At 40.3% G+C, this 72089-nt stretch overlaps 1 long non-coding RNA gene and 1 other non-coding gene across 2 annotated transcripts; both read left to right on the top strand.

Annotated features, from left to right (window-relative positions):
• Positions 1 to 23080: 23080 nt before the first annotated feature.
• On the top strand, positions 23081 to 23152 carry TRNAA-UGC. The gene has a single exon. It is a non-coding gene; the product is annotated as a tRNA-Ala (tRNA).
• A 2423-nt stretch (positions 23153 to 25575) lies between these two features.
• Positions 25576 to 51359, top strand: LOC122428288. The gene is made up of 2 exons (XR_006265684.1): positions 25576 to 25852; positions 50857 to 51359. It is a non-coding gene; the product is annotated as an uncharacterized LOC122428288 (long non-coding RNA).
• Positions 51360 to 72089: the final 20730 nt, after the last annotated feature.

Below are 72089 nucleotides of genomic sequence, written 5' to 3'. Positions count from 1 at the left end.
ATGTATGATGTGAGACTATAAAGAAAGCTGAGCGCCAAAGAATTGATGCTTTTGAACTGTGATGTTGGAGAAGACTCTTGAGAGTCCCTTGGACTGCAAGGAGATTCAACCAGTCCATCCTGAAGGAGATCAGTCCTGGGTGTTCATTGGAAGGACTGATGTTAAAGCTGAAACTCCAGTACTTTGGCCACCTGATGTGAAGAACTGACTCATTTGAAAAGACCCTGATGCTGGGAAAGATTGAAGGCGAGAGAAGGGGACAACAGAGAATGAGATGGTTGGATGGCATCACCAACTCAATGGACATGAGTTTGAGTAAACTCCAGGAGTTGGTGATGGACAGGGAGGCCTGGCGTGCTGCAGTCCATGGGGTCGCAAAGAGTCAGACACAACTGAGCGACAGAACTGAACTGAACTGAACTGAAAAAGATTAAAAAAGTAAAACCATAGCAAAATAGTTTGAGTTCCCTCAGAAGCAATAGATAGGGATTTGAAAACAAGACGTATATGTGGGAGATGAAGTACGAAATATACATGAGAGGGTTGAACTACATCCCTTCCCAACCCCAAATTCATATGTTAAAGTCCTAATTCCCAGGGCCACAGATAGGACTATATTTGAAAACAGGATCTTTAAAGAGGTAATTACTGGAAAATGAGGTCTTTAAGATAGATCCTAATCTGATATGACTGCTGTCTTTCTAAGAAAAGCAAACTGGCATACAAGAATCCAGAGAGAAGGCACAAGGCAAAGACAGCCTTCTACAGGACAAGCAGAGAGGCCACAGAAAAATCAACCCTGCAGACAACTGCATCTCAGACTTCCGGTCTCCAGAAATGAGAAACATATGTATTTGTTGTTTGAGCCAGCCAGTGTGCAGCCCTAGGTGACTAATACAGAGGGTGAGGAAGTCAGACAGGGAAGGGAAGAAGGTCACTCAGGGGGCACTCATGAGCAGGTGACCCATGAGATCCTCTGGGGATCAGTGGATTTGAGGTCCCTGGGAGTCATCTCACCAGAAAGCTTGGGAAGTTCAGTGGCTCATCCACCAGGTCCTATTATTTGTTGGCTGAGGGCTGGAGGAAAATCAGTGATACTGGATCTTAATCCTTCAACTGCAGTAGTTAAGCTTATCTTCTTTTCCACGTGTCTCATTATTCAGCACAAAGTCACCATGTATTCAACGCTAAATAAATAGCAAGTTTCATATGATAAATAGTGTTCTTCAAGGTAATATGATGTAGCAGAAAGAGAATAGGACTTGGAGATAGATGCCCCTGGTTTTTAATTATTTAACTTACTTCTCATGGGCTTCCCTTGTGGCTCAGCAGGTAAAGAATCCACGTACAATGCAGGAGGCCTAGGCTCAAACCCTGGGTTGGGAAGATCTCCTGAAGGAGGGAAAGGCTATCCACTCCCGTATTCTGGCCTGGAAAATTCCTTGAACTGTATGGTCCATGGGGTCACAAAGAGCTGGACATGACTGAGTGACTTTCACTTCACTTCACTTCACTCATGTGACTTAGGGCTGTCGCATGACCACTCTGATCCTCAGTTTTCCTCTCTGTCAAAGCATGCTGGCTGTAAATATGAAATGGAGGGACATGTAGTGTAAGACACAGCATGGATACTCCACAAGTATTTGCTCTCACAGCCTCCCTCCCCCCACCATTCACTCTAGTTGTTCAAACACCATTAAGTCACTCTACACCCATTTCTAATTTTGATTAAATTGAGCAAGTTGCTTTCATATTTTTTCTAGGCTGATATTAGTCCCAATCCCTTAATCATTTCATTTTCACAGGAATTTGTTTATAAAAATTGAAATTAGGAAGGGAATACAGGTTTTGATTTCTGATACTCAATTTTTTAGCAGTTTAAACATCCTTATCAATAAGTTCACGGCAATCCTGGAGTGAGTTGCCATTTCCTTTTCCTTGAAGGAAGACAAAACTGAACAAATAGAGAAGATTGTGTCATGAAAAATAGTGCTTCACAAGTGGGAAAAATAAACCCTTTTAGAAGAGGTCTCTCTCTTTTTTTTTAATCCCTAAAGGTTTATTCTCCCATTTGTCAGACCAGTGAGCTAGTTAATGGAATACTAAAGAAAAGAGGATTTAAATGAGTGTAATGAAATCTTCCACTTCACTCTGCATCATCATATTAATGATAACTGTTAGGTCCAGGCCTGCTCAGCACTCTGACCACACAGGGGGCTTCGTTTTGTTTAATTCCTGCACTAGCTTCACAAAATAGTTACATTTATGCTTCTCGTTTTACACATGGGAAAATTAATGCTCAGTAACAGTTACTCATCTGAAGCCACTCAGAAAGAGCCAGAAGAAAAGCATTTAACGTACCACATATTTGCAAATCAATTCATATAGTATTCATTAAAAATGCACATAGACCACTTGGAAGCATTTGCTTTTTAGTCTCAGTTTTTCAAAAAGGAACCAAAGACTCATATGACATCATCATTTCAAAGTAATGCCAGTCTTAAGAGGGAGTCACGTGGGTCAGTTTCTGATACAGAAATAGAAAATCTGGGGAGAATTGGACAATGATGGTCAAAAGGTACAAACTTCTAATTATAAGCATTAGGAATGTAATGTACAATATGATGGATATAGCTCACATTGCTGTATAGTAGAGTTGAAAAATTCTGAGAGTATATTGTAAAATTCTCATCAAGAGGAAAAAAAAATTTTTGTTTTTTGTATCTATGTGATATGATGGATATTAACCAAACTTATGTGATAATTACTTCATAGTATATATGTCAAGTCACTAGCTGTACTCCTTAAATTTATATAACACTGTATGACAATTACATCTCAACAAAACTGAGAAATAAGAAGAAAAGAAAATAAGAAAGAAAACCTGGGTCTGAGGCCAGCTTTGTTTTGGGAAAAGTATTTGACATTTCTGGCTTTAAATGCTGTGTATGTAAAAAGGATGCTAATTACAGATGTGGACATGATTCAACACTTCACATGGATTATGTCTTTTGAACCTCACAACTCGCTAAGATGATTGCAGCAAGGACTAGTAACTGCAACCCTCATGCTTTTTTCTTCTACAGATTTTTATTTCTTTAAGTCTACGGACTGTCTATTATTTTTCATTATATAATATTATCTAGTCAGTCACTGACACCTACTAGTTTCTCTATAAATGTCTGTGAGCTAAAAGACTATCCAATAAACGTACGGAAAAGAATGTCTCCCTGTCCATAGCACATGAGTTATTATAGAAATTTAGGATCATTTTTCTAGTTGGTTTTAATCAGTCAAATAAATGGCCGCCGCTTACATAGGATGCCAATAAAACTATTTAAATCCTGAACTTTATTTCACATTTAATGCAGAAGGAAGGATTAGTGACATATCCATAGACAATGATGATTAGCTGATAGCAAACTCTGGTAGTCACTGTCTTCATAGGGTCTCTAGATATAAAACCCTGTGGTTTGAAATTCACTTCTTGCTTTGAACTGACCCCTTTATTGACCTTTAAACTCATACAGCCAACTACTTATATCATATTTCCATCTCATTGTCTAGCAGACATTGCTAATTTAACACATCCAAAATTCAGATTCTGATCTTTCCCTTGAAACCTTCTCCTCCCTAGGTGACCTCATTTCGTAAATGACAACTCCATTCATTAAGTTGTTCAGGTCAAGAACCTGGAAATTATCCATAACTGGGCTCTCTTTTGATCAATACTACCCACATCCAATTCATCTGTTATTCCTTTGGGCTCTACTTTGAAAATCACCTAGAACCTGATCATTTCTCTAGTCCTGCCTGACTACCATTGGCTCAAGTCATCACCATATTTCTCCTGCACTGTATAAAAAACCTTACTTGTTCCCTCTGCCTTGACCCTTGCTTGCCAATAGTTAATTTTCTTTCTTTCTTTATATTTTTTTGCCGCTCTTCTAACTTGTCTTATTTCAAAGCCTTACCCTTAATCTCCTCCCATGTCAGCGGGCTCCATGCCATTCCTCACACACACCAGGCACACTGCTTTCTTGAGGCTTCTGTCTTTACTGTTTTCCCAGCCTTAGACTTGGTCTGTGTTGTTCATGCTGAAGTTCTAGTGTCTAAAATAGTGTCCCATATGTAAAAGGAATTCAGTAAACACGTGCTGAGTAAATGAAGTACATATTGCATCAACTGAGTCTGAAAATATAATTGATGGCCATTCTTTTTTATTTTTCCATTCTTTTATTTATTCATTCAACAAAGTATTTGGAAGTTACCATGTGTCAGATATTGGAAATAAATTGTTAATATGAAGGCTAGGATCTTATACTCTGACACTTTATTTTTCACAGAGATAGGCTTTAACCATGCACATAAATGAACTAGTAGATTATTAAATAAGTGGACATTCTGTGAATTATTGAGGTAGAAATAAAGAAGATGCATTGAGACAGGGAATCAGGGTGGGGGAGAGGCTCCAATACAATATTTCAGCATTGAAGCAGAAAACTTAATTAGGAGAAATAAACAGTCATGTAAAGAGGTGGCATAGGGACTTCCCTGGTGATCCAGTGGTTAAGAATCTGCCTGCCAACCAAGGGGACAGTGTTCTATCAGTGGTCCAAGAAGATCCCACGTGCTGAAGAGAAAATAAGCCTGAGCACCGCTGTGTTAAGTCCATTCTCTAGAGCCCTTGAGCCACAACTACTGATGCCACCACACCTAGAGCCCATGCTCTACAATAAGAGGAGCCACCACAATGAGAAGCCTGCCACACCAAAACGAAGAGTAACACTCACTCGCCACAATTAGAGAAAGCCCAGGCAGCAATGAAGACCCAGCGCAGCCCAAAATAAAGGTAAGTAAATAAATAAATAAATGTTAAAAAAAAATAAGAGCTGGCATAAATGTCTCAGGCAGAAGAAACAACGCATGCAAAGGCCCTGAATCAGGGATTAATTTTGTAATACTCTAAGGAGTGATTGCACATGAATATGACTGACTGTAGTAAGTGAAGCAGAGAATGTTATGAGATGATGTTGAAAAATAAGGTGGGGTCAACATTGGACTTCTTATAAACTCTGAGTTAGCACTGTGGCTCAGATAGTAAAGAATCTGCCCGCAAGGCAGGAGACCTGGATTCAATCCCTGGGTTGCGAGGATCTCCTGGAGAGGAGAATGGCAACCCACTCTGGTATTCTTGTCTGGAGATTTCCATGGATAAGGAACCTGACGGACTACAGTCCATGGGGTCGTAAAGAGTTGGACATGACTGAACAACTAACACTTCTCACTTTCACTTTCATAAACTATGACAGAGCCGAGCTTTATTCTAAACACAATGAGAAGGCACCTGCACAGGCAGTGACATGACTGGAGTTATTTTCCTTTTTTACCATCATTTTTCTCTGTAAGGGAATAGCCTGGAAACAGACAAAGCTGAAACTATTAAGAGCAAGAATATAGATAGGTAAGGTGATATGTTTCTTTCCACGGAATGCTGTAATAACATACCACAAACTCATTGGTTTAAACAGCAAAAGTGGATTGTCTCCCAGTTCCAGAGGCTGGAAGTCTGAGGTCCTGGTGTCGGGAGGGTTGGCATCTTCTGGACCCTCCAAGGAATAGTCTGTTAGGCCTCTCCCCTAGCTACTAGTTGTTTGTTGGACATCTTTGGCATTTCTTGGCTTATAGAAGCATCACCAGATCTCCATCTTCATCTTCTGCACTCTCCTATGTGTGTCTTTCTCCAAGTGTCCTGTTTTTATAAGGAAATGACCATAATGGATCAGGGCTCACCCTAATGAACTCACTGTAGCTTAATTACCTCTGTAAAAACCCTATCTTCTTATAGGACACCTTTGAGGTTCTGAGGGTTAGGACTTCAACATAAAATTCTGGAGGGACACAAATCAACCTATAATAGAAGGTATGACAGCTTGGATGAATAAAGATGGAGAAATACCAATATATGTTTGGAGGATGACATTCAAGGCTTGGGGGTCACTTCAATGTGAGTAATGAGGAATAAGGCAGAGTTAACTTAAATCTGATATTTAATAATTGGCTTGAAAATGGTGTGGAACCTGGGAAGGAAAAGTCTAAGGTAGAAGCAGATCTGTGTGTATACATTTTAGTTTTGTTTTTTTGGGTTTCTTTGAGCAAGTGTGGTTTGAAATGACTTTGAGATGTTTAAATAAACATGTAGGCAGTTGGGCACATGAGTCTAGAGATTAAAGAGATGAACATCTTTAAAACTTTTCTGAAAAAAAAGGGGTGAACATCTAAATTTGCATTCATGAAATATGGACAGAAAGCAAAGCCTCAGCATTTTGATGATACCTGGGGATGGAAGATCAATAAGGAAAGAAGCCCAAGACTGCGGCTGAAAGCACTACAGAATTCACAAGTTGGAAGATAAAAGAAGTCTGTATAGGAAACCCATAAGGAATAGCTGTTAAAGTGGAAAGAAAACCAGTTTCCTTGCTCATATTATGAGTAGAGAGAGAAGACTAGAATGATGGGCTATGTCAAACACCACTAGGAAGTAGGAAAAGATGAGATAAGAAAAGGTTCTTCTAGGTCGATTACATGAAGGTTTCAGAGTCTCTGACATGGTGATGGGACAAAAGGCAGACTGGAGGAAACCAACTGAAAGATAAGAAAGTGAAGCTCTTTGAAGTTGTTCCATGGGGTAGAAAGCAATAAGAGAGGCAATCACTGGAAGGGAAACTGAGGTCAAGGGTGGATTTAAAAAAAAAAAACAAGAGTCTTATATTCTGATGGACATAATATTACAGAAGGAAAGCACAAAGATGCTAGACAGAGTGAGTCTTTGAAGCATTTATTACCATACCCTAATACAGACGAGGACAAGGAGGCTCTAAGATGCTAAGAATATCTTTAGAGTTCATACAACCAATAAGTGATAAAAGGCATATTTCAAACCAGGCCCTGTCTTACTTGAAAACTACCACTGTTTTCTTAATAATATGCAGTCTCTAAAGTGAGGTGATGCCTATATAATGTCATTTTATATTTCATTTTCTGCAAGAAAATTTGTCACCCTATTTTTTTTTTTTTGCAGGTTATATTTTGAGCTTTGGAAATGCCTGAATTCATAAATATAAACAACTCTAAACAAATATACTCTGTTATATATGTTTGCTTTGAATGTTACAAGTAAAAATAAATGAAAAAGTTTGGACTCTGTAAAATAAATGTTAGAACCTGGAGTAGGTTGTCATTTCCTTCTCTAGGGGATCTTTCCAACCCAGGGCTAAAACCCAGGTCTCATGCATTGCAGGCAGATTCTTTACCATCTGAGCCATCAGGGAAGCCTAGAAACTGGACCAAACTTTAATGGAAAGGATTAGAACCTTTGAGCGAGATCTCCTACATGTGTCTATTTGCAGAGAGTAGGTATGAACCTCTTTCTATGAGGAGAAAAAAGAATCTTGGCACAGAAAGAAATACTTTGGAGGAGATAAATTAAACATAATTAATGGTCACAGATTAAGAATCAGAGTTTGAAAGGAAAACTAGTTTCCTGTTTTATTTTTTTCTCAAATTATACCGAATGTTAGTATGGCTTTGAGGAAATTCAGAATCAAGAAAAAAAAATTATATCATTTCTTTAGTTAGAAATAAATGCTTAGATGACAACTGTTGGTAACATTTAATTAGGGACAGATTAAATTAATTTGTATTTGCATTAAAGAGTATGCACTACTTTAACCCCTGTTATAGCTTGGATATCATTTTGCTTGAGAAGAAAAGACACAAGTTAATTCATATGAAGTGTTTCTACAGTAACATTTTTACATTTCAATTTAAAGGGACTCATAAGCTGAAACTCCAATACTTTGTCCACCTGATGTGAAGAGCTGACTCATTTGAAAAGACCCTGATGATGGGAAAGATTAAAGGCAGAAGGAGAAGGGGATGACAGAGGATGAAATGGTTGGATAGCATCACCGACTCAATGGACATGAGTTTGAGCAGACTCCTGGAGTTGGTGGTGGACAGGGAGGCCTGGCATGCTGCAGACCATGGAATCGCAAAGAGTTGGACACGACTGAGCAGCTGAACTGAACTGAACTGATAAGCACAATTGTCCTTCTAGTCTAGGTCTTTTGATTTTTCTTATTTTTGTAGAATGCCCCCAAATCTTACCTAAGCTTAATAGGAACTACATTTTCCTGAAAAGAACTAAAAAACAAAATGCTAGCCCTGAGTCTAACCTTGACTTAAGTCATTTTAATAACAAAAATTTTACAAGGGGTCAATATAAACATTCTCATAAATAAATTCTTTCAAGTAAATGCCTATTATATGTTAACTTAGAAAATAGTACTAACAACATCTCTAACCCAAAGGAAGAGAATTCCTCTTTTTATAAATGTGGTTGTTCATTTTCTGGCTCTATTAGTCCTGAATAGTTCAGTGAATTCTGAACTTCAGTTTCCTGCTTGCAAAATAAAGCGGGGGTTGGGGAGGAAATTGCCCAGAAATGTTTACCTTACCAGAATGTTTTTAGAATTCAAGTAGACAATGGATGAAAGAGCACTTTTCATTCATTACTACCATTATATCCCATACTTGTCCATACAATTTATTTAAAGCCGGGGGACAGTGAGTCTTTGTTCACGATGTCAAGGTCATGTCTTCTGTGCATTTCTCTTATGAATGTGTTTACATCACCAAAGTCATCTCCGGCTTATTGGTGACTATTGGGCAGTCCAGTTGTTTCTATCGTTAGAAAGATGGTCTTGTTACAAACATGATGATTTAGAGATTAATACATTTAAAACAAGGGGCTTCCCAGGTGGCTCAGGGGTAAAGAATCTGCCTGCCAGTGCAGGAGACACAAGACACACGAGTTCGATCTTGGAGTCAGGAAGGTCCTCTGGAGGAGGACATGGCGATCTGCTGCAGTATTCTTGCCCGGAAAATTCCATGGACAGAGAAGCCTGGTGGGCTACAAACTCAGACGCGACTGAGTGACAGAACACACACACATACACACATTTAAAACAAAGTGTGCGTGAGTCTTCAGTCGTGTCCAACTCTGCTACCCCATCATCTGTAGCCTGCCAGGCTCCACTGTCTATGAGACTCTCCAGGCAAGAATACTGGAGTGGATTGCCATTTCCTCCTCCAGGGAATCTTCCCAACTCAAGGATCAAACTCACATCTCTGGTGTCTCCTGCATCAAAAGGTGGATTCTTTACCACTGAGCCACCTGGGATACCTGAGATAAAGTAAATGACTGAGTAATATTCCATGGTGTATTTGAATCAGTTCTAATGAGATGGATGAAACTGGAGCCCATTATACAGAGTGAAGTAAGCCAGAAAGATAAAGACCAATACAGTATACTAATGCACATATATGGAATTTAGAAAGATGGTAACGATAACCCTATACGCAAAACAGAAAAAGAGACACAGATGTACAGAACAGACTTTTGGACTCTGTGGGAGAAGGCGAGGGTGGGATGTTTTGAGAGAACAGCATCGAAACATGTATATTATCAAGGGTGAAACAGATCACCAGCCCAGGTTGGATGCATGAGACAAGTGCTCGGGGCTGGTGCACTGGGAAGACCCAGAGGGATGGGATGGAGAGGGAGGCGGGAGGGGGGATCGGGATGGGGAACACATGTAAATCCATGGCTGATTCATGTCAATGTATGGCAAAAACCACTACAATATTGTAAAGTAATTAGCCTCCAACTAATAAAAATAAATGGAAAAAAATTTTAAAAAAAGAGTAAATGAGAGCTTTTTTCAGAAAGCCATTTTCAGCACTCTCCTGGAGTCCTCAGGTCTGAAAACCAAGGCAATCAAAAGCCCAAGTATCAGAAGATTTGTTCTCTGGTTACCAAGAACTAGTTTCAGAAAATCATTTGTAGCTATGATCACTTTCCAAAAGGCTGCAAATGATAACTCATCCCTTCTTGGGGTTAAGAGATGAGGAGACTACCTCCCTGAGCCAAGTTCAAATTTTCCCTGCCTGGACGTGAAGCTGTGGGTTAGTTATAGTGACAAGACTTCAATTCGGTTTTTTCCATAATACAATTGTCAGCTAAGGCCACTCTATCCTTAAAGTGTAAATAAAATCCATATGGAAGTCTCACATTGTGTGGGACTTCTATCTTAGTCCATGCACCTCTCATTCCCCACCTCCCCAATACTATCACATTGTTTCAGGGAGAAGTCAACTCTGACTCCGTATTGGAACTGTGTCTCTAACTTGCTTTTCGTTGCTTTTGTTATTATAATCATACAGAATGGCCTGGGTCAGAGAACCCTGTCCCTCTGCATGACTGTTAAACTAAAGTGTCTTTGTTCAGATCCCTGTCCATCTGTAGAAGGCAGGAAGGGAAAAAAAAATTGACACATGCCCTGCCTGAGATTTGTTATTCTAGGAGATATTTGCAAAATTAATGACCTTTTTATTTTGCTTCTTCACCACCCCCATCTCTGATCTATAAAAGAAACTGGTATCCAGACCTCAATAAGATGGTTATTTTGAGACATTAGTCTGCCATCTTCTCAATTAGCTGACTCTCCAAAATTCATATTCCTTACCTCAACACATCTCCAAATTATTGGCCTGCTGTGTGATAAGCAGAATGAGCTTGGGCCCATAATGGCATTGTGTATTCGAGTTTCAACTTAGGAATTTCAGGGGAAATATTCAGACCAAGTCATTTGGGGTGACTTCCAGTGCTCACCCAAATGTCCCACAGGCTGTTTAGTTTTGCATTTCTTTATGCATTTGTGTTCTTGTTCTGCTGGACATGTGCTCTCCCCCTTTGAATAACCACTTAAAACTCTTTATTCTGCTCTGAAATTTACAAGCTAGGGAAATCATCCCCTTTGCTTTGAATTGAAAAAGCAAAAATCATACCCAGCATTGTAACACTGTGTTCTTCAGTGAGCTTGGCACAAAAAGGGCTTTCAATTTATTATAAAACAGTTCATTTTTGCAAAATTCTCTCATCCATGCCATGTGGTTCAGTCCTGTCTGTCCCTGAAGGCTGCCCCACTTAGATTCTCTAGGTTTATTATTCAGAAAAACTTTGTTCTGCCCTGACCATTGTATGTCCAGTAACTCACTCCTGTGCTTTGTTAAAACCAAGCATCCCCAAATCTGTGTCTCATCTTTTTGAATTTTTTTTTTAAATTTTATGATTTTGTGTAACAACACATCATGAGATAAAACATCTTTAAAGGGTGAAACACATTAGGTTGATCATAGGTAACAGGTTGTATAGCACATCTCTAGATCTCACTTCACTGAAACTTTACGCCTGTTGATTAATAATTCCCCAGTTACCCTACTCTTAGGACTTTCCAGGGGGTGCTACTGGGAAAGAACACCCCTGGCAGTGCAGGAGATGTTAGAGATGTGGGTTTGATCCCTGAGTCAGGAAGATTCCCCTAGGGGAGGGCATGGCAACCTACTCCAGTATTCTTGCCTGGAAAACTCCATAGACAGAGGAGCTTGGAGGGCTATGGTTCATAGGGTCGTAAAGAGTCAGACACAGACTGAAGTGACTTAACACAAGCACACCCCCCCCCAACTCCTGATGACTACCGTTCCCTTCTTTGAGTTTATGAATTTGACTATTTTGGATACTTCGTATAAGTGGGATAGAGCAGCACCTGCCTTTCTGTGGCTGGCTTATTTCACTTAACACCATGTCCTCCAGATTTGCCCATGCTACCGTGTCCTACATCTTATCTTCAGTGGCCTAGAAGGGTTAGCTGGTTCTCTGACACGACAGTCTTTCCTTTCCCCTTCCTTTCTAGGTCCTGTAAGTGGAGGAGAACAATATGGAGACTCATTTCCTTTCTCAAATAAATTATCACAGCCTTCCATTTCCTTTTTCAGAGAAAATATGACTTTAATCGATTTTAATTAATATTTTTTTATTTTATAATTTTATTTCAGGTTGGTTAAAAAAAAAATCACCAAGATTAAAGAGAATTCCTCTACAGTCCCCACTTAATTTCTCCTGTTATTAACAGTGGACATGAATACAGTCCATTTGTCAAAACCAATGAATTGGTATTCAAGTTCCCTTAGTTTTTACTTGATATCCTTTCCCTATCCCAGGATCCTATCTAAGGTATCTTATTCTTCCAATAAGTTTTTTCATAAACACACCAACAAAAATGCTGATATATTTCACATCATATTTTCTGGTTATCTATTTTTCTAGTGATAACACAGTGGCCCAAACTAGAGTCTTATTCACATGCTATTGCAGATTGATGATGGAGTTGCATCCATCATCATTAGAACCCTTGGTGGTTATCTTTGAGCACTTTCCATTTATTTTGGTAATTTCCAACTTTATAAGTCTAGCTATCTTATAGATAAAGACAGAAAATCTCTATCATGTCTCTTTGCAGCTAGGGTTCCAACATGTGACCTGGTTTCTTTAGATTGGACTTGGGTTTGGAAATGAACAATGTGAGCAAGGGAACACTGGAACTTCTGACATCCACTCACTCACAGGTACCGTAGGGTTTTTCCTAGGGAAGTCCTTATGTGATTATACACTGACTGTCCAGCATCAAAGATCCACTTTCCCACCGTATTGGGATACTTGGTATTATCTGGTGGTGGTTTAGTCGCTAAGTCATGTCTGACTCTTCCAACCCCATGGACTGTAGTCCACAAGGCTCCTCTGGCCATGTGATTTCCCAGGCAAGAATACTGGAGTGGAAGGCCATTTCCTTCTCCAGGGGATCATCTCAATCCAGGGATCAAAAGGAATTTCCTGCATAACGGGTGGTCTCCTGCATTGCAGGCAGATTCTTTATTGATTGAGCCACTAGAGTATTCTTTAATAAGATATTTTCTATTTAAACAGTGAAGGGATTCTAGCATTTGTAAGAATTATGACCAATAAAACTAGAATTCTCAGAAAATCATCCCATGATTAATTTTATCTACTTCTACCACATGATTGGTGTTTGTAAAGTTTGATTAGTAGCAAAATGGAGATAATTTTGAGTAGGACATCCTTCCTTTGACTTCACTTAGCCTTTAAAAAATGTAGGAAGAAGGAAAAATATGTAGGCACCTATATTTGCTTGTTAGGGCTGCTGTAACAAAATACCATAAACTGAGTGGCTTAACAACAGAAATTCATTATCTCAGATTTCAGGAGCTTAGATGTCTCAAATCAAAACGCTGGCAAATTTGATTCCTTCTCTTGGCTTTAAGAGAGAATTTATTCCTTGCCTACATCTTAGTTTCTGATGATTTTCTACTGATCATTAGTGTCCCTTTGTAGAACCATCACCCTCATCTCTGCTTTCATCTTCACACAACATTTACCCTGTGTTTGTGTGTCTATGTCCAAATTCTCTTTTAATAAGAACACCAATCATATTGCATTAGGGCCCAGGCTGAAGGCTTCATTAACCTGATTACTCTGTAAAGACACTATCTCCATATAGGGTCACAATCTAAAGTAATGGAGGTTAAGACTTCAACTTGGGATGACAATTTGCCCATCCTTAATCTATAAATTCAATTCACTTCCAATTAAAGGTCCAATTTTTTTTTTTTTTTGACTAACATAGTTTAATCTGTAAGAGCACCTCTAAGTAGACGGTGAGCTTCTAGAAACCCAGCTCGTGTAGGGTCATCAGCTCCATGGGGAGAGTGGTACTCCGAAGGGACTGAGATCCAAAGAATCAGGTGGTGTTACCGTTATAATTCAACCCATCAAAGTGAAGAGTTCTAAACAGAAATCCATTGAGAGCCAGAGATGCTGATGGACACTACACATTAGATATGAACCCATTGTCATAAATCCAGATTTTCAAGCAAGTCTTAATTGGAAATATGTCAAAAATCTAATATTTAAATAGGTGAGTCATTTGGCTCAAGCGAAAATAAGTCAAAACAAGGAGCTATGGGTTTGTAATTGAGAAAAGTTTATTTCAAATCAGGGTGCTTTGTGAACATCCCGTCAAGGAACTAGAGTCTGGATCAGGCTTTGGAAAAGGCAGAGGGATTTGCCTGCAGGCGATAAAGACCTCAGTGTGCCTTCAGCATATTCCAAGAGTAAAAAAGTCACTTTTTTTTTTTTTTTTTACTACTTCTTCCTGCCTTTCACACTGTTTTGCATCCGGTTAATCACCAACCCTGTCAATAACACCACCTCTTAATTGCCTCCTCCTCCCCCACCAGCCTGGCCTTCCTTTCCTTTCACATCCCTACTGCCATAGCCTTACTTCAAACACTCATTTGATGTTTAAACCATAACTGTAACCTTGTTTTATTTAAGCATCCATATGGAATTTTTGTTTTGCCTGTTTTCACATTTAAATCGTTGCTCATTTGGAACTCATTTTGGTGTAAAAAAGTGAACAAGCAATCTCAACTTTTTTCTTTTAGTGGCTTACCAGTCCTCCTAATACAATTTATTGAATAATCCATGCTTTTCCACTGATTTCAATACTCTCTTGGCCATAGACTAACTTCCTACGCATATTTGGCTCTAATTTGTATTTCTTTTCATTCATCATTTTGCCAATTTCCGTAGTGATTTCTGGTTTTTTTTTTGTTTGTTTTGTTTTATAAATATTTATTTGGAAGTTTATCCTACTGTATTCTAAAGTGATTTCTGTTTTAATTGGAATTGAGATTTAAAATATATTTTAGTTTATAACATTAAAGCTGTCTTTGCATTACTTCTCATTTCAGAGTTGCCTTTCTCATTGTTGCATATGTATTTTTTCAAGATGAACCTTAGAATAATTGAATGAATTTAAAAAATCATTGGATCTTAATTAGAAGTGCACTGAATTTATAGATTGAGGCTGAGCAAATTGCCATCTTCGCATTATGAGACTAGGTACGTTTCTTTATTTGCTCATTTTTCGTGTTAGTCTAATTTGTTTCTTTCAGGTTTGTTATTTAAAAAGCTCTATCTTTCATTAAGGTTACTTATACTTGTTTGATGCTACTGCCATTTAACTGGGATTTTTTGGTTCTATTTTCCTTTTATTTTTATTACAAGAAAGCTATTAACTTTTGCACTTTTAAATAACTGTTAAACTTACTTATTCTATGCATCAATGAGTTAATAGGTCTTGTCAGGTTTTCCAAAAATGCAAGTGTATCATCTTCACGACATTTATTATTTCCAACCTCTGTCAAAAATAGAAAACGTAAAGAAAAGACTGGTGAGTTTAACCACATAAAAACAAAAATTGAAATCTGAAATTTAATAAATAGCTTTATTAGCTTTGTGCTAAGAGGTGGTCTCTTTCACTTTTCACTTTCATGCATTGGAGAAGGAAATGGCAACCCACTCCAGTGTTCTTGCCTGGAGAATCCCGGGCATGGCAGAGCCTGGTGGGCTGCCGTCTATGGGGTCGCCCACAGTCGGACACGACTGAAGTGACTTGGCAGCAGCAGCAGCAAGAGGTTTGAGAAGAGAAATAAAAAACCAAAAAGACAACTATATCAGTGGAAAAAGGAACAAAAAACACAAATACCTAATCCCCAAATGGACCCATATGAGAAAACATTCATGCTCACAGAAAACAGAAATGATACACTTTCACAGAAATGGAATGATATACTTTTTTATCCTATAATACTGGCAAAGGTTAAAAATAGCAACATTAGTGATTATGGGGTGAAGGGAAAAGGGTACTCTCATTCAATGCTATAGAAAATAAATATTGGTATAACATTTTGTGAGGAATATAGCACCATGATACAAAATTTATAGTGTGTATCCCTTTAACGCAGACTTCCTTTCCAGTTAATTTTTCTCTACATCTATTCAAGAAAGTGCATAACAACATGAGGTCAGTGGATAGTTAACACAGAAACTGTTATAATAGCAAAAAATAAATGTCCATCTATAAGAAATTGGTTAAATTAATGATAGTACATGCATATAACAGAATACTCTCTAGCCATTTAAATAACAATGTAGAGCTACATTTTTCACATATAAAAGCATTCAGAAATTTTATGCAGCAATAAAGTAGCATGTTTATTATAATCCTATTTCTTTAAAGTTATTTTTATATTTATATACTGTCTTAGTCCGTTCGGGCTGCTGAAATAGAATAGCATAAATTGAGAGGCTTGTAAGCGGCAAACATTTATTTCTCATGGTTCTGGATGCTGGAAAATCCAAGATTATGGTGCTGGCAGGTTTGGTGTGTGTTGAGGACCTGTTTCCTAGATGACATCTTTCCCTGTCAACAACTCCATCTCTAACACCATCACCTTGGGGGTTAGCCTTCAACATATGAATGTTGAGGGGGACACAAACATTCAGATCATAACATACAGTCACATGTTTCAAAGTATCCACCCCTATTTAAAATCAATGTAGCTTCTTTTCACTAGGAATCTATGCAAACTCTTTCTAATGTCCTGCAATCCACTTCCAGGCTGCTCTGGTCAAATCTGTCTTCACTCTGTCTCTGCAATCTTAAGTAATATTGCTCAGCCACACTGGGATCTCTGGACACCCCAGGTTCTTTCTCATCCAGTACGCTTTATCTGCTCATTCTTCTGCCTGAGCTGCTCTTACAGAGCTCATGGCATTCTTTCTGCCTCTGTTGAAATATCATTTTTTAATCTCTGTGTAAACCAGCCCAGTCTCTGCCAGTGCGTACTTTTTGCTTCCCTCCATGGCACTTGTCACAACTTGCAACTGTATCTGTGTTGTTGTTCAGTTGCTGAGTGGTGTCCAACTCTTTGCAACCCCCTGGGATGCAGGACACTAGGCTTCCCTGTCCTCTACTATCTCTTGGAGTTTGCGCAAACTCATGTCCCTTGTGTCGGTGATGATATCTAACCATCTAATCCTCTGCTTCCCCCTTCTTTTGCCTTCAATCTTTCCCAGCATCAGGGTCTTTTCCAATGAGTCTGTGTAGAGTTGACTTTATTTTCTACCTCTGTCTATATTTGAGACACAATGAAAACAAGGACCATAAAATCTTTCATTGATCATTGCCTGACATGTATTAGGTGATCAAGAGATATTATTTCAATTAATGAATACCCATGAAGAAATATTTGTAGATATTCTCTGAAATGCTAACAATGCTATATCAGTATTGGGATTTGTGGCAGTTTTAAACTTTCTTCTTTATATACTTCTTATGTATTTCTGTATTGAAATGATAATGGTGATATTCTGTGTTTGAAATACAAGTTTCTGTCTTTAACTATGAGAATCTCTTTTAATTTATTTACACATATGTATGTATAAATCAAAATAGATACATGGGTATATATGAATATATATAGAAAGTGTGTGTGTGTGTAGTTTTAAAATGTGCATCTGATCAATACCCTTCACAATGGAATATTACTCAGCCATTCAAAAGAATAAAATAATGCCATTTGCAGCAGCATAGATGATCTAGAGGTTATCATACTCAGTGAAATAAGCCAGACAAAGAAAGACATGTCATATTATATCACTTGTATGTAAAATCTAAAGGGAAAAAGGATACAAATTAACTAATATATAAAACAAAAATATACCCATAGATGTAGAAAACACTCTTAGATTTACCAAGAAGAAAGGGGAGGGGGAGGGATAAATTAGGAGTATGGGATTAACATATACTCATTACTATATATAAAATAGATAACCATCAAGGATCTACTATATAGAACAGGGAAATATACTCAGTATTTTAAAATAATCTAAAAGGGAAAAGAATCTGAAAAAGAATATGTATTGTATATTTTCAATATATTCAAAATATATTATACATTATATTGTGTTATATTGTATTATATATTGTATTGCATATTATATTATATGATATATAATGATACATTATATGTAATATATGATAATGTTATATATAAATTTATATATATAACCTGAAACGCATTTCCGTACACCTAAAACCAACACAAAATCAACTATAGCTCATTTAAAAAATTTTTTTAAGTTAAAGCGTGTGTATATATGTGTGTGGATACAGTTTTGAAACATGCGTCTGATCAATACTCCACTCACCATTACTCACAGAACACATTTTAAGCACTTCAGCGTGACATTCAGTCCCTTACAGAGCCGCTTCACTATCCCATTTCAGCCTTTGGTTTTGTGGACTCAGTCATCCTGACAGTTCACTCTCAGCTTCAACTGCCGTATGGAGCATCCCTGTCTTGGGTGGCACGTTGCACTCTTCTAACTCTGCACTTCCGCTCACAGCTCATCTTTGATCGAGTGCCCTCCTCTATCCTCTTTGCTTGATGAGCTCTCATTTCAGTTATCTCAATAAAGTAGCCTTGGGTCCCCTAAAGAATGAATTCCTGGTGATCTGCATAGTCAATTCCACTTCTAGGCTGTGAACTACTAAAGATCAGGGACCTTGTCTTGTTCTAGATCATGGCATACAATAGGAAGTTTGTTTTTTAATTGACTGAATTGTAAGTAAATTTAACAACAAGAATGTTCTAGTTATTATTTTTGTAATGTGTGCTAAATTGATTCAGTCATATCCAACTCTCTGTGACCCTACGGACTGTAACCCATCAAGTTCCTCTGTCCATGGGATTCTCCAGGCGAGAATACTGGAGTGGGTTGCCATGCCCTCCTCCAGAGGATCTTCCTAACTCAGGGATCGAACCCATGTCTTTTAGTCTCCTGCACTGGCAGGCAGTTTTTTTGTTTTTTTTTAACTACTAGTGCCACCTGGGAAGTCTCTATTTTTAAAATAATTAGCCCCAAATCAATGAATTAAAGCAATGTCAATCATTTTCTTATCATTCACTGTTTGTCTCAGTTGGGAATTTGGGAAGGGCTCAGCTAAAGGATTTTGGGGTGTTGTCCATTGTAGTTCATTGCAGTCATTGGGCCTCCCCATGTCATCTCCCCACATGGATAATAGCATATAGTAGTTACATGCCCATGTACCAATAGTGCGGTATATTTGCCGATAGTTTGCATTTCTTCAAGGCATAGCAGTTTCAAAGCAGAACAGCTGATTACCTACCAGCTCAGTTCTCCAAAGGAACACATCCCAGCTAACACAGTGGATGCCTCTGCCCTTTCTATGACCCAGCATCAGAAGAGGCAGGTCATATCTGCTGAATTATATGTTTAAGAATGAGGAATTAAAGCCAGACAAAATTCTGGAAAAATGGCTATACATCCCACCTATCAACAGAAGACTATCAAAGAATTTGTGAAGATTTTTAAAGTCACCACACAGAATCTTATAACTGGGACCCGCACCCCCTACAAAACCCTTTACACATAAGCAAGCATCAAAGGACCTGAGTATCTCACATGCTGAAATTACTAACCATTAATGCAAGAACTGTTATTAGCTTAAACTGAATGCATCCTCTTTGCAAACACTTTCTCAGCCTGTTTAGAAAAAAGAAAGCAAAAAAAAAAAAAAAAAACACTGGAAATGATAAAAACAGAGCTTTGATATAGATAATTTACAGCTGATGTAGACTTTGCTAATTTCTGCTTTTATCAATAGTTGTGCTCCCATTTTTAGACACATAGAAATCAAAGAATTCTGCTGGTGAAGGAATCCCTCCTTTGATCTGGAAGATGCAACTAAGGTTGATGTGTTGAGACTTAGTTCATAGATCTGACAAGCAGGCATCTTAGAGCTCTCGGAGCCCAAATGCATCCATAGGCTCATTTCTCTATTCCTTTTACCAGAGACAGACCTCAAACAGACAGATGGAAAGAAATCCCGGTCTGTTCTCTGTGAGAAATCAAAGATCTCACCTTAACCTAAAGATTCAGCCATTTTTGGAGGTTCCAAATGGAAAAGGAAACTAAGAGTTCAGAGATGTTGAGGGACATAGGATTTTGCTAGGGGATGACTCGAGGGATGGTAAAATGCTAGATTGGAAGTTTGGATTGACACCTACACACTGTCATTTATAACATAGATAAACCAAGAATCTACTGCATAGCACAAGGAACACTGCTCAGTACTCTATAATAATCAAAATGGGGAAAGAATTTGAAAAAGAAAAAGATATATGTATAACTGAACCATATTGCTATACATCTGAAACTAATAATATTGTTAATCAACTCTACTCCATTATAAAATGAAAAAATTTTTTTAAGGATTAAAAATTGACAATAGATTTATGCCTTTGATTGTTTGGAGGTCTGTCTTCTGGAAGTGGGATTTAACAAACAAACAGCAGTTGTTCAGTCACTAAGTTGTGTCCAACGCCTTATGACCCCATGAACTGTAGCACACTAGGCTCCTCTGTCCTCCACTATCTTCCAGAGATTACTCAAGTTATTGGCCATTAAGCTGGTGATACTATTTAACTGTCTCATCCTGTGCTGCCCCCTTCTCCTCTTGCCTGCGACCCCCAGCATCAGGGTCTTTTCCAGTGAACCAGCTCTTCACATCAGTTTCTGACCCTTTGTTTGTGGAAAGCTCTCAACTTGACTCAGATTGTACAAAGAGCACAAATCTTCTGGCTGGCTGGAGACACAGTCCTGCCTTTTCTTGGAGCAAGGTTGAGCATCAGGGCTGGGAACTCAGAAGAACATTTCAGAATGTAGCGTTTATCTTGGAGATTATAGACCAGGCAGAGCCCATTGTCCCAGGCATTAGTGCATACACACAGGAATGCTGGTTTGTGCTGAGAAGGGCCATGGAGATACAGCTGCACAATAGGAAATAGAGCTTTTCCAAGTGAAATTGTCAACTTTTCTGGTAGCTCAGATGGTAAAGAATCTGCCTACAATGCAGGAGACCCTGGTTTGATCCCTGGGTTGGGAAGATCCCCTGAAGAAGGGAATGGCTACCCACTCTAGTATTTTTGCCTGGTAAATTCTGTTGACAGAGGGGCCCTTTGCCTACAGTCCATGGGACTTCAAGGAGTCAGACACAACTGAACATGCACACATATTTAGTGTCCGGTTTATCTGTAGGAATTGGGGTAATAAATATCAGTACTTTTGTTGGCAGACCTTCTGTGTTACAGACATTGTACACAATGATATCACCTTATCAATCTTCAGAAGAGTTGTTTGTTGGAGGCGTTATTTTTCTGGTTTTTGGTTTTATGTTGAGAAAACTGACCTTGGGAGATGAGTCAATTGCCCAGAGGTCGTATGGAATGGATAGTTTGTCTATGAGTCAAGCATAGACCTGTTTTGACTTCCATATGCCTGTTATTTCCATTATAAATACACACCATTTCTAGCTTTTAGCATCTAACAGAAAAGCTTATTTCAATTGATATGCCTAAAGAATATAAGTAAGTGGATGTTTTTGTGATTTTTCTTCTATTTTTTTTCTTAATAGCATTATAGAGTGAATTGAACGTGTCAGTTTGAGTTCTGGCTGCCGTATTCATTGGTACTAAGTCTTTAGATAAGTCATTAATTTTCCCTTTTTGAGCCTACGTTTTATCTTTGAAATGTAAATAATAACTCTTGTTCTACTTATGCTTTTGGAGTATTATAAGATTAAAATAAAACATTATTTAAGAAAACATGATGCAAACAGTTGATACCAGATAGCTCTTGATTGAGATTCTGCCCTAGTAGTCATCTGAATGTATATTAGGTCTATTTCTGGTCCAGAGACATCTTCAGGGCCTTGGCTTTCAAGAGATACATTGTTCATTGTAGATAGAAAGGTGTGTGAAAAGACATTATGTACTGCCATTCCTACAATCATGAACCATTATAAAAGCTAACAGCTTCTCTTTAGGTCTTTCACAACATGGAAAATTTTTTGAGATCCATGAAAGGTGCCTTGCCATATACAATGGGGACCCTTTATCCCTTCATCTTGAATCCAAGCTGTGGTCTGTAGATTCAAATATGCTGAACCTACCAAGATAGATAATATTATGTGTTCAGTCTTGGCTCTCTTGACTGGTAACTTGAATCTATCCATTCAATATTCAACCCACTCCAGTATTCTTGCCTGGAAAATCTTAGGATAGAGAAGCCTGGAGTGTTACAGTTCATGGAGCTGCAGAGTCAGAAACAATGACTAAAACCAAAGCAAACCAATTCAATATTTACATATTTGTTCATTTACATGGTTAACACTTACTGAGCACCTGTGAACTGGGTATGAAGTGTACACATTAAAGGACAAAGATTCAAGAGTGAGGATAAAGGAAGTTCCATCTTCAGTTGGGGTACTGTCCACAGAATAAGAGATAAACATGTAAGCAAGGGATTATAAAACCAGAATTACTGTGATAGGCACTCTTGGAACTAACATACTGTCCCCTGAAGGCTGAGGTGGACCAGGCTGGGTCTTAGTGGCCTAAGAGAGTTCATCCTAGAGGCAGGAAGCAATACAAATCCAAGCATACTTCTTGAGTATCATCTACAGTAAAAGTTGGAAAACTGATATTAGGCCTTATGTGTAAATGAACATGTAAACCCAGAGACAAGAGATTCAAAGAGGAGAATTGATCTTTGCTATGAATGTACCTAAAGCTATGGTGGCCAGGGACTGAATTGTGCTGAGAGATTTGGAGCTAGCTACATACAAACTGCTGCTGTGGGTTTCTGAAGAAAGTGGGGTAAGTGTTGATTATATAATGTAACTGGAAATAAATCAGAATACAGAACTGTATATCCAATTAACTCTATAAGAAAGACTGGGAAACAGTAACCCTGCATGGAAAAGTTATCTCTGATAGTATAAATATATATTATAAAGTATCAATAATGAGCTTATATAACTTTTATAATCAAACATTTAAATAATATATAATTTAATTGGATCCTCATAAAGGAATGAATTTCTGGATCATTATACCTTTTTCTGATTTCCTCCATATAATCTGCTGTCACTTTTCCTGTGAAAATAATTTGTAAATTGTGGATTTACTGCCTCTATGGAAGATAAAATATTATATCTTATAAAGTCAGAGTTGAGCTACTAACTGTGATATTCTCCAATTTCCGTTATCAAAATTACATCCACATGACATAATATTGCTTTTTTTCCCTGAGGTAAAACAGCTTGGTTCAGGCAAGTTTCTTTGATTAGACACTAACAAAACTTCTTTAAAAGCATTGCATCAACATGGGGATGTAGCTCAGTGGTAGAGCGCATGCTTTGCATGTATGAGGTCCTGGGTTCAATCCCCAGCATCTCCACTTTCTTCTTGTTTAATTCTTGGAAAATATAGCTAGTGCATGTACAGATTTGAATTTTTAAAAATTACATCAAGATAAATATAATTAACACTGCTTTGCGTTATATATTAGGTTAAGAGAGTAAATCCAAGAAAAAAAAAATGCTTTTTTCTATTTATTTAATGTTCATAAAGAAGGCTGAACATCAAACAACTGATGCTAATTGTGGTGCTAGAGAAGACTCTTGAGAGTCCCTTGAACAGCAAGGAGATCCAACCAGTCCATCCTAAAGGAAATCAATGAATATTCTTTAGAAGGACTGATGCTGAAGCTGAAGCCTCAATATCTTGGTCACCTGATGTGAAGAACTGACTCATTTGAAAAGACCCTGATGCTGGGAATGATTGAAGGTGGGAGGAGAAGGGGACGACAGAGGATGAGCTGGTTGAATGGCATCACTGAATCAAAGGACACGAGTTTGAGTAGACTCCGGGAGTTGGTGTTGGACAGGGAAGCCTGGCATACTGCATTCCATGGGGTTGCACAGTCAGACACGACTGAGCAACTGAACAACAATATCTATATGAGGTGATGGATATTTGCTTATTGTGATCATCATCTTATGATGTATGCATGTTAAACCATTGTGCTGTGGGTCAATTATTGCAATAAACTGGAAGAAAGATAGTTGAGCATCAAAAAAGAAAAGAAAAAGAAAAAAATTGCTGTGGGAGCCCAACAAGAAACAGCATATTTGCTGGGTTTTGGTAGCTCTTATACTAGCTCGTGACTGCCACTAGGGGATGGAGATCATACATGGGAGCTTTCTTAATATGAACCTGAAATCCCAGACTAGCAACCAACACACCACAGGAAATAAGTGATTTAACTGAAAGTTAGGTAGCTGCGTCCTTGGGTATTGATTGATTGGCTTGATTCTGTTTCTGAGATTATCTGGTTATTAAATAATATCAAAGAGAAAGAGTCACAAACAAGGGCATAAATTCCACCTCTCCTGCTATTCCAAAAGCTTCTCTTTGAATGGAAAGTTCCCCTTTGAGTCACAAATCTTGAAGATGTGAGATGGGACAGGTAAGCACCTTGAACTGCAAGCACCTTATTTCAGCTTGTCGGGATTGGCGGTCAGAGGAGGCTGGTGGGCTACAGTCCATAGGGCTGCAGGGTTCAACATGACTGAGTACTAGTCAGCAGCAGCATGATGGGTGGGTTATAAAGATGAGGGGACTAGGGTTTACTAGGACCTGGATATTAAAAGCACAGATGTACCCAGGTAGTACTTGGAGCAACTTGTGATTCATTCTGTATAGAACAGAGTCATTCACTTTGCTTCTAGCATTTCTGAGATGGTGGCCCAGACCCCACTCTTCCACTGTTCAGCCTTAAGTAAGTCATTTAGCATCTGCTATTCTTGAGTTCCCGATGGCTCAAGTGGGTAAAGAATCTACCTTTAATGAAGAAGATTCTGGAGTTGTGGGTTTGATCCCTGGGTCAGGAAGATCCCCTGGGGGAGTGGGAAATGGTGACCCCCCTCCAATATTTTTGCTGGAAAACATGACCCAGTGACTAAGCACACACACAATCTCGAGTCCAAATTTGTAAAATGAAGAACTATGTTCTGTTTCTTGCAGGGATGTGAAGTAAATTAAAGAAGGTATGTGAAAAAAACATTATCTGGTAAATTGTAGGCTTGTGAAAATGACTGAGGTTTGCTTTCCCTTTTGTTACCTCTTTCTGTAACATCATGCGAAATGAAAGCTTGAAGCAGTAGAGGAATACATTTCTGAGAATCCAGGACTATGTTTTTCCGGAAGCCGAGTGCAACCACAGATTCATAATAGATGATGCATTCAGTTCGGGTTTTCCTAAATGGAGCATCTCTGGACCAGAATCTGACTATACCTGGAATTCTCCATAGCCCAGAGGGCGATTTCACATGGGCACTGGATTTGGGCAACTCTTTGATGTTCTACATATAAATATAATGATTTGTATAAATATTTTTTCTATCACATTACAAGACTGTGGGATTTCATTTGCATCCCCCAGCTGATCTCATTATACAATATTTTATCTCCCACTTTCTATTTGTCCCCAGTTAATTGGGTCCTGTGGTATTACTCTGTCTGAAAAGGCAATCTCTGCTTCAGAATTTCAGATTTTGGCTTATAAGTGCATTGGTGTTGATAAAGTGAGGTTATATGTAGATAGGAAGTACAGGAGGCTTCCTGGAGGTCTTATCTCCTTCCTTAATGTCTATTAAGTCAACGTTTGGGGGTTTTATCTGCCTATGCCCGGCATTCTGATAGGCAATATACCCAAAGCCACGTCCTCTCCTCATTAAGTTGATTCACTTTCAACTTTCCCATCAAGATGCTCTGCCCCAGTGAACATTTGGCCTTATGACTGGTTTGTTTTTTTTTTTTTCCAGCTGTCAGTTTGAAAAACGGTGACTTCCTATCTTTCTTTCCCAGTTTGCAGCATCAGCAGAATTAGCCGGGTGCTTCCTGTTAGCAGAAGGCTCGCCGTCACCTTCCACCAGAGGCGCTGAGTCTGCCCAGCTGGCCAAGGTCAGCAGACGGCTGGCAGTGGACTCAGCCCGGGATTGCGCTGGTCGAAAAGACACGGGCATGGGATGTGTGCTCCAAGCACCAGCAGTGAGTGAGTTTCCACTCGGACAAAGCAGCTGAGACCACGTGGAAGGTAAGAGGAAGAACCTGGGGTGGAAACGTAAAGAGGCAGGAGGGCCATGCTGAGTCTCTCTAAGGTTCCCCCTTTATTAGACTAATGAAAAATATGCCAATTTCCAATTCTAGAAGTAGTTCCATTGACCATGACACCGTCAAAGAGCTTGTGGAAATCCAGATACACCTGGCTCCCTCTCTTAGGTTCCCTTCCTTCTCCCTTCACTACACTCAGTTGTACGTGTCTGACAACACTCAGCTCAGAGGTCATCTTCCTTTTCCATCCCTACATCCTCAGCATGGTGGATTCACCCTTTATCTGTGCTCTCACACACACCTACTCTTAGCACTATCTTCACACATACCACGTTGAGTTGTGACCGTTGACTTGCCTGCCTTTTCTACCCAACATCAGATGATCCAACTGATGCATCTCTGCACCCAAGAGGTAAGGCTTTGATGAGAAAAGGAGAGACGCATTGAGGTAATGACTAACACTCCAAGGACCATAGTGTCTGCCAGGTGTATGAGGATGACCTTAGCAGGGTCATACAGGTGGAATGAAGGGTAATTTGAATCATGGTATCATGATGCTGAGCCTGGCGACATTCCTGACAGGTGGTAGATTTCAAATAAAGTTGTCTTCACTCTATGAACAAATATTTGAACAAATAGATGGATGAAGGGACAGGTGAATAATTGAAGGAAGGAATGGTTTTCACTCAGTCTCCTGCTTTGCCATGAAGACTGTCAAAAGGGGAGATAAGACATTCATTTCGATAAAGCACTATTTGGAAAACACTGGCATAGGTTAGTGAAAATCAATGAATCCAAGTTCCTCAGAATAACATAAATAAAATGGAAAAAAAGAAAAATCTATAGGTTTGGGTTAGGTAGTTTCTATGAAATACCCAACGTGTGAGTGGAAATGCCCTTTCCATTCCTTAAAGATAACCATTTTGGTATTTGAACTGCTCTTTATAGAGAAATCAGTGACCCCTCCATTGATGTGTTATGTGAACATTGCAGTTAATATACGGGATCTGTGCTGAGTATGGACAGTGTTTCAAAACAACATGTGTGGTGGTGGAAACAAGCATTTTGGTTCAAGTTACATTAAAAATAATCATAAAAATAAAAGAAACAAAGATGAGTTTAAATTCCATCTCAAAAAATTTGCATGTAGTTTTACAAAGATTGGCACCATACAACACTGAAGGGCACACCACTCCAATTATTAAAGGTCTGTATTAAGGAAAAAATACCGCACTAAACTAATGCTTCAGTGGGCTAAAACTCTCCATTCGAACCACCTGTTTCTTTCTTTTTTAATAAGCATTCACTCATCAGCTCTAGAAGAAAAAAATGCATCTATAAAATTGGCAAACCTCATGGAAATGCACCTCCCTTCTAAACCTGTTTACTGAAAGGAGAACAGGAGAACCTAATTGTCTGGCTAAAAGTACCCCCATAACAAAGATGATTAGAAAGCTTTTATATATTTCTTAAACCACTTCTCCTCCAGCTGGTTTTTGGCCAACCTTGGATCTATAAAAGCCAACTATTGGCTTTTTAATCATTTTAGGACTCAGGGTTGCAGTAAACATATTTTTTTGCTTGCCGTCTTTATGTTTGTTCATTTTTTCATTGACTCAGAAACTATTGTTTTGTGATTTTTCTATGTTCCAGTCACTCTGCTGGACGCCTGAGATGCCATGGTGCCTGAAGCTGATGTGTTTTTAGGTATAATGAAGGTTATAGTGGGGGGAAGGGGAGCATAATATAAAATATAATCAGACATTGAATATATAATTGCACAGAGTTCGACATCAAAGTATAACAAGGGGGCTTGGCTAATTGGCCAACCTGGGATCACTCCTTTGAGAGGTAATATATTTGCTGAGATCTAAAGGATTAATAGTTTTAATAGGCAGCAATGTTGAAAGAGTGTTATAGGTGGGGAGGGTGGGGGCAGCATTATGTGAATGCCCCTGGAGGAGGAGTTTGATCGTATTATTTCGTCTGTGTCTACATGCACCGAATGTTTTTTGGCCATTAAGTATTTTCGCAGCTCAGTTCTGTTCCAGTTTTCAGGGACCATAGACCAGTGGGGCCAACAGAGGAGCCAGGACCTGTCTCAGCTCTAAGGAGCGTCACAGTCTAGTGAGAGAAACCAAGGGGCAAGGCAGAGTTCCAGCCTCAATCACCCTTTTTCTGTCCTTTCAGAATTTAATGGGAAGTGCAAGATGTAGACAGAGGCTAGAAAAGTCTAACAGTTTAATAAGATGTCCCTGGACTTGGTGACAGAATGCCAGCCAGTTCTCACTTGTCAGGGGTGTCAACCTCAGTGGTATCCCTGCTCTATGGAAGGGCTGCTGGAGGTTCCTACTGAGCACACTTGAAGCTACCTCTACATCCTCCCGTGCAGAGACTTAGCTAAACTCCCAGCTGCATATATGCAAGGTGTCCTGAAGCAGAGAATGAGATTATCCCAGCTTGCCCACCCTCGTTTATGTGCAAAGAAGCCCCAGAGATCTGGGAATAGCAGAAGTCTCTGCCAAGAGAGTCTAAGAGGATCAACTTGGTCCCTTGCTACGGTGAGGCTGTTGCCTCCTTGACTAGCTCCTAGGTTATGTTTGAGGCATTCAATCTTGGAAAAACACCAACTTTCAAGATCAGACCTGTCTTCAAGTTTTCCCTCCTGTCCATTGAGATATTCAAAAAATTAAAGTAATATAGCACATGCTTGCTAAGTCATGTCTGATCCTTTGCCAGCCTATGGACTGTAGCCCACCAGGCTCCTCTGTTTATGGGAGTTCCCCAGCAAGAAGACTGGAGTGGGTTGCTATTTCCTGCTCCAGGGGATCTTGCCAACTCACGGATCGAACTCATGTCTCATATGTCTCCGCATTGACAGGAGGGTTCTTTACCACTCACACCACCTGGGAAGCCCCAATGCATTAAGGTAGGTATCATTATCCCCACTTTAGAGATAAGAAAATTGAGGCACAAGGAAGTTAAGTAACTTGCCAAAGTCACACAGTAAAAAGTAGATGAGCTGGAAATTAAACCCAGGTGGTCTGGCTCCACAGCCTGCCTTCTTCATGTCCCAACCATGCTGCCTGGCAGACCACCAACAAGCATTTATGATGAAGCCTGAGGCTCTGGTTTAGCTGAGGTTGGTTGCAGATTTAAGGAGTGCTTTAGCTGGGGCTCTTTGGTTGGCAAGGAACAAAGATTCGCTCAAGTGGGTTTAAGGAAGAAGAGGTGGGATAGTTTAAGGATGCACATGAGTTGGCAGAAAGGACAGAATCTCACAGGTATCATGAAAAGTAGTTTTTGATCTCACCACACTGACAAGGCAGATGGAGTCTGTGTGTGGGCCCCCGGGGGCTCCAGGCACCTTGGCAGGGAAATTTGTAGATCCATGCTAACTGCTTAGGTCTCCTAGTCTACATTTTCTCTGTGTTGACTGCCCTCTTGCCTCCTAGCATCATGCCTTATGTTCTCCATTCTGTACCCATTGCTTCTTGTTCTTATCTCCTGATCCCTCTTGGCCTGGGATACACATTGCAGCAGACACCCAAACTGCCTGGCCCACACCCTGCTCACCTGCAGCCCAAGCGGACAGGTTCCTTTGAAGGCTGACAGCATCCTTCTTCAAGCATCTGCATCTCTCTGAAGTTCACCTGAGGCTTTCTCCAGATGGGTGTTCACTGAACCCACCTGCAGAGCACCCTACAGGGCACCCCCACCCAATGGGGGTTGGGAATTAAAAGATAAGCATCTCAGCTCCTCACAGGTGGATCTGTTACCATCACCTCAGAGGGTACCCAAGAGAGGGTGGACGGGTGGTAGTATATCAGGAAAAGACAGCATGGATCTAGAAGGAAGTAGAAAAGAACACACTTATATTGGACTAGGACTTTAACAGAGGCATTGTTGATATTTTTATACAAATTTATGCAGATTAGAAGACAAAGGTTCAGGGCTGGTGCCTAAGGGACAGTCATTTTTTCCCCCCAAGGGATAGATTAAGCAAACATGTCAAGGACTCAGTAGTTGTAGGTATTGACTAGATTGAAATGAATGCATTCAGCTGAAAACACGTGGGTGAGTGAACTGATCAGCAAGGGCCTGTTTCACATCCTGTCAAAAGGCCTCCTGTGCTATAATCTCTTAGAAAACACAGCACAAATCTCTCTGCCACAAAATCAGTACAGACCTACCCTAGATCTGCCATTAAACTGCAATTTGGTGCCAAGAAAATGGTGTCACACTGATAATTTCTGCTTGATGAGCATTTATGACTTTCAAAAAAGAACCCAAAAAACGCTTACTATTCACCTAAAGTCTGTAGATTTAAATTATGAATAAAATAGCTACAAAAATTAGGCAAAGGCTGACGTGGAAAGAACAAAGTCTCTGTACCTTCCTTCCCACTCCATCACAGAACCTTTAGACCTGAGATTTGAGACCAAATCAGCTTCTCAGAATGTCTCCCCTACACCCTCCCCACCCAAACTACATCTCTAGCCAGGTAATTTATAAATATATTCACTAAAATATCCATGTCTCACTTCCCAATCTTCCCTGAACTTTAATCTGAACTTATTAGAAAATCTGCTATTAGGACTCAATTTTCTCCTTTCTCTGAGACAAGGTGTGTCAGTTACAGGCACTATTCCCATTTATATCAACATTCTGCACATCATGTTCTAATACTCTTTTTTCTCTTTGGATCCATTTAATAAACTCATGAAATAGGGAGGGAAGATTTCTCTCTGTGTTTCACAAAAGAATCAAGAGACTTGAACGTTAGACAACCTTCCTGGTTGGAACATTACAGAAACAGAACACAGACACAGGGATCCTCTCTTTTTGCGGGGTTACCTTTTGTTCCCAAAGAGCCAAAGAAATTCTCTCTGGAAGGTATTACCATCCCAATTTTTATAAGAGGTAAAAGAGCTCCAAGAAAATTAATATAAAAACAAGAATATCTGCTTTATGAGGGTGTGAATATGGCTAGGTCAATTAAATTGGATTTTTTTACCCTTTATTAGTGTTGGTGCCTGGAACACAAGGGGAGTGGCTCAGATGAAACCATATTTGGGGATTTAAAATCCAGGAGTAATATAAAGCTTGATAAGTGATGGGGAAAAAATAGTGCACTGAGTCCTATACCTACTAAGGGTTGGTGAATCCTCCATGGGGTGGTCATAATGGCAGATAACTCGTGACCTGCAGGATGAGAGTTGAGATGAGCAAATGGTAAAGCTCCAGGAAGAGGAGGCAATTATACAAAATCCTAAGGATGGGAAGGTAGATGGCTTTATAAACCATGTTAAGAAATCTGGGAGACAATATAGGAAAAGTGGGTATTATTGTCAAGAATAGAAAGTCAAGAAGTGTCATTATCAGGTGGGAAGTAATAGAATTTCATTGCTGCATGAGGTTAGTTATTTGCCAAGAACCCAGAAATAACTTGCTTGAATTTAGGGCTCATAATTTTGGGGTCTGCCAACTTCAAGGAGACCCCATGTAACGACGGATGGTAAAGGGTCTGTCTGCAGTGTGGGAGACCCAGGTTTGATCCCTGGGTTGGGAAGATCCCCTGGAGAATGAACTGGCGATCCACTCTAGCATTCTTGCCTGGAGAATTCCATGGACAGAGGAGCCTGGTGGGCTAGAGGCCATGGGGTCACAAAGAGTCAGATGTGACTGAACATCTTACATAGGCATGTAATGACACAGCTATCTTGAGAAGTATTAATATGGCAATGCATTCACAGTTTGGAAAGTGAGAACGTATTGAAAAGAGGGAGTTAGTTACATGGAATCTGTCATTTCAGCACAGAAGATATCCTGCCTGACTCAAGTAACTAGTCATAAGCTGGATTATCTCAGTAACAACTGTTGCTGTTGAGTCAAGGATCCTGTGTGCCAAGATCCTCCAGAAACTATATTCTAAATATTCAAAAGTATAGATGCTATATACTCTATATTATAGTCTGTCCAGATGCCTCACAACATCCCTCTTGGGAAAATACAGTTATTCCTGTTTCACAGATGAAGATAATACAGAAGCTTAGAAAAGTTAAGTAATTTTTTCAAGGTCACATAGGTGAAGATTGAAATGAAAATTAAAATTCCCGTCAGTCTGATTCCAAATGCCACACTTCCGAGGGTGGAAAGAGGATGTCATTAATTAATGACATTTTCCTTTACTGGCTTCCAAGCAAGCTGCCACAGCTCTCAGCTCAAGGTCCCAAAGAGACTCTCCAACCTGGCTGCAGGAAATATCGGCCACATGCTTTCTCCAAGTGAATAAATACTTTACCATGGTAGATTTTTCCTCAGCTGCTTCAGTGTGACTCTGTTCCCAGAGCTTGTTCTCTCTTGTGGGGATAACAGTATCCAAGGTCCACCCTGAAAAGTGGCCAGCAAGCTCTGCGGCATCACTCAAGCCTGAGTAAAACCTGGAAAGTCAAAGTGTTAGTGGCTCAGTCATGTCCAGCTCTTTGTGACCCCGTGGACTGTAGCCCGCCAGGCTCCTCTGTCCATGGAATTCTCCAGGCAAGAATACTGGAGTAGGTAGCCATTCCCTTCTGCAGGGGATCTTAGGGACCCAGTCTCCTGCATTGCAAGCAGATTCTTTACCATCTGAGCGACCAGGGAAGCCCTGGGTGAAACCTGGGGTTTGACTAAAATCAGGTAGCCAGACCAAACTTGCCTTTGCAAAAGTTCACTCAATGTCACCGAGGCTCCTTTGTTCCAATTATCACCAGCAGGTAAGCTATGCCCCAGGGATGTGAAGATGAACCAGCCCTGGGCACCTCTCTGGAAGATCTTATAACCCAGATTGAGAAATAATACATACAGGTGTGATTGTTAGTTGCTTCAGTCATGTCTGACTCTCTGAAACCCTATGGACTACATCAGATCGCCAGGTGTCACTGCCCATAGGATTCCCAGGCAAGAATACTAGTGTGGGCTGCCACTTCCTTTCTCTAGGGGATCCTTCTGACCCAGGGATCAAACCCATGTCTCTTAAGTCTCCTGGATTGACAGGGGGGTTCTTTACCATGGGGGAAGCATATGTAAGTATGCACAAAATTGAGAGCATTTTGCCAGAATTCTATCCAAGGTGCTCTGGGAGCCTAGAGCAGGAACTCACAATGGAGAAGGTGGAGAAGATGGAGGCTGAGCTGAGACTTGGGCAATGAGGAGGAGTTTCTCATCTAGCAAAGAGGAGCAGGAAGGAGTTCCAAGGAGATGGAATGACATGACCAAATCATGATGTAACCAGGCCAATGTTTTCACTGTTGAGAAAAGGAGTTAGCTATTGTAAGAGATGAGGCAAGTGGGGCCAGCAAGCCAAATGGTGGACAGATGGATGTGCCAGGATCAGGTGCACAGTTTTTATGTTGAACATGACAAAGGGAAGAAAAAATCTTACAAAAGAGATACACATCAAATTATCTGTTTAACCCAAGAGAATTTCACTAGGTAATCTTCCTTAAGTTTTTTTTTTTTTTCCCTTTCTTACTGTGTGCATTCCTAGCTTCCCAAGTGGTAAAGAACCTGCCTGCCAATGCAGGAGACACAAGACACACAGGTTAGATCCCTGGGTCAGCAAGATACTCTGGAGGAGGAAATGGCAAACCACTCTAGTATTATTGCCTGGAGAATCCAGGAGCCTGGTGGGCTACAGTCCATAGGGTCACAGAGTCAGACACAAATGAGCATGCAACCATATGTGTGTTCCTAGCTTGGCGACTTTTATTAAGCCCAGATTAGAGGTTTCTTTGTTGTTTGGTTGCTAAGTCATGTCTGATTCTTTGTGACCCCATGGACTGCAGCATGCCAGGCTTTCCTATACTTTACCATCTCTCGGAGTTTGCTCAAATTCATGTCCATTGAATCAGTGATGCCATCCAGCTACTTCATCCTTTGTTGCTCCCTTTTCCTCTTGCCCTCGATCTTTCTCAGCATCAGGGTCTTTTTTCAATGAGTCAGCTGTTTTATCAGGTGGCCAAAGTGTTGGAGCTTCAGCTTTAGCATCAGTCCTTCCAATGAATATTCAGAATTGATTTCCTTAAAGATTAGCTGGTTTTACCTCCTTGCAGCCCAAGAGACTCTTAAGAGTCTTCTCCAGCACCACAGCTCGAAGCATCAATTCTTCGGCACTCAGCTTTCTTTATGGTCCAACTCTCACATCCATACATGACTAGTGGAAAAACCAGTAGTTTGACTATATGTAACTTTGTTGGCAAAGTGATGTCTCCGATTTTTAATATCCTGTCTAGGTTTGTCATAGCTTAATGCTCTTTTCCTTAAATTTCGTATGACTTAGGTATGATTCTTTTCCTCTCTTTTATGCAAAAACAAATTGGAGCTTAAGGATGACAAGAAACAATCCTAAAGGAATGAACACTGTGGGCATTCACTAATGTGCTGAAATGTCAGTACATAGCCTGGGTGCGTGTGATGACAAAGACTGTGTTTTTAAGCATTCTGCTGTATGTGTGACTTCAGGTTGAAATTCCTGGGCTCAGTATGATCCTGTACACGCTCACTGGCAATGTTACTGAAGTGAGAAATCAGCCACAAATGAGTCTTTGAGGGTCAAATAAAATCAAAATAAAGTATGTGCAGCAGCCTATGCTCTTCTCTAAGGAGAATCTCTCAGAACCGTTCTCCGGGGCTGTGGAGATAGACAGACACTTTAGGTAAACAAGATGTCTGAGGTTTGAGGACTGATGTATCTATTTCATAATTGCATGTTAAATAAAATAAACATAATTAGATTTCCACCAATAAACAAGCAGAGCTTTTTGTTCCAGGGAAATCTGTGCTCAGTGCATTTAGCCCGTTGGATACTTAACAACATGTCAGGGCTATACTGGGTGTTATGTCTCAATTTACTTAGTAAACTCATGTGAAGACCTTGTTGGGGTCCTATCCTAGGCAAGTGTGACCATACAGAGGTCAATAAGACAAAGACAGGCATACATATGGAAAAATAATGATTTGTGGATTTTGTTTATCTTTTCAAGACCAACCGTTGGTTTTGTTGATTTTTAAAATTGTTTTCCTGTTCTCTGTTTCACTTATTTCTGCTCTAATCTTTAGTATTTAATTTCTTTTTTTTTTTTTTTTAGTATTTCATTTCTTCTACTATTTTTGTGCTTAATTTGTTTCTCTTTTTCTGATTCCTTGAGGTGTAAAATTAGGTTGTTTATTTGAGATCTTTCTTGTTTTTGACTATAAGCATTCATCTCTATCAACTATAAACTTCCCTCTTATTACTTTTTTTTTTCCTGGATCCCGTAAGTTTTGGAATGTTGTGTTTTCATTTTTATTTGTTTTGAGATATTTCTTAAATTCCCTTTTACATTTTTTTCTCTTTGACCCAATGGTTATTCAAGAATCTGTTGTGTAGTTTCCACGTGCTTATGAATTTTTCTATTTTCTTACTGTTATTAATTTTTTATTTCACTAAATTGTCATCAGAAAAAGATAATTGATGTGATTTTTGCTCCTCTTAAATTTGTTAAAACTTATTTTGTGGCCTACTATGTGATCTACTCTGGATAATGTTCCATGTTTTCTTGAGAAGAGTGTGTACAGGCACATCTCATTTTATTGCTCTTCACAGACACTGTGTGTGTTTGTTTTTTTTTTTCTTTTACCAATTGAGGATTTGTGGCAACCCTGCACTGAGTAAGTCTATCAACATCACTTTTCCAACAGCATTTGCTTACCTAGTGTCTCTGTCTTATTTTTACAATTTCCACAATATTTCAGACTTTTCATTACTGTTATTATATTTGTTATAGTAATCTGTAATCAGTCTTCTTTAATGTTACCATTGTCACTGTTTTGAGATGCTACAAAATGTGCCCTTAGAAGACAGTGAACTTAATTGACAAATGCTGTGTGTGTGTTCTATCTGTTCACCAAATTGCTATTCCTTGCCTCTTTCCACCTTTCAGGACTCTCTATTTCCTGAGACACAGCAATAATGAAATTAGGCCAATTAATAACCCTACAATGGCCTTGAAGTGCTATAGTAAAAGGAAGAGTCAATCAATGCAGTAAACTTTATTGTGTCTTAATTTAAGAAATTGACACAGTTACTCCAACCGTTAGTAACCACCACCCTGATCAGTCAGCAGTCATTGACATCATGGCCTTCTGACGGCAAAACTACTATGACTCACTGAAAGCTCAGATGGTGATTAACAATTTTTATCACTAAAGTATTTTTAATTAAGGTATACACATTGTTTTTTAGACATAATGTATTATATGACACTTATACACAGTATAGTAAGCATAACTTTTATATGTATTGGGAAACAAAAATTCCTGTGACTCACGTTATTGCAATATTCACTTTATTGCAGTGGTCTGGAACTAAAGCCGCCAGGGAGGCCTGGCGTGCTGCAGTCCATGGGGTCACAAAGAGTCGGACACAACTGAGTGACTGAACAACACGTTATGCAACAACCTTCTTTGCAGAACTATCAATAACCACTATAATTGTGAAAGGAAAGGACCCTGATTAGAGAATGAGGGAATGCTTCACAGAGAAGATAGCAAATAAACTAGGATAAAGGAATGAATAGGAATTTGCCAGATTGGCATTAGAAGCGCAATCCAGATTTGCCTTGGATGTTTGAAACTTTGGCCTTTTAAATTCTACCTACAGAATCTGTCAACCCATGAATTAGCTTTAGTATCTGAGAACAGCTCAAATCCAACAAGTTTTTGAACATGTTTGTATCCCAGTGCGTTAGAACCACAGCTTTCTTTGTGAGGATTGCATAGGTTATGTAAGGGATGCTTGTTGTATGTATGTGTGTGCTTATATTGGGGTCGTGCGTGCATGCTAAGTCATTTCAGTAGTGTCAGACTCTTTGCAACCCTATGAATTGTAGCCCACCAGGCTCCTCTGTCCATGGGATTCTCCAGGCAAGAATTCTGGAATGGGCTGCCATGCCCTCCTCCAGGGGATCTTCCTGACCCAGAGATCAAACCCACGTCTATTATGTTTCCTACCTTGGCAGGAGGGTTCTTTACCAATAGCACCACCTGCAAGCCTATCTACTGGGGCCATCAAGAGTTTATTCTTTTCTTGTGATAAAAGGATCTTGATTTTGTTAGAGGTTCCATCTCCTGCCACTCTTCATTGGAGTGTTTTAGGTAAATCCAACACAGTGTCCAAACCAGGCAATCAGGTGCAGCCAATCAGGCAGCCTAATTTCTTTCATCACAATGATGGGTTCAGGGATGGGCAAGCCATTACCTAGGACTCAACAGTATTCCCTGAGATCTGTGCTAAGGCTCCTAAGAAATAGACTGTTGCACTGATTCTATTGACTTGAAACCTGAAAGGGGGTGGGAACTGAAATGACTGCTTCCATCTGATAGAGACTAAAATTTTACCAATCAAAGACAGAGCTAAAAGATAGAAGAGCTGAATCCTGAGGGTGCTATTTGACACAGGGATCAAACTCAGGTCTCCCGCATTGCAAGTGTAGTCTTTACTCTCTGAGTCACCAGGGAGGTCTCATTTGATCCTGACTAGAGACAAATGTGAAGTTTATTTACCCTACTGGGGTCTTCTATTATGTTGAGGCAATACATTCCCTTTCCACTTGAAAAAATAAATGCCCTGCCGGATATTGTGTGTATTTTTGAAGAGCCATTGCTTCACATCACAAAAATAGATCCTAGGTCAATGGGGAATCTTACAGACAAGTTTTTGCTTACAAGCTTTCACAGTGATGTGATGAAATGTCCACTCTGAGTGAGACAGGCTTTAGATTTATAGCCCCTTCTGACTATAATATCTCCTGTTAAGATCCCAACTATGTCACCAATTACCTATGAATTTTCTAAGACAAACTATCCGCTTCCCACCACTTAGCCCCTAATCTTTCTGTTTCTACTACAAAGATGCACTTGTTTGGTTATATATTTTGACTTTTATGCTCTCAAAACGAAAAAGGTAAAAGACAAGCATGAGCTTGTTTCAGGAAATAATTTACTTTGTCACATATTACAATTACCTTAAAAGAGGCATATTGGTTTTACATCTAATCTTCTGACGCTGGACCATTCAAGCTATAGATACATGTGACATAGTAAAAAGAATGCTGGGGTTAGAAAGTTTGGGATGTAAGCCCAGACACCACCATTAATGTGTGTGAAATCTTAAACTGATCACTTGACCTCTTTGAACCTCAGTTTTCTCATATGATAGTGGAACAATATTACTTCCTGTACAGTACTGTTGAAAGAATTCAACTCATACTAATTTTCAGACTGCTTGCCACCCTCATTTCTCTGCCAGTAGGTATTATGGTGCTGTAAAAGCACTGCACTCAATATGCCAGTGAATTTGGAAAACTCAGCAGTGACCACAAAACTGGACAAGGTCAGTTTGCATTCCAGTCCCAAAGAAAGGCAATGCCAAAGAATATTCAAATGACCGCACAGTTGTGCTCATCTCACACACTAGCAAAGAAATGCTCAAAATTCTCCAAGCCAGGCTTCAACAGTATGTGAACTAGGAACTTCCAGAAGTTCAAACTGGGTTTAGAAAAGGCAGAGGAACCAGAGATCAAACTGCCAACCTCTGGTGGACCATCGACAAAGCAAGAGAGTTCCAGAAAAACATCTCCTTCTGCTTTATTGACTATGCCAAAACCTTTGACTGTGTGGATCACAACGAACTGTGGAGCATTCTTAAAGAGATGGGAATACCAGACCACCTGACCTGCCTCCTGAGAAATCCGTATGCAGGTCAAGAAGCAGCAGTTAGAACTGGACATGGAATAGCAGGCTGATTCCAAATTGGGAAAGGACTACATCAAGGCTGTATACTGTCACCCTGATTATTTAACTTATATGCAGAGTACATCATGTGAAATGCCAGGTTGGATGAAGCACAGCTGGAATGAAGATTGGCAGGGAGAAAATCAATAACTTCAGATATGCATATGACATCACCCTTATGGCAAAAAGTGAAGAAGAACTAAAGAGTCTCTTGATGAAAGTGAAAGACAAGAGTGAAAAAGTTGGCTTAAAACTCAACATTTAGAAAACTAAGATCATGGCATCTGGTCCCATGACTTCATGGCAAATAGATGGGGAAACAATTGAAACAGTGACAGACTTTATTTTTGGGGGTCCAAAATCACATCAGATGGTGAATGCAGCCATGAAATGAAAAGACAAGACACTTGCCCCTTGGAAGAGAAGTTATGACCAAACTAGACAGCATATTAAAAAGCAGAGACATAACTTTGCCAACAAATGTCTGTCTAGTCAAAGCTATGGTTTTTCCAATAGTCATGTATGGATGTGAGAGTTGGACTGTAAAGAAAGCTGAGCGTTGAAGAATTGATGCTTTTGAACTGTGGTGCTGAAGAAGACTCTTGAGAGTCCTTTGGACTACAGGGAGACCCAACCAGTCCATCCTAAAGGAAATCAGTCCTGAATATTCATTGGAAGGACTGATGCTAAAGCTGAAATTTCAATACTTTGGCCACCTGATGCGAAGAACTGACTCATTTGAAAAGACCCTGATGCTGGGAAGTATTGAAGGTGGGAGGAGAAGGAGATGACAGAGGATGAGATGGTTGGATGGCATCAGCGACTCAATGGACATGAGCTGAGTAAGCTCCAGGAGTTGATGGACAGGGAGGCCTGGCATGCTGCAGTCCACAGGGTCACAAAAATCAGATGAGACTGAGTGACTGAACTGAACTGAGATATTATTGGGGCTTCCCTGATAGCTCAGTTGGTAAAGAATCCTCCTACAATGCAGGAGACCCTGGTTCGATTTCCGGATCTGGAAGATCTGCTGGAGAGAGGATAGGCTACCCACACAAGAATTCTTGGGCTTCCCTTATGACTCAGCTAGTAAAGAATCTGCCTGCAATGTGAGAGACCTGGGTTTGATCCCTGGGTTGGGAAGATCCCCAGGAGAAGGGAAAGGCTGCCCACTCCAGTATTCTGGCCTGGAGAATCCCATCGGTGCCTGCCACCTCATTTCTCTGCCAGTAGATGTTACTGAGGTCAGCCCTCTGTACCCTATGCGGCCACCACAGTGGATTTAACTGGGGTGAGAACGTGTGCCTTACTCTGAAATAGCCAGTCTATAGGCTTCTGATGATTGAAAGAAGAGTCTGGTCTAGGAAAGAGGATCTGGGAAAAATAAGTTTCTCTCTCAGAAGTTTACTTTGAAAAACTTGGTGAAAATGAAGGAGGTAACAGTCAGATCTGAGACTAAACTGTTGCACTAAAGTGAAAGACAGGGAAAGACTGGAACAATGGTCTATCCTTTTCCTTATTTGGCTTTCTTTAAAAGCAAAGCCTGAGATAACTGTTTGATCCAGGTGGTTTCTTTGGGAGATAATTCCAGGGAGAATATAAAGGGAGAGAGAAGACAGTGAGGCAGGAAAGGGAGAGAGGTAGAAAAAAGAGTATTAGTGCGTGGATAATTGCTGTGGGAAATCTATAAAGTCTTCTGTGGGTCCTCCCTAAATTTCTCAAGTTTAGCTTAAGCATAACCCCCCACACACATCTATGTCATCTTATAATTCTCATACCATAACACTTTGTTGTTGTTCAGTCACTAAGTCGTGTCCGACTCTGCAACCCCATGGGTTGCAGCACACCAGGCTTTCCAGGCTCTTCACATCAGGTGGCCAAGATATTGGAGCTTCAGCTTCAGCATCAGTCCTTCCAATGAATACTCAGGACTGATTTCCTTTAGGATGGACTGGTTGGATCTCCTTGCAGTCCAAGGGACTCTCAAGAGTCTTCTTCAACACCACAGTTCAAAAGCATCAATTCTTCAACACTCAGCTTTCTTCATGGTCCAACTCTCACATCCATATATGCCTACTGGGAAAACCATAGCTTTGAATATATGGGCCTTTGTTGGCAAAGTAATGTGGACCTCCACAGCATGGCTCATAGCTTCATTGAGTTATGCAAGCCGCTTCGCTACATCAAGGCCGTGATCCATGAAGGGGACTATGATACATAGGACACTGTATTTTAGCTACTTGTTTAAATAGGTCAGCTGGCTCTCATTAAATATTTACTGAAGGAATGAATAAAGAAAAAGGGGCTGAGAAAGGAGAATTGAGTAGGGAAAGGAAGAAAGGAAGCAAGCAAGAAAGAGGCACCTTGAATGTATCCAAGTGAAGCTTTGGGGCCATTACAGCAAGCAATGCAGGGAGGCTTCAGGAAGCTGACAGTTTGTTGAAAAAGAGACACAAATATTATAAGGACCTGCTATGAAAGGGGAAGTGCACAAAGCTATGAGAACATAAATCGCAGTGATAGGAGCCAGTTGCGGACATCAGAGAGTCATGCTGGAGGAAGTGAAGAGAAAAGCATTCATTAGAAGCTGTCAACGTCCAGAGGGATGGCAGAGTAGGTGCCCTGAATGACTTGTCAAATGCAAACAACCTAAAAGCTGAATAAGACAGAAAAATATTTTGAAAATAGTTTTAATCATTGTCTCAGCTGGTAAGAAGGTAAGGACTTTGCAGAGGTCAAAAGCATAGGGGGAAGTGAGAAATCTGAGGGGTGACTGAGCACAAAGGCAGTTTCTCCCTCTGGGACTCTGCGGAGCCTCGGGGCTGTGCTTGAGAACATGAAAGCCTTCCGCTGAAGCCCCTGGTGAAGCCAGATCCTTGTGGATACCTCTTTAAAACAACAACAGCAAAACAAAACGCAAAACCCACTTTCTTCTTTTCTTCCTACTCTACATTCCTTTTATGTCTCAGTTGAAAATGGTTTATTATGGATATTATACATGATTTGGGGACTTTTTTTTTTTTAATCCTTGTGAAATTTTGAGGTGGCAAAGTTGACATTCTGCTTTTGGTTCAGGCTCACCAGATGTGAAGAATTCCAAAACAGGACTTTAATCGAAAGATTCATGACCTACATTGAATTAAATAGCTAAAAATTCAATATATAAATATCTGTATATCTTAAGGTCATTTTGTTTAATATTGTGCAGACTGGTAAACCAAGCTTAGGAAGTGGAAGTGGTCTCTCAGAGGACAAAAAATAAAATGACATGTTATATAGAGAGAATTTATAAGAATGATAAAGCAAACTGAAGTTTATTTGCTTTTTTTATGTCACTAAATACCAGCAACTCTACAAGGTCAGTGATAAAATATTTCTCCTTGAAAAAATATATTTTATTGGTCTATGTTCTAAAAATTGCTATATTTAATGCTAGTTTTTAACAACATACACATAAGCTTAATAGCAAGATTTTTTTTTTTACTCAGTTCAGTTCAGTTGCTCAGTTGTGTCCGACTCTTTGCGACCCCATGAATCGCAGCACGCCAGGCCTCCCTGTCCATGCTAGCTATCCTCTAATAAATTAAAAATAAATGTATGTTGAGGTTAATTTGGAAACTTCTCATTTGTTCATTTATACAGCGAACTCCCCAAAACACAAACTCAGTTACATGCATTTGTTGTTATAAAAGAAAAAGATGTTATGTTCTGAAATTTTTCAAGCTTGTTTTGGGAGAAGTTTATACCTCTAACACTGGTGCTTTGATACATATTTCTGTGTTTGGGCAGTAGATCTAAAATAGTCACTCACAAGGATTTCCCTGTTGGCCTAATGGTTGAGAATATGCCTTCTAGTGCATAGGATGCAGATTCAATCCCAGGATGGGGAACTAAAATCCCACACACTACAGAGCAATAAAGCCCGGGTATTGGAACAGACCCCACATGATCTGGAGCTTGTGGATCACAACTAGAGAAGCTCTCACACCACAAGGAAGAGCCCACGCCACCACGAAGACCCAGGGCAGCCAAAAACATAAGTAAAATAAAACAAAATAAAATTGAGTTTAAATAAAATAGACAATGACAGCTATATGAAATTTTTTTAGATGAACATAATTAGAGTAGAAACTAATTGCAAAGTAGGAACACTTACATAGGAAAATGAATCAAATTTTAAAGAAGAATGCCAGGATTGAAATAACAAAAGATGCTGGTCTTGCTTTACAGAAAATAATGTAAAGAACAAAGTTTGAATGCTTGCATCCTTTTCACCAACACCTGACACTCCTTTTAAAGCAATGGATGAAAAGGTCTCAATGTCTTCTACCCTTCAGTCATCTCTCTGATATTTGCAGAATACCTTAGAATGTTTTACCAAATACGCTGAAATTTATAGTAAACTGCTGGCAAAGTTAAGTCACTGGAAAATTTTTGACTGCAGAAACATTTTCAAGCCTTTAGAATCAGTCCCAATAGGCACAGACTGTATTGCAATGTCTAGGATGTATTATTGATCCATTTTGGCCAAATTTATCCTTAGTTTTAGGATATATATATATATATATATATATATATATATAATTATTTATATATATTTTAATTAGTGACTATTTTAAATAAGTTTATATATAAAATATAAATTATTATATAAATATATAATATATATAAATTATTTTCTGTGAAAAATTTTTAAAAATAAAAATTAATAGAAACATACTATCAACTAAAGCAAAGATAGACAAATCTAGATACAGTGTACACTGACCACAAATATTTAAAGAAGGTCACTTTTGATACAGTAATTGATAAATTTGCTATTTATATTTTATACTAGGTGGGTCAGTAGCATGCTTACCAGTGTATCAATTTGTAAACATTGGAGCTGTGATATAATCTAATCTCTGTCAGTCTTGTGTGTTAATTAAATTTCTGTAAATATTGTAGACTCAAAAAGAACATAATGTTCTTCCTATTCTTATGTGGGCTTCCCTGGCAGTCCCCTGGAGAAGGGCGTGGCAACCCAGGCCGGTAGTTTTGCCTGGAGAATCCCCAAGGACAGAGGAACTTGGTGGGCTGCAGTCCATGGGGTCACAAAGAGTCGGACACGACTGAGCGACTAAGCACACACATTCTTATGCAACTAAAATGCTCTCAGTGCAAACTGACAACCTATGTAATCGTTGGTAAGTGTTGATTAATTGCTTTATAACAAAGCATAATAGCTTTCACAATCTCCATGTATGAGATGCAGTTTATGTGCTTCTCAGAAGCCCTCTTCCCCAGACTAACAGTCACAAGTGTGCCCAGAGAGTGGCAGAATCCAAATAATTCTCAAATTACAAAATTTTAGTTCTGTTGGTCTCTTGGGCCATTGCTCCTGTGTTTGCATTTTGTGTCTTGTTTAAAAAGTCTTTCCCTGCTTAGTAACTTACAGGCTTTTTCCTTTGTTGTCTTCTAAATGTTTTACAGTTTCATCTTTCATATTTAATCCTAATTTAATTCTAATCATATTTAGAATTGATTTTCATGTATAGGGAGACTTAGGGGTTCAATTTATTTCCCCCTACTGATAACCCAGAGTCCTAGCACCATGTTTTGAAATGTCTCTCCTTTGTCCACTGATTTGTTGCACCAGCTTCCCCATAAATCAGGTTTCCATATTTGTCAGGGCTGTTGGTGATCCCTTTATTCTGATGGTTGTCAATTTGCCTATACCTAATGGTTTTTCCAGGGGTCATGTATGGATGTGAATTGGACTGTGAAGAAAGCTAAGTGCCGAAAAATTGATGCTTTTGAACCGTGGTGTTGGAGAAGACTCTTGAGAGTCTCTTGGACTGCAAGGAGATCCAACCAGTCCATCCTAAAGGAGATCAGTCCTGGGTGTTCATTGGAAGGACTGATGTTGAAGCTGAAACTCCAGTACTTTGGCCACCTCATTTGAAGGGTTGGCTCACTGGAAAAGACCCTGATGCTGGGAGGGATTGGGGGCAGGAGGAGACGGGGACGACAGAGGATGAGATGGCTGGATGGCATCACCGACTTGATGGACAAGGGTTTGAGTAAACTCTGGGAGTTGGTGATGGACAGGGAGGCCTGGCGTGCTGCGATTCATGGGGTCCCAAAGAGTCGGACACGACTGAGCGACTGAACTGAACTGAATGTCACCATCACTTAATTACCCTAACTTTACAGTAATTCATGATATCTGCAGAGGAAAGGCCATACAACCCATTTTTCTTCTTTGTCTTGACTATTATTGACCTTAGCACTTCCAATTAGATTTGGGGTTTTAGCTTGTCAAATTCTATGATATATCCTATTGACATTTTCATTGGAATTACATTACAGCTATAGCTCAATTGGGGGAGATGTCCGACATCTTTATAATATTGAGTCTCTCTATTCATTTGGTTAGCTATTTAATATCTTTCAAAAGGTTTTTGTAATTTCACATTAATGGGCTTACATAAAGTTTACTGAACTTTTTCCTAGGTGTTTTATGTCTTATGTGCTTAGATGGACAGATAGATACATACATAGATAGATAGATAGTTAGAGATGGTGTGTGTGTGTTTGACTATTATAAATCTTAGATTTTAAAAATTACATCTTCAAACTCCATATATGGCCTTCAACTTATTTTGGCATATTCATTTCGTATTCAGAAAACTTGTTAACTTTTTCAATCCTAAAATATTCTGTCTTTTGATTTTTAAGTATTTCTATGTAGAGAATCATATTATCTGTGTTAATAAAAAGAGTTTTGTTTCTTCCTTTGCAGTCTTTATACACTTTGCTTCATGGTCTTGACTTTCATGCTGGTCAGCACCATCAAGACAATATTCAGATATAATTGGTGTTCCTATATTTATGGTTTACTTCCAGTGGCTTCTGAGACTCAGGGCATGCTCCAAATTGTAAGCTGTATTCTGAGGACAGAGAAGCTCCTTGTGTTATTTTTTAAAATTGTTCATTTTTGTATGCTTTCAATATTAACATTCTTTTAAGTTGATATATAGTTTACTTGGGGCTTCCTAGGCGGCTCAGTGGTAAAAGAACGCACCTGCAATGTAGGAGACTCGAGTTCAATCCCTGGGTCTGGAAAATCTTCTGGAGAAGGAAGTGGAGCCCACTCCAGTATTCTTGCCTGGGAAATCCCATGGACAGAGGAGCCTGGCGGACTGCAGTCTATGGGCGAAAAGGATCAGTTATGACTCAGTAACGAAACAAGGGCAACAAAAAGAGTTTATTTACAGCATTGCAACAATCTCTACAGTACAGAAAAGTCACTCAGTTTCACAAATATGCATTCTTTTTTTATTCTTTTCCATTATGGCTTATCCCAGGAGACTAGATAGAGTTCCCTCTGCTATACAGTAGGATCTTATTGTTTATCCATTCCTTATGTAATAGTTTGCATCTACCACCCCCAAATTAAAAATAAAATTTTAAACAGAAACTTGAATAGAATTTAGCCAGTTGTGGGGGAAGAGAATCTCAAGTGTTCAATCAGAAAGCAGAGAGCAAGGAGAGAGGAGGAGCCAGCATGGGACGTTCTGAGTGACCTGGAAAACAGAAGATGAGGGGGCTTCCACCTGAACTGACTCAAGGGAGCAGAGGGCAGGTCATCACACGCTGAAGGAGGTTGATAGTATTGTGTCCTACTCCCATCTTGCCTTCTGCAGTTTTCATGAGAACAGTCTCATGTAGAGAGAAGGCAGAGGTTTCTCCAGTTTTAAAGGTAAATGAAGAAGTTGGCATTCTCCAGGCCAGGCTCCGGTGACAGATGATAAACATCTGCCATGCAAGGTCAAGATGAACACTGGCCAACTAATGATGTGGTCAACAGAAGACCCAGATGGGGAGTTTTAGAGTCACCCACGTTGTGAGGGATGGAAGGTTGGAGATCACGACTTGGCTCTGCCTTCCTTGCAGCATTATTCCCCATCCTCTCTCTCCCCAACACCATTCTGCATCACTGGAACTCCCCAGAGGGACTAAATTATTTCAAACTTCTGGGCTTTGAACAGACCCTTTCTTCCATCTGAATTAAGCTAAACTTACATGACTGAGCTCTTACTGATGTTTTCTAGCTCAGCTTAGATATTGCCATTCTTGGGAAACCTGCCCTTATCTTTCCCACTTCTGCAAAGAAAGATCCAATTCTTTCCTACATTGCTCCATGTGTTTCTTGTATTTCTCTGGTTGCATTTGTTATTTTTTATATGATCAGTGACTCCCTATCCTCAAAGACTGCGAGTTCCCCAGAAACATAGCATAGTACCATGCACACAGTCACGAGGGTGATATTTATTGAATTTTTGCCATGTTCTGAGGACTGTTCTAAGCACTTTTCAAGCATGACTACATTCAAGGTGTTCAACCATTTCTTTTTAGGTGGGAGTTGGGAGTGTTTTGCCCAAACCCATAGAGCTCATAAGAGGCATACCCCAAATCTTCTCACACTGACTCCATCATACCCTGCCTTCCTCCAAGTACAAGCATTTAATCTATGCAGACTCTGGCCACCTGCTTCTCAGATCTGAGAGTCTTTCTTGGCTGCAGTGAATTTACAGATATTCAGCTCAGGGCTTGCTGAGCAAGAAGCCTCCCTTAGTCAACATAATCAGCATCTCTAAGAATAACTACAGAGAGAGGGCTTTGCCATCCCAGGGAGCAAAAGGTGCCTGTAAGTCAGCATTACGCTTCTTAAACAAGAAGTGAAATGTGAAATGGTTCAGGAGAGACCCCCTGCAAGTTTATGTGCCCCCCAACTATTTCCTTTCCATCTCAATTCTGGAGGCCTATTTGCCAAACTGTCAGGCTGAACAGGTCTGCCAGTCTTGCTATTCTACTGTGTGTGTACATGTGTGTGAATGTGTATATGTGTGCATGTGTTTTTCATGTGTATGAGTGTATCTATGTGTATTTTCCTCTTGATGAGTTGTTAGACCAGAACACAACCATCTGTTTTTAAACACAAACAGATTTCCTTCTTTTCCACTGGAATTCAAAGCTGAAGTGACTTAGCTGACTTGGTTACTGGAAATTGTGGCTGCAGCAGTCAGGTTTTGGGAAGGAACACTCTGACATTTGCTCTCTCAATGGCAAGGCATATATCAAATTGGAATTGTTTCTGCAAACAGGACATACTATAGAGGCAAGAACATCGCATTTGGGATTAAAAGCCCTGACAACTATTACTAACAAGGCTGGGGTTTGTTTGCTTTTTTGCTTCCATATGTATCTTGTACCAAGTCAAGGATTAAGCATGTCATGTGGATTCTTCAATTCTTCCAAAACTCAAAACTTGGTGTCACATTCCATGAAACAGAAACCTTACTGTACCGTCCTGAGTGCCAACAAATGGGAGGAAAAATGGGAGCTGCCCTTTGTCGACTCCTCCAGCGTTAGGTATCTTGCTAATGATGGCAATAATGATGGTAATGATGGTAATTATTGAAGGTAATTATTTCACTTATTGGGCACTTACTAAGAGTCAAATGCAGTGCCAAGCACTTGGCATGGAATATCTAACTTTAAGGCTCCCTCTGGGGTAGGTGCTCCTAAGAGCTACATTTTACACGTGAGGAGATTGAAGTATGGAGATGCTAAGAGACTTGCCCAGAGTCAAAAATAACCCAGATGTGATTAAAGGCGAGTTAGTAGGATATTCAGGGAAATTGCTGTTACCTAATTAGGGCTTCCCTGATGGCTCAGACAGTGAAGGATCTGCCTGCAATGTGGAGACCCAGGTTCAATCCCTGGGTAGGGAAGATCCCCTGTAAAAGGGAATGGCACCCACTCCAGTATTCTTGCTTAGAGAATTCCATGAACGGAGGAGCCTGGCAGTCTACAGTCCTTGCAGTAGCAAAGAGTCAGACATGACTGAGTGACTAACATGCACACACACACAATTAGTGCTCACCAGAAAACTGTGAACCAGGTGCTAGGGTTCCCACTTTATGGACAAGGTGGGAAGCTTGGAGGCGGAGGGAAAGGGGAGAGGATGAGAAAGGATACCATACCTACTACTGGTCAGTCACACTCTCGGTATCTCTGGTACACACTCTTCCTCCTGCTTAAATGGGGTTCATTGCTGGGCAAGGTCTCGTCCATCTAAACTCACCCTTGTGGGTGTTCCTTACTCAGATTGTAATTCCCCCTTTGCTCCCACAGTTCCTTGCCATGCATTCATTTAATGGATGGTTTTTGAGAACTAGCTTTGGACAAGGCATGGTAGTCCCTGTTATCAGGAAGACCGAGAACAAAGGAGGTCACTGCCCTGCGGGTCATTTCAAGCAAGGACACCATGTCCCACCCAAGATCTTTGCCAACACTAGAGCTGCCGTCATGTAATTGACTTGGCTTGTCCTCCTTAGTACTGCATGCTGGGAGTTGCAGCACCTTCTCTGCCGGCGGTGGTCTGTGAGAAACCTCTGCTCTCCACCCTTGAAGGCCCAGCCAGGCAAGTTCATCTCAGCCTTTTGAGCTGAATTTAGCTACGCACTGTGCTTGGCCCTGGGCTGACTGTTTATTTTTTTTAGCTTTTTAAATCATAGAATTTTTTAAAAATATACAAAAGCAGAGAGGAATGTATAACAAATCACCCTATCTCTTTGACTCCACACTCTCGCCTTAAGTCCTTAAAAGCAAATTCCAGATCAAATATCTGATCTGGATAGCCTTTTTAGTCTATCCATAATTCAGCACACATATCTAGCAGAGAAGGACATTAAAAAAAAAAAAGGAAACCTTTCTTACATGTCATTATTACCTCTAACAAAATAAACAATGTTTCTCTGATATCATCTGATTCTGGTTCCATATTTTTCTGATTGACCCAAAAATGCCCTTTTACAGTGTGCATTTGAATCAAGATCCAAGCAAGGTCTACACATTGCATCTGGTTGATAATTCTCCTGCATGCATGCTCAGTCACTCAGTCCTTCTCAACTCTGTGACCCTGTGGACTGTAACCCTCCAGGCATGGGATTTCCCAGGCAAGAATACTGGAGTGGGTTGCCATTGCCTCCCCCAGGGGATCTTCCCTGGGGATCAAATCCACATCTCCTGCATTGCAGGCAGATTTTTTTTTACCACTGAGCCACTAAGGAAGCCCTATATAGTCTCCTAAGTCACTTAATCACTTTAAAAAATTAAATTTCTCATTCTGATATAATCATAGGCTCACACATAAGTGTAAGAATATTACAGAGAGAACCTGTGTACCCCTTCAGTCACTCACTCTTAATGGTGGCACTTTGCAAAATTACAGTAGAATTTCATGCCCAGATAGTGACAATTGGCATTGTCATTGAGCTGACATTTGAAAAATGTCAGTGTTTCAAAACTCAGAGGTCAATAATGGCTAACAGAGAAAGGCGATTTTCGTTCTTTACTCATTCCTGTCTAACTTTACTTCCTGTGTAGGAAGAAAAGCACAGTCTCAAGGAATGCCTTGATGTGGTGCCCTAATACAGACTTGCTTTGTGGTCACATCACCCATTTTTCAAGGGGTTCAGGTCAGCATGAGTGTGGGTAAGCTGGTCTAGTTTTCCCAAGACCCTAATAGTTCCCTAACAGAACACTCATTGCTAGGAACCCTGGACTCAGAAACAATGTCTGTATAACCTCAGAGGACACTTCTATTACTCTTCATGATAAATCTTTGGGGATCAACCACAGAGGTATGTCAGACTATGAAACACTCTTTCCAGCCACTCTCCTAATAGGGCTTTTGTTCTCTGAAGCCCAGGCAGGGGGGTCTCACAAATTCATACATTTGCTAGTTTGAAGAAGGGATTGCCTAAGGGAGCCTCTGCAGTGTTGGTGCTCAGTAAGCGAGTTTACTGGAAATAAATTTCTGGACAGCCAACCAGAAATCAATGGACTATTTTGTGTGCCCCCAAATAGTTGCACTTTCTTTTAAAAGTAATAACAGACCTGCCTTTGGGGTCCTAACAGGGATGTGTGTGTGTGCGTGTGTGTATGTTTGTGTGTCTAAGATGGGGCTCAGTTGTAGACATTCATATGGAGGGTATAAAGGAAAGACCATTTTGCAGCACGCTCTATGTAGCAAAAACTGTGGTAGAAATAGCACACACATGCCACCTTTAAATCTAGGCATTTGCATTTGTGAAACAAAATTTCTCTCTCCATTTTTTACAGGAAGGAGACAGACAGTGTTCTTAAGATCTCCCAGCTGGTGGATACAACTCGGGATTCACACCAAAACCCAGAAAGCAAACTCTCCCATCCTTGAGCTTTCTCTCTTCAGGTTACCGCTGTGCTATGCACTATGAGGGTCATGGAAATTTCTGAAAGAACCAAGGACCTTCGCCTAAAGGAGAGAATATTAAGATACAACATAAGCACGGTTTTAACTACTGCAAACCTCTCTTCCATCACACCACTTACTCATTCGTAACACTCATTTCTGGTGGAGTGTTTGGTTTTTTTTGTTTTGTTTTGTTTTGCTTTTCTTCGTTTACTTGCTTGATTTTTGAATTAATTTTTGCTTATTTGATTTTGGTTTATCTTCCTCAAAGGAAAAAAGGAGGGAGTATGTCTGTTTGATTTTTCTCATAAGAGCTCCTAAAGTGGACACTAAGTATGTATGTATTACATGAATAGCTGAATACCTTATGAAGATTAAAAAGATGAAGTGAAAAGTGTCTATGCCTGGAATTTAGCTGATGCTTAAAAATGGCGTCCACGTTTGTGACGTGAAGAAGGAAACCTTTCCTGTCTCATGCCCTCCCGCTGTCTTATAAACAACCCTTGCTCCTTTCTCACTATTCTTTCCTGCTGCCTGACAGCCTTATCTGAGCCCTGTCCCTGTCTTTGGTCACACCAGCCCTCCATCAGCAAGCCCTATCCCCGCTGCTAAGCCCTCTCCCAGTTACTCTCTCTCCTGACCTCATGTGGTCTTTTAAGATCCGAATGAGGTTCCTAATACACAACCACATTTGAGGACCACTGACTGGTTGGTATCTGGTGTCTGTGCAGCTCTAGAAGCGTGAGGCTGGAGGGGTTTGGGATGCTGGCAGCCAGTGTAAAAGGCATGTGCAATTCTGACCAAGTGAAGCTGCATTTCAAGACCTGAGTTACCTCCCCCAACCTCCTCTCTCTGGGTCCAGTTGGAGGCCACTCTGCTCTGATATCCTGTGTCCCCCAGTTCCTCCATATTTCATTTGGCACCTGCTATAGCTCACCTTGGGCTTCCCAGGTGGCTCAGCCATAAATAATTCACCTGCCAATGCACGAGACGTGGGAGATACGGGTTCCATTCCTGGGTCATGAAGATCCCCTGGAGGAGGAAATGGCAACCCACTCCAGTATTCTTGCCTGGAGAACCCCGTGGACTGAGGAGCCTGGTGGGCTACAGTCCATGGGGTCACAAAGAGACACGGCTTAGTGACTAAACAGAAACAATAGTTCACCTTATTTATTTTTGGTTATTTTTGGTATCAGCTCTTTCATTCATTTATCCACATCTGAAGGGAGCAGGGCATTTGTAAAAGTAGAAAGCATCATGGACCGTTGCCTCTCAGTTTGATTTGTTCCTAGGTCTTATATGCTGATTGATAAGGAAAGTCTTCTGGTAATTACAGGACCCCAGAGTCCTCTCTGCACCCACATCTTATGCAGCCTCATCAAAAAACAGGAAAAACTGGGAGGAGAGACAATCAAGTATGTTCATCATAACAAAACTCCACTCCTTCCCAGGGAGCTGACTCTATCTGCTCCCTCTTCCTCTCATGCTCGACACTTAGCTCATTTACTAAACAAATCTTTTGCGGTTTTTCAGTCGCTAAGTCATGTCCAACTCTTTGCGACCTCATGTACTACAGCACCCAAGGCTACCCTGTCCTTTACTATCTTCCAGAGTTTGCTCAAGTTCATGTCCATTGAGCTGGTGTTTATATCTAACCATCTCATCCTCTGTCACCTCCTTCTGCTTTTGCCTTCCATCTTTCCCAGTATCCAAGGATGCTCTCTTTTGCAAGGAGTTGGCGCTTTGCATCAGATGGCCAAAATATTGGAGCTTCAGCTTCAGCATCCATCCTTCCAACAAATATTCAGAGTTTATTTCCTTTAGGATTGACTGGTTGGATATCCTTGCAGTCCAAGTGACTCTTAAGAGTCTCCTCCAGAACCACAGTTGGAAAGCATCAATTCTCTGGTGCTCAGCCTTCTGTGTGGTCCAGCTCTCATATATGTCCATGACTACTGGAAAAACCATAGCTTTGACTATGCGGACCTTATACACATCTACTTATATGAGCCAAAGGAATGAACAAACGTCTCTAGAGCAGCCTTGACCTCAGAAAAGTGCTGGGGCATTCCCTAATACATATTAGTGAGTGAGGAGCAAGTTGAAACAAATCTGTCATCCTTTTTCAATCTCATCACATTTTTTGTTTTTTTTTTTTTGTACAAAAAAAGTATAAGACTAGGAAAAGCTAGGGGTGAGGAAGAGGGCTGTGTTAGAGCTGCTGTACCCTTTGCTTAAACTTTCTATAATTTAAAACTGCTTTTTTTTTTTAATCAGTTCAACAATTTTAACAGGTATGTGTTTTGGTCACCTGATATCTCCCAAGTGCTATGATAATATGCATTTGTATTAAACTAGCAAATATTTGTTGAGGACTTCCAACATGTCAGGGATCATGCTCAGTAGATAAACAGAGGTAATTAGAAAGGGCCAACCCAGAGTCCCCAGGAGAAATGCAGAGCACTCAAAGAACAAACTTGTGAATATCAGGTGAATGGAAAGGCACTTTAAGAAAGAATCCCTAAGCAAATAAGGAGTGTGGTCCAAGAAAAGACCCAGCTAAAATAAGCAGGATGGCATAAATTCTTGTATTGGCTGTCTGTCCAGATTTAAATCCTGGCATGATCACTTACTTGCTAACTATTAAAAAAGGGCAATATGCTTCTAGTTCTCAGTTTTCTCTTCTGTAAAATGGGATAACAATGTCCACCTTCAAATGTTGTTGGAGGCTTAAAGGAATTGCCTTTAAAACATACTGACACTTGTTAAAATGTTAAGGGAAACTTTATTTAGGGCTATCACAGTAGGTGTCAAGACTATCATATAAGGAAGAGAGATGAGACTCGCCTCTGAATACAGCTGGGAATTTACAGCCAGTGAGCAGAGGTAGGGCATCATTGGATGGAATATTGCTAAGAGGAGGCACAGATGGTAGGGGGATTCTTGCTAAACCGACTTAAAGAATTCTTGCTGAAGGCAAGCCGGGATGATCAGATATCAAGTGTGTGAGATGAGGCATTTGATTAGGTCTCAAGGGTGATCATATTAAATATATCAAGGATGGGAAGGGATTCTCACTAAACTGGCTTTGCTGAATTCTTGCTAACACGGGACTATGCAGACCCAACAAGGGAAGAAGGCTCAGAGGAGTCAGACTAAAGTTTAGTCAAGGAAAAATCTGTCAATTGATATGTAAAAGTACTTATGTCAATATCTGGCTGTCTTAGTCTGCTCAGGCTGCTATTAAAAAACACCATAGCCTGGGTGTCTTAAACCACAGACATTCATTTATCATAGTTCTGGAAGCTGCAAAGCCCCAGATTAACATGCCAGAAGATTCAGTTCCTCGTAAGAACCCACTTCCTGGCTTGTAGAAGGCTGCTTTTTCACCTTGGACTCACAGGACCCTTCTTCTGTGCTTACACATGAAGCCAGAGATGCTTGGTCTTCCTCTTCTAAGAAGACACCAGTCCCATCATGGGTATCTCACCTTCATGAGCCCATCTAAACCTAATAGTCTCCAAAGGCCCCACCTCCATATACCAACACACAATGTGGGAGGTGGGGGTTAGGGCTGCAACATATGGATTTTTTTTTAATTTTTAAAAATGCATTTTATCGAAGTAGAGTTTCTTCAGAATGTTGTGTTAGCTTCTAATATACACTAAAATGATTCTGTTGTCCATATCCATTTTCTTTTTCATATTCTCTTCTATAATGTCTTATTATACGATACCGAGTGTAGGTCCCTGTGCTATACAGTAGAACCTTGCTTTTTTGTTTTTTTTAATTGTTTTTAAATTTTTTTTAATTTTATACTCAAGCATAGTTGATTTACTGTGTTGTGTTAGTTCAGAGGAATGGATAAAAAAGATGTGGTACATGTATACAGTAAAATATTACTCAGCCATAAAAAGAATGAAATAATGTCATTTATAGCAACATAGATGGACCTAGAGATTATCATACTAAGAGAATGAAATCAGATAGAAAAAGACAAATGTATGATATCACATATAAGTGGAATCTAAAAAAAAAAAAGATACAAATAAACTTACTTACAAAACAGAAACAGACTCACAAACTTAGAACCTTATTTTTTATCCATCCTATATGTAATAGTTTGCCTCTACTAATCGTAAGCTCCCACTCCGTCCTTCCCCCACTAACCTCCCCCTTGGCAACCAGAAGTCCATTCTCCGCCACATATAAATTTTGAAGGAATGCAAATACTGAGCCTGAAACATGGGCACAGGGTAGAAACCCAAATCAGTGCTACTGGTGAACAGAATGAATGAATCCTAATTCATTTCATTTTTTCCATTAAAAAGCTAATCCATGACTATTCCAAAGGTCTGGAAGATACTGAAAACTAACATATAAATATTTTAAACATCTTGCTACTTTTTCCAGCTTAGAAGACTATAATATTTTTTTCTCTTGAGATCAGTGAGCTTAGTATAGAAACTTCAGTATCTATGGTTTTTATTAGTTATAAAAGAAAATTTTCTATGTTATACTAAATGCTTTGCAAATGTATGTTCAGAGGACAAAGTACGTTTACTTAATAAATAACATTTTCTGCTTTTCCTTAACATCATACAGCTACATGCATCTCTGATAATAATGCCTGATCTTCAATTAGAATTATTTCCTTGGAAAAGATTATGAGAACAAGAAATAAAAAGCAAATTCCATCATTGTCCTACTGGTCGTGGGACCTTCCGTATGAGTATGCTCAGTCATGTCTGACTCTTTGCACCCCATGGACTGGGGCCTGCCAGGCTGCTCTGTCTATGAAATTTTTCAGGCAAGAATACTGAAGTGTGTTGCCATTTCCTTCTTCGGGGGAATCTTCCCCACTGAGGGATCGAACCTGCGTCTCTTGAGTCTCCTGCATTGGCAGGTGGTTTCCTCACCAACTGCACCACCTAGGGACTTTCCACTGTGACTGTAAACCAGGGAGATGCATTCCTCATCAACTGCTGGGTCCAGGGAAAGCAACTGCCTCTCTGAGCCTCTTTTTTCTCACCTGCAAAAGGACAAAAACTGTCACCTGAGCTAAGTTGGTACAAAGATTAAGTGATGTGTCAAGTGAAAAGAAAATCTAGAAACATACACAGCAAATGACACAATCTAATGCAACTCAGAGTCTACATAAAACCTATAGCAGATTCCTTCACATTTTTTTCCCACTTAGGATTTTCTCCTTTTCAGCTAGAAGTCCTTCTTGGAGAGGTGTGGGCTGTGTTCAGAGCCCGTGGTAGGAGGGCTGCTTTGGCTTGCATCTCTTTTAGCAGGAGGAGGTGGGCAGCTGGAGCTCCTTTGGGGTAGGGGGAGAATGGGCTCGTCTCCAGCACATTCCTTCCATTCCAAAGATGGGGAGCTGAACACAGAAATAATGGAGTGATTAAACCTCCATGGCCTGAGGGCCGTCCAGAGTCCAGTACTCACATTGTCTAAGGAAAGGAGAGAAATTGTGGGCCCAGACTCCTCTAAGACCACATTCTTAGAGCAGGACTTCAACAGGAACAATCTACTATGTGGAAGCCGCCCTTGGGTGCATGTATGTCAACATGTTGCATATAATTTAAGGGATTCAAAATTTCCCAGAAGCCTGTGCATGGATGAGCACCACATCAAAAAATCTTATTCTATATATGCAGAGGCTTCATTGAAATCCCTCTTCAGACCCTACCTTATCCAGGATAAATATCAGTTGTATTTATTTAGAATTCAGCTAGTAGTCTATGATACATTTACTTTTTATGTACATACATGCATTCACACATGGCTCTTCTGCTTGTGTTTTGTTTAATTTTTTAAGAAGAATGTGAGGGCAACTACTCACATGACAGTTCTTTACCAGAACCTACCTTTAAGTCCCGAATCTGCTGGGTCACTTTATCACTTCAGTTCATCCTCTGCTAAAGAGAAAGGAGTGTCACTCAGGCTGGTACTGCAGCCCCACTTCCCGTTCACTGTGGTTAGGACCAAATGTGAAAATGCTTTAGAAAGATTAGAGTGCCATTAAAATGTAAGAAACATTCATTGTGATGTTTTCATTACTCTTGTTTCCGAGAAAATTAGCTCTTCAGGCCAGAAAATCTAATGTCAAAATCTCCAAAAAGGCAGGCCCATAAAGAAAGCATGAGCTTTTCACAGTAAATTTGACAAAGTAAAGTGTGCGTGTGTGTGTGTGTTGCTTTGCTGCAAATTCAAAGAGATAGAGCCACAATTGGCCAACAACCTACCACACTCTTCTAAACCAGGATATGCTGGCTCTGAGATATTCCTGCAAGCTCCCACTCTTTCACCCATCCCAGGGTTGTCTAGTACAGGCCACTTGTGTTAGGTCTGATTCCTATAAAATTCTGATTCCATAATACTCATAGAGTGTATACTTTGTGTTTGAACGGTGCCAGGTGTGTGTATGTGTGGGTGTGTATGCATGTGTGTGTGCACCCATATTTGGTGATTATACAGTCTGATTCTGACTCTGAACTCTTCAACATTTATCACCCCCACACCCCCTCATCTCCCCAGCTCTTCCTCAGTGAACAAGGCCATGTGAACACGATTGCTGTGGTCAACCACAATGAACACGTGCCTTAAGCTTACAAGAAGTGCTCAGCTGTGGTTTTCCTGATCTGAGTCAGAGGGTCATCTTTCAGGATCTACTCTTTCCTTGTGAAATGACCTCAACCAAAACTCCAGGCTCTCTTAGAACCAAAGAGGTTTCATGAGAAATGGGCAAATCGCTCTAGCTGTAGCTTATAGCTCCAGCAAAGATCCCATCTTCCAGTGGACCTGTGTGTGGCCACCTGCTGCATGGAAGAAAACCAAGAGTCCTGACAGTGAGAGCTGACCTGCCATTATCACGCGGTGTGTGCTAGCATCACCTCTCTGAGCTTTATGCTTTCTGTCTTCAAAACGTAGTTAATCATAAGTAGTTGATAAACTTGTGAAAATGATAACTGTTAATGACCAATAAAATGCCATAAAAGTATTTTAGGTATATTATAAATAAAAGGTGATATATATGCATGCTACATGCTCAGTTGCTCAGTCATATCTCTTTGCGACCCCATGGACTGTAACCTGCCAGATTCCTCTGTCCATGGAATTTTCCAGGCAAGAATACTGCAGTGGATTGCCATTTCCTACTCCAGATATATGTTCATATTAAGGTTCAATCAGGGAAGAAACTCTATGAAAATTATGGAATCACAGCTGTACACAAACTAGATTCTAGACAACTGGTCTATCCTAGCTAGCCCTGCTGTGGGTGATCCAGCTGGTGTTTGCTGGGGAATCTCAGAGCTAGCATATCTTGTTGCTGAACTGGGGCTATGAAAGAGACTAATGTAGAAGTCTATGGCTAGTGGTGGGGGGTGGTCCTTACCTCTTCAGAGACCCATGTCTGCTAATTTGCAGCAAAATATCTACTGGTAGGCTTGGGCCACAATAGTCCACAGACCTGATGATCAGAAAGCAAAACTTGTTATCAACAGAATAGACTTTGTGCTAGCAATGCCTATGTTGATTCTCGGAGCTTAGCTCCACTGCTGTATGCTAAGTAATCTCAAACAGTTATCTCTAGCGGTGGATCCACTGGCTGCAGAATAAACTCCAAACACCTTAATGTGGCACTCACAAGCTTTCTGAATTCTGTAGAGTTCAGTACAATTTCAGCCTTATCAGCTAATGACCCAGTTACCCAACTTACTTTCTTCACACAATGAAATAGGTGCTACTTTTAAAACACAGTGCGAGTTTTCATCCCTGTACCTTCCTTCTGCCCATATTGTTTCCCAACCTAATTCCACTGAGTGGTTTGCTTACCTTTCAGTGCAGTTCACTCACTCAGTTGTATCCAACTCTTTGCAACCCCATGGACTGCAGCATGACAAGCCTCCCTGTCCATCACCAACTCTCAGAGCTTCCTCAAACTCATGTCCATCAAATCAGTGATTCCATCCCACCATCTTATCCTCTGTCATCCCCTTCTCCTCCTGTCTTCAATCTTTCTCAACATCAGGATATTTTCCAATGAGTCAGTTCTTTGCATCAGTTTCAGCCTCAGCCTCAGTCCTTCCAATGAATATTTAGGACTGATTTCCTTCAGGATTGACTGGCTTGATCCCCTTGCCATCCAAAGGACTCTCAAGAATTTTCTCCAGCACCACAGTTCAAAAGCATCAATTCTTTGGCGCTCAGCTTTCTTTATATTCCAACTCTCACATTCATACATGACTACTGGAAAAATCATAGCTTTGACTAGACAGACATTTGTTGGCAAAGTAATGTCTCTGCTTTTTAATATGCTGTCAGGTTTGGCCATAGCTTTTCTTCCAAGGAGCAAGTGTCTTTTAATTTCATGGCTACAGTCACCATCTGCAGTGATTTTGGAACCCCCAAAAATAAAGTTTCTCACTGTTTCCATTGTTTCCCCATCTATTTGCCATGAAGTCAAGGAACCATATGCCAAGATCTTCATTTTCTGAATGTTGAGTTTTAAGCCAGCTTTTTCACTCTCCTCTTTCAATTTCATCAAGAGGCTCTTTAGTTCTTCTTCACTTTCTGCCATAAGGGTGCTGTCATCTGCATATCTGAGGTTATTGATATTTCTCCTGGCAATCCTGATTACAGCTTCTTCCAGCCTGGCATTTTGCATGATGTACTCGCATATAAGTTAAATAAGCAGGGTGACAGTATATAGCCTTGACATACTCCTTCCCTGGTTTGGAACCAGTCTGTTGTTCCATGTCCAGTTCTAACTGCTGCTTCTTGACCTGCATACAGATTTCTCAGGAGGCAGGTAAGGTGGTCTGGTATTCCCATCTCTTTAAGAATTTTCCACAATTTATTGTGATCCACATAGTCAAAGGCTTTAGCATTGTCAGTGAAGTGGAAGTTGATGCTCTCCTGGAATTCTCTTGCATTTTCTATAATCCAACAGAAGTTGGCAATTTGACCTCTGGTTCCTCTGCTTTTTTTAAACCCATCTGGACCATCTGAAATTTCTCGGCTCACATACTATTGAAGTTTGGCTTGGAGAATTTTGAGCTTTACTTTGCTAGCTTGTGAGCTGAGTGCAAGTGTCTAGTAGTTTGAACACTCTTTGGCATTGCCTTTCTTTGGGATTCGAATGAAAAATGACATTTCCAGTTCTGTGGCCACTGCTGAGTTCTCCGCATTTGCTGGCATTTTGAGTGCAGCACTTTTACAGCATCATCTTTTAGGATTTGAAATAGCTCAACTGAAATTCCATCACCTCCACTAGCTTTTTTTGTGGTGATGCTTCCTAAGGCCCACTTGACTTGGTACTCCAGGATGTCTAGCTCTGGGTTAGTGATCACACCATCATGCTTATCTGGTTCATGAAGATCTTTTTTGTATAGTTCTCTTCATTCTTGCCACCTTTCTTAGTATTTTCTGCTTCTCTTTACCTTTCAAGTCCCTCTTAAATAAAACAGTCTTGATTAGTTGACATGAATTTAAATCAGGTAAATTTGACTCCTCTAGGGCTTGCAGAGAAGAGCTGTTCTCACCCCAAACCAATGAATTCACTGGTATTTGGGGCTCAAAACTTCTCTTGAAGAATGCAGGGCAGGAATCTAAACCACATATCTTCTTCATTCAGCAGAGGAATCCTAAGAGAAGCTCTCCCCTATGAAGAGTACAAAGGGTAGGCCATGGGGCCAGAGCCAGTTGTGAAGCCCAGTTCTTTCCCCAATGTGTACCTAGTACTAAAAGCTGCCCAAATCTAAACTCTGGCACTGTGCATATGTATCTTGGAAGGAAATGATTGGATTGTTTAAATATAAAATATTTTATTGAGAATGTATTTGGGAGCCTAGGCAGAATGGCTAAGAGGCACCCTGAGAAAGTACTCAAGGACCAATCATGGACTGGGAAATGGAAAAGGAGACAGAAGGGAATGTGTCAGGGTGCAAAAGTCAGCAGCTCAACTGGGTGTACATTGACATAGGTTTTAGAACTCAGCAGGTTGTCAATACCAGCTGAAGATGGTGACCCTGGTGCAAAAATAAAAAGCAGGAGAGTCTATTAATATCAACACAGTTAGTGGCTGCAACTATGAACATGGGAAGGCAAGACTCAATTTCTCTTTTAACAACAGCTTTCAGTAAGAAGACAAGAGTCCTACTGACTCCTAAGCAATATAGTAAAGGAAACCCTAGAAATACTGAAGAAATGAAAAGTTGAGTTCCCATTCCTTGGGTTACTAGAGCTTTAAGTCCCTCTAATTTGGTTATTTAATGGAAACGTAATTTTATTTTGTTGTTCCATGCTGAAGGGGCTTTGGCAATTGTGTCATGCAACAGATGAAAAGCATAAAGCCATGAAAGAAAAAAAGAAAAATAAATAATAAAGAGAGAAAAAGAGAAGTAACTTGTTTCCCAAGAGCTATAAGCTGGGTGGAGGCAGTCTTCGTCCTCAGGTTACTCCCATTTTAGTGCTGATTTGATTCTCATAATAAACATGCAAGGAAAGCATCATTAACCACATCTCACTATGCTTAGTAGAGGGAGTGAAGCTCAGAGAGGCCTGTCAATGTGTTCAAGTTCTCAGAAGATGCAGGTGGCAAGACAAATTCTCCAGAAACCTGAGCTGTAATGCTGGTAAGACATTCATTCCCTGTCACTTAGATATTTGTCCAAATTAAAGGCAGAGGATCATGGAGCTCTCACTTGGTTTGGGACGTGAGCAAACACACTCTTCTTCTAGGGGCATCATATTGCTAACCAGTGTCTTGTTTCCTTCCTTTTTATTTTTATTTATTTATTTTTTATTTAGCTGTGCCACCTCTTAGTTGCTGATGTGGTATCTAGTTCGCTGGCCAGAGATCAAACTGGTCCCCTGCACTGGGGGCCCGACATCTTAGTCACTGGACCACTAGGGAAGTCCCACTACCTTTCTTTTAGACTTTTTCTGTCTTGGCAGTTTGCCAGAATTAGAAAGATATACACTCTTAGTGTCCATAATTGTAGTTCAAATTTCTTCCTTTGGTGTTAGGAAGTATTTTCTCAACTAGAACATTTCTTTGTTGTGATAATTCCACTAAACTGGATTATGGGAGAAAATGATAGTTTTATAATTATATATATATAAGATAAATATAAAAAATATATATATAAGATCCCCTTACTGAAGGAGAGCATGGCAACCCACTCTGAAATTCTTGCTTGGAGAATCCCATGGATATAGGAGGCTGGCGGGCTACAGTCCACATGGTCACAGAGTCAGACATGACAGAAGCGACTAAGCATTCATACACGTATATGTGCACACACATACATACATGCAATATACAATTATATGCAGTTGGCCTATCTACATTTATTATTATTATTATTGGATGGTGAGGAGTGGAAACAAAAATTTAGAAAAAGCATATTCAGTATTCTTCAGCTATTTTTTCATGTGCTATACATAGCATTGCCTCGTCTTATATTCACCGCAATCTTAGGACATAGGTAATTCTATCCACATTTTAAAGATGAAGAAGTTCAGATAAGTTAATTTGCTTTCTAAGCGTGTAGCACAGCTAAGAACAGAATTTATTATTGCCTCTAATTCTGAATGACTTTATTAGCCAAAAGAGACCATACACCTAATTTTAAAACTGTCTTAATAAACCGTCCGTTCCTGGAAGGTAAGGTTGTATATCTATGTGATTACATCTCCATAGAATCCCCAGGGGAATGTCTAGTGCATAGGAGAGGATCAATATGTTTGATCAAATAATTTCCTGAATGGCAGGTCCAGGTAGCCTATTAGATTGTTCCAGAAATGTCTTTAATGTTTTGAATTCTATTTATAAAGGTGACACCTGGTATGCAATATATATATAACTAGTTTCTAAACTCAGCTTGAGTCTGCATGACCTAAAGTGTGGGCAGTTTGCCTCTAAAAGCTAAAATCAGAACATATTTGCACTGATAATGTGGTGTCTTTGCAAGAACAATTGACACTTAGGGGTATATTACTGTCAGTGGCTAGTGTCAATATCTAGACTAAAAAGCTTATGTACGCACCAATTCTTTGGACTACTCCTCAAAGGGAAGAAATTCTTCACTTTTAAAAAAATAGATCCAGAATGACACACCTTCAAATCTGAGTGCAGACTCTTTTCTGCAAGGATATGAAGTTTTCTGATACTTTCCTCAGTATGGCCTTTGTTATTCAATCTCATTCTCCAATTTAGACACACACACACAGACACACAGACACACAATAGCAAAGGCCAGGACTTAAGAGAAATATAGAAAAAGTAGAAGCTATATCTAGATTTTATTTCAGTTTTATTTCAGATCTTAGAGTCTTGTCAGAGAAGTAAGAACTATACATATACATATGTATATGAACTATACATATAAGATAATAGGCATCAGTTGCAAGGTTGAGTCCAGGTCAGGTCAGATTTAAGATAATCAAAGAGCAAGTGAATGTTAAAGGAATCCAAAAATGTAATAAAGGCAAAGGGATGTCCTATACATCCAAGGTAAGCCTGTTTGCCTTGCATACTGGACAGACAGTAACCTGAGCTAACTTACACAGAAGTGGGAAAGGTCTTATAAATATAGAAGGATATGTGTCTGAAGGCAGATACTGAAATGGATTTAAATGCTATCTACCTACCCATCCATCTATTATCTATCTGCCAAAGAAATTTCTTTGGAGGAATTGTCTTACATGATTATAATCGGGTTATACAATTGTGGGGTCTGGCTGGGACAAGTTTGGGATCTGAAGTGCATACAGAGGTTGGAAAACTTAGGCAGGAGTTGATATGTCAGCCTTGAGATAGAATTTCTTATTTCTCAGAGAAACCTCAGTGTTTGTTCTTAAGCCCTCCAACTGATTGGATGAGGCCCACCCACATGATCAATGATAACCTTCTTTACTTAAAGTCAAGTGATTGTAGATTTTAACCACATATACAAAGGACCTTCATTACAGCATGGAGATTAGTATTTGGCTAAAAACCCAAGTACAGATGCCAAGTTGTCACACAAGATTAATCACTGGCGTAGCTAGGAATGTGACCCAGACCCTAGTCGCTGAGTGGCCTGAACCCTGGAAACCATTCTCTTCTCTGACCAGGCTTGCAGGACTTGCAGTCATGACTGGGCAAGGATCTCCTGAGAGAGCCAACCCGGTACCTGAGGGCTTCTCATAGCCCTCCCTGCTCCATCATGCGACAGCATCCTTAGCAAGCACCACTGATCAGGTCCAATCACTCTCACTTGGATAGGGACTCCTCTCCCCTGCTAGATCCTCGACACAGCACGTTCAATTGCACCCTTGATGTAGGACTGCACCTCCTTTGAGAACAGGACCAAGCTACCAAGTCCAGAGTTACAGAGACAAGAAGTACAAATCCCCCCAGTGGATCATTGAGAATGATGGTTAAGGGATCCCAGTCTCTTTCACATCTCTTGAATCCCAGACGCAGGTGTCTTTTCCTACTAAGGGTGCAGGGCCATAGAGAGATTTCTGAGTGAGTGTGTGTATTGCATTCTGAAGGATGACACCTCTTACTCAGCAGATTGCTTCTGAGCTGGCCTCAGCTGAGCCTGCAGGAGGTCATGTCCATGTGTGATTGGATGGCAGACTCTGAATGGTTTCTTGTGGGTCGTGAATGTCAGGTCCTTGGTCATGGGGCCACTCCCACAGCTCCTTTGTTATGAAATGGGTCCTCTGGTCAGACTCTACATTATTAAAGATGCCATACCTCTAGACCAGAAGTTCTAAAAGGCATCTGAGAGTGGTGCTCACTGAGGTTCTGTGGGCAGGAAACATAAACCCATGTCAGGAATAAATGCCCAGTACTCATCACTGTGAGAGTAACCATTGCCCTTTCAGGATGAAAAGGGACAAATGTAGACAACTTGCCACCAACTGGTCAATTGAAACGGTGCCAGATCGGGGGGTTGCACAGAGTATCCTGTGGATGGTAGACTGGATATTCAGAGGTGACAGGAGTTACATCAGACTTTGGATTATACAGTGGCTGAAACAGGATTTGCCCAGGCTCTGTGCCCTTCACCACAGAACTGCAGTGACTCTAAATAGACACAAAAAATACATGTTGAACTGTTGTCCAGTATCTCCATTTTCATATTTCCAAATAGAGGGATAATTTCGAGTTATTGGTTCAGGGGTTCCATTCCTTGTCCTATGGATGATAAGTCAAATGCAAAATATCTGTTGCTGTTGTTCAGTTGCTAAGTCATGTCCAGCTCTGTGTGACCCCATGGACTGCAGCACGCCAGGCTTCCCTGTCCTTCACCATCTCCCTGAGTTTGATCCAATTCATGTCTATTGAGTCAGCGATGCCATCCAACCATCTCATCCTCTGTCACCTCGTTCTCCCCTTGCCCTCAATCTAAAAATGTGTGATGTGTTCCCTCTTACCCACCCCATCATGAGAGGGACTAATAGTGAATTGTAGGCCAGACAGATTTCCAAAAGCACACTATTAAATAATATGTTCAAGTGCCACCTTAGGCACTTTTTGGTCTGTCCTGGTAAAAGCCATGGGAGTGTGCACCCAGATCTCCCTTCAAGAGAGAACCTGCGGCTGCAAGGAGAATTTAGTTGGAGCCCCCCGCCCCTGCACCTTTGGGATCTGCTGCAGTGGGCATGCTGACATCACACTTTCCTGAGCTGGGTTTCACCAAGGACTGAGCACAACAGGTAGAAGAGAGAGAGGACACTCTGCCCGAGGCAGGATCCGCTCGGGGGCTCCCAGTCATTGACCCTGACTTTCAGAGCTACACTGCCATTTGAGGTTCTTCCTCTCCAACACTCCTTCTTTCTCCTTTGCCTTCATAGATGCTAGACCTGCACTGAGGTTGATGGATTTTCCCACCTCCTCTTGTGTCTTTTCCACTTTATCTTTCTCCAGAGTCCTCCTAATCCATTTCTCCTGTCTTGACATCTGTTTCCCAGAGGCTCAGTGGATACAGTAAACAATGTAGGGCATGGAAGGTTAAATAGTAATAACTTCTAAGTTTCAGAGATGGGAGACCTTAACAAGTAGGGGGACACTGCAATGCACGACCAGAGTCGCCTTCAATGAAGGTCACATTGCTCCACTTGCTAGAAATGCCGTCATCACAAAACCTTCAGCTCTCAGCCCCTCTAGGGATTGCTTTATCTGTAAACAGTCACCTTGCAATAGGACATACACTGTCTCACAATCAATGGCTGATCAATGTGGAAATATAAAGGTCTGGTCATCTTGGTCCAAGTTGGGACAAATCTGAAGGGCTGTCCTAGCTCCACAGCTCCCATTGATCAGCTGTACGTTCACTGCATGAGCAGCATTGTAACTCAACTTCCTTCTGCCAAGTTCTGCTTCCCTGTCCTTTCCGAGGACACTGATCTCAAGGTCACTCTTTAATAAACATTCCGTATTCTCCACTCTGTCTCAGGGTCTGTTTCCTGGGAACCTGATCTGCAGCCAATTGAGCAATCCATCTTGGGTGGGACTGGAGCTTAAGTAGAAAGTGACTTTCTACTGCCAGGATATGTTTTAAATATCCTTCCTTTTTATGGCAGAGAAGAGGTTTGTAAAAAAAAAAAAAAAAAAGATCCGTAAGACCAGGATAAAGAGAACGTGGGAGAGCTACAGAACCCAAGAAAAAGAAGACAAGAAGCCATATTCGGTTTCATCAGAAGGTAGGAGGCCGCTCTCTACTGAGCACTGGATGGAGCAAACTCCTAAGCACCACTGTTGATAAACAGGCCCTAATAGGCCCTGCAAGTGGTGCAAACACAAGGGCAAGGGGACGTCCCGCAGAGGTCATAAGGTCTGAGAACCAAACTCACAGTAGCTTGAGGAAGACCAGTGTGAGGCATGAATAAAAATTCAGCAGGATTTAAAATTATCAAAAAGTCTCACCTGATTCCCAAGTGAGGTATTCTTTTATGAGCCCAGAGTCCTATAGCAGTATCTTAGCAGTCATGGCACAGGTATATAATTATCTATTTACTCTTATTGTTTGTTTGTTTCTTAGTCCATGGTGGAAAATCTCTTTGCAGGCAAAATGGAAACTCTCAGGACCAAGAGCACAGGCAGAGATGCAAAGAGATTATACAGTGATGTTTGATTGACCACAAAAATGTGTTCCCATCCTCACAGTCACTCCTCAGTGTGAGAGGGCTTTTCCACAAATGTTCCCTGAGCAGGAAACATTCTTAGGCCCTAATGAAAAATTCTTCTGCCAGGCTTCATCCCAGTCAATCTGCCTGGACCCCTAAGACCTTGCCCTCCTAATTGTAGCAACTCTTTTTTGGGTACATATGAAACAATGTCACCCATGTGACCACTGCTCCCTAGCAAGACACAGCAGGAAGCCACCGTTGTCATCCTGATGGATTCTAACATTAACTACAGCAAGTCCCCTACATGCAAATCTTCAAGTTGCAGACTTTTAAAGATGTGAATGAGCATTCCATCAACACCAGGAAGGAAGGAAATTGCAACTAGCCCTCCATCTCTTATTGCTGACAACCTTTCATCTCTGTCTTCTCTCACCCGCTCTCCCTTCTCAGTCTTTTTTTGCCTGTTCATTTGATGCCAGCCCCTGTATATGAGCTATTGCACTGTACTACTGCACATCTCAAAGAGCTGTGCTATAAGATTTTAAATGTTCTCTTTATTTTTTGTGTTTTTTTATGTATTATTTGCATGAAAAATATTTTAAACCAGTTACAGTACAGTACTATATAGACAATTGTGTTAGCTGGGTACCTGGGCTAACTCTGTTGGACTTACAAACAAATTGGACTTACCAACATGCTCTTGAAGCAGAATTTGTTCATATGTAGGGGACTTCCTTTATAGCCTGTTTGGAAAGACTGCTGTCACTTCCAACTCTCAGCACTTGGTGAGAAGGTCAGCCTCAGGTCCCCTGGCTTCAGTCTTCCACATCCCAGCCGGAAAAACAGATGAAAGGGAGAAGAATCAGGTCTCAAAACATGTACAAGAATGAGCTGCCAGAGGAGACAAGGAAAGCAGGTATCTGTGAGGAGACAGTTGGTGAAATTTGGGCCAAAGGGGATGATTCAAAGGACCCAAGGACTACATGGCATGATGGGGCATGGTGCAGAAGGAAGAAGAAGTGTAAGACAGTAAGCTCCAGGCTGGTGGCCACGTAGGAAGGCATGTCCCTGAGGATAGTACTTGGAGTTGTCCCTGAGAATTGGCTCTTCACACCCAAGGGCCATGGCTAATGTCCTACCTTTCCCAACCTCTAAACCTCTCCCTGTGTGGTTAAGGGTCTCTCTCTGCAGCAGGATGACAGAGTGGTTAGGAATCAGGGTTCTTGAGTCAGACTGTCCGAGTTCCATCCTACTCTGCCCCACTAACTGAGTGACCTTATGCTAGGTAGTTAACTTCTCAGGGCCTCCATTTCCTCACTTGTGAAATGAAGATAATAGCAAGGAATAATTACATAGGGCTGTGGTAAAGATGAAATAAAAACATACATAAAGCACTTAGAATAGTGCCTGGCATGTAGGAAGTTCAAGTTCTAAATGATGCTAATTATCTATCTACCTATTTATCCATCTGTCTCTGATCAAATCACCTTCTAAATTAGATATGTGCCTGTTTCCTCTTCTCTTTTACCCACACTAAAGATGTAAGAGTCATCCAGAGATATCCCCTCACCATCTTAATAATCATGGAGATGTTCTAATGAATGTCCACAACCCATCCTCAAGATGGTCCAAGTAATTTGATTATACTTGATAGTTTAAAAAAAAAAAATGTGCCTTCATTCTCTGGGTCTTAACATCTCTATTTATAAACAGAGGGATTTAGAGTGAAGTAGTATGAAAAGTTCCTCCCAATTTTGAATACTCTATTGATCTTTCCTTCTCTATCAAATGCATCAGTCATTAACAAATTGGCATTCAATTAAACAAGTTCTATCAGTCAAATAGAACTTGACAGAAAGAGAGAGAGAGAGAAATTTTATGAACCCAGGACTCTATCACCAAAATCCTAATTCTATGGGATGCTCTTAGTGTAGTGACTACCCAGACACCAAATTTCCATACTGCCATATATCTACTGCTTGAACAGTGATTTCTGGTGCAAAATTTAGTCACCATGGAGATCCACAAAAATCTTGGCTATCCCAAAAGTACCCCTGGTTAAGATCATTGGGATCTTCCCCAGTCCAGAAAGAATATGATGCATTATAGAAATATTTGGAACCACAGAAGGAGAGACAGAGAAAAAAACTACCAGTCCACTCATTCTTTGTGGTATGATAATTCTTTCATTGGCTCAGGATTTATTTATCCCAGATAAACATTTTTCTAATTGTGTAGTAACTGGGAAAAGGGTAGGGAGAGGTGGGAGGGAGGGAGGTGAGTGAGATCAGTACAAGGGACTCCCGTCCACGCCGGGTTCAAGTCCACAAATTCAGTTCTGTTGTAATGCGCTTTCTTCGCTTACTCTTTGGGCTTCTTTGTGAAGAAAAGTCCTTTGGAGAAAAAGCTCTGGGGGCTAAAAATTTGAAAATTCCTGCCTTGGTGAATGCTTCCACAGATACAATCCTCATGACAAACTCATGCAGTAGTTATTAATCTTATCCACTGGTACTAACGAAGGTCCACAAACCAAAGACAGATGGGAAACTTGCCCATTAATAAGTCACAGAGCACAGACTCCAAGCCAGGATGCTGATCATAAATATATATATCCTTTCCACTATTTCTCTGTGTCTTCTTTGAAATTTTATAGTAACAGAAAATTCTAGACTTCATATGATTATATATTCTCCAACTTTATTCAAGATTAATTCAGCAGATTTTAAATCAGTTCCTTCTCTAACAATAACAACTGCCATTTTTGTGCTTTTGCTATTTGTCAGTCAGTGTGTTCTTCTCTTAACATAAACTAATTCATTTAATTTCATTTAATCTGCCACCAAAATATTTATGTAAAGGGCCACCATTAGCCCTTTTTTTACATGTGAGGAAAGGAAAAGTTAAGATACTTGTCTAAGATCAAATAGTTATGTAGAGACTGGCCTAGAAGTTGATTCTAAGAAATCTAACCCTAGAGTCTTTGCATTACTAGATGGGTTATAGTTGAGTTTAAGTGCTAGAGAATCTGAGATGAATAAGGCACGTTCTCTGAACTCACCTGTAGGCACATGGCCTCTAAAATACAGTTTAGCGTGAAAGTAACTACACCTTCACAGAAATGTTGTTATGCAAATTAGGACTTCCCTGGTGGCTCATGGGTAAAGAATCCGCTGGCCAATGCAGGAGACACAGGAGACAGGTTCCATACCTGGGTCAGGAAAATTCCCTGGAGAATGAAAAGGCAACCGATTCCATATTCCCGCCTGGGAAATCCCACGGACAGAAGAGCCTGGTGGACTACGGTCCACGGGGTCACAAGGAGACAGGCATGTCCTAGTGACTAAACAACAACGCAAAATCAGTGAGTTTAGCAATAAAAATCTATTTGGGATTTAGTTTTAAATAGAGTCAGAGTTCTAAGAAACCTATTAAGTTGCAGTATTTCTTAAATTTTTAAGAAGATAATTCATGCTAGCTTCAGGAAGGATTGTTGGGAAAAATCTCAGAAAATGTACCCTAGGACAGAGGCAACACATAAATCATGGTGGACAGAAAGGAAGAAGAATACTCTACTGGAGAACTAGCCCTTAGCCTTGATGGAAGACTGCATGCTAAGGGCTCTATGGGAACTTAGCATCTGAATATTAAAGAAAAGGATGAATTATTCTGCCAGGTCTATAGTTTGTGAATGTAAGCACATTGTCTACCAAATGCTCACAGCTACTGAGAGCATAAAATTCAACTCTTAGCTCTATCCCTCCACTGATGATGGTGTGCAAGACCAGAGCCTGTTTAGAAAACTCTGGAGGGTGACATGTTTTCCACATTTCAACTTCCATACTTATTTTAATCAGTTCTCCAGTAGGACAGCCGTATGTGGGTTTTGCTGTAAAGCATGCTCAGTGTAAAATTAAAATCACGATTTAAAAGAGAAAAGACAAAGTGGACAGATGTTGCAGACAGAGACTATTGGAGGTGAGTCATAGCCAAGCAGCTAGTGGGGGAACATTCCTTACAATTGGAACTGTCAAAGCAGGCTTGCAGTGCACACGAGGTGAAATGCAACCCTCCAGAGAGAAGTTTTCCTCGTCATAAAATCTAATCTCTCTAATCTCCAGAAACCTGTGTAGCCTGATGGTATAACACAAAGCAGAGGCAAGAAAGAAGCAGTTGGTTAAATATTCTTTCTGTTTCATTTGGTGGCTATCTTCTCTTTTGCCTAATCAGCTTCTGAAAATGGATGAGAATATTGAGTCAAGATAAACTGTCAGTGATTTAAAGAAGATGGAAGGAAAGAGATAGCAACAAGAAGAGAGGAAAACATATAGGCTAGAACTGAGGGTATGGAAACCCTTGTGCTGACCGTTTCCTGAGCCTTTGGTTTTGTTTGTTGTAAGAAGTTTTTGTCGCTAAGTCATGTTCAATTCTTTGCAACCCCATGGGCGGCAGCATGTCAGGCTTCCCTGTCTTTCACCGTCTCCTGGAGTTGGCTCAAAATCGTGTCCATTGAGTAGGTGATGCCATCCAGCCATCTCATCTTCATTGACCCCTCCTCCTCATGCCATTAATCTTGCCCAGCATCAGGGTCTTTTCCAATGAGTTGGCTCTTTGCATCAGGTAGCCAAAGTATTGGAGCTTCAGCTTCAGCATCAGTCTTTCCAGTGAATCTTCATTGATTTCCTTTAGGATTGACTGATTTAATCTCCTTACTGTACATAGGACTCTCAAGAGTCTTTTCCAACACTACAATTAGAAAGCATCAATTCTTTGGAGCTCTGCCTTCTTTATGGTGCAACTCTCACATCCATACCTAACTACTGGAAAAGCCATAGCTTTGACTATATGGACCTTTGTTGGCCAAATGATTTTTCTGCTTCTTAACACACTATCTAGGTTTGTCATAGCTTTCCTTCTGAGAAGATAACATTTTTTAATTTCATGGCTGCAGTGACCATCTACATTGATTTTTGAAGTCAAAGAAAAG

Source organism: Cervus canadensis, chromosome 26 (genome assembly GCF_019320065.1).
Source record: "Cervus canadensis isolate Bull #8, Minnesota chromosome 26, ASM1932006v1, whole genome shotgun sequence".
Lineage (NCBI taxonomy): Eukaryota > Metazoa > Chordata > Mammalia > Artiodactyla > Cervidae > Cervus > Cervus canadensis.
This window is presented reverse-complemented; position numbering and strand designations above follow the sequence as displayed.